The sequence below is a fragment of the Protopterus annectens genome, chromosome 5.part0 (assembly GCF_019279795.1).
Source record: "Protopterus annectens isolate FY-2018-M chromosome 5.part0, PAN1.0, whole genome shotgun sequence".
NCBI classification, from domain to species: Eukaryota; Metazoa; Chordata; order Ceratodontiformes; family Protopteridae; genus Protopterus; species Protopterus annectens.
In genome coordinates, this window is record NC_056735.1 from 1,073,711,816 (window position 1) to 1,073,783,904 (window position 72,089).

Consider the following 72,089-nt stretch of genomic DNA (forward strand, 5'->3'; position numbering starts at 1 on the left):
ATACCTCATACCATGCTTTTCAGCCCCAAAACTTGGACCGAACCACAAAAGGAGGAGTATCAATATTCATCAAAGATACCCACACCTCCAGGTTGGTGGCACAGCACGAAGCATCAGAGACTATCCATGTGCAACTAACAGTGGGTAAAACTGCCTTCCAGTTTATAGCCTGCTACAGACCACCCTCCCAAACCCAGGAACCCCACTCGGCCTTCCTGAGAACACTGGAAAATATGAAGGTCTCTCCAAACACTATTATATTGGGCGACTTCAACTACCCAAACATAGATTGAGAGCATTACTCTACCTCCAACACCCTAGCCCAAAGGTTCCTAGAATTTATAAACTCAAATGCTATGGAACAACTTTTTACCACTCCCACAAGAGGGGAAAACATACTGGACCTGATCATCACCAACATGGGGACTCTATGCTCCAGACCAGAAGTGTATCCCTCACTGGTAAGATCAGACCATAAACTAATTCACTGGATATTCACATCCCGACCCCACCCCCTGCCCAGAAAACCACAGTGAAAAACTTCTCTAAAGCAAATTTCACACTCCTCAAAACCGAGGTGGAATCCTTCAAAGCCCCCTGTGGAAAATACGGCCCAGACCGCAGAATCCTTTATAAACGCATTCTATGAACACCTTCAGGAATGCATGGATCATGCAATCCCAAATAAAACCAGGACCCAATCCTCCAAAAGCAGACGTCCTGTCTGGTGGACCCCAGCCATAAACAAACTATACAATAGAAGGAGGAAGCTACTACATGATAGAGCAAAATCCCAAAAAGGGAAGGCATCTCTGATCAGTATTAGCAAAAAACTATGGGCACTCATAAAATCGTCTAAGGCCAGCTTCGAGAGAAAAATTGCACAGGACACTAAGGATAATCACAAGGCTTTCTTTAGTTATGTTAGGAACCTGGGTGGGAATTCCCAGATATGCTCAGAATTAGTCCAAAATGACAAAAAATGCACCAAACCCACAGATATTGCCAACATTCTAGCTGACAGGGTCAGCACAAACTCCCCCCCCTCCCCACCAAAAGGGCAAATATCTATCCCAGCAGAGTGCTGCCCCCCTGACATCTCAGATGCTCAGGTAAGAGCCGCCCTCTTCAAAGCAAAAAACACAGCATCAATGGGACCAGATGGTGTCCCAGGCTGCGTCCTACATGAACTCCAAGAAGAGCTAAACCCAAACATAAAACTACTGTTCAATCTCAGCCTTACTACAGGATATGTACCCAAAGAGTGGCGTACAGCAACAGTGGTCCCTCTCCACAAAGGTGGTGCCTCAACGGATCCTGGAAACTATCACCCCATAAGCCTGACTAGCTTGGTCTGCAAAGCTATGGAAAGGATCATCATGGACCTCATAAATAAAGATATCGGGGACCTACAGACACTGGATCCTATCCAGTTCGGCTTTGTTAAGGGCAGATCCTGCCTCTTAAACCTGGTCGATTTCTTTGAAACAGTCACCAAGACCATTGACAAGGGGAAGGTGGTCCACACAGCCTACCTGGACCTCGCAAAAGCCTTCAATACAATACCCCACTCGGGCATTATGGATAAGCTCACCAGCTTAAATATAACCCCTATGTCACTAGATGGGTTGCAAACTGGCTCAAGGACAGAACCCACATGGTTAGAATTGCTGGAGCCATGTCAGACTCCAAACCAGTTACAAGTGGCATCCCACAAGGCTCAGTCCTGGGACCTCTCTTGTTCGGTATATATTTCTCGGAGGTACAGGCCAACACGGAAGGACTGTGGCTGACCAAGTTCACAGATGACTGCAAACTGGGCACCATAATCGACTCTCCAGCCAACACAAGCATCCTCCAAAAGGGCCTCATAGAAAAAGACAACTGGTGCCAGAGCCATGGCCTCAAGCTAAACGCCAAAAAGTGTATAGTCATCCCTTTGGCAAAAACAAAGTGCCCACAAATTACCACATAGGTGGTAATCCATTAAGTACAGAAGAAGTAATTAGGGACCTGGGGACCCAAGTTGATAGCAATCTCTCATTTGACAACCACGTGGCCAAAGTGGTTAGAAAAACATTTTATATAGCCCACCTAATCATGAAGGGATTCGCATCTAGATCAGGGGAGGTCATTGTGCCTCTTTACTCATCCCTCATCAGGCCCATAGTTGAGTGCAATGCCCCTTTTGGGACGTACCTTACCAGACACCTGCAGCAACTGGAAAGACCCCAAAAGTACCTCACCAAGAGGATCAAAGGGCTCAAACAGTTGCCATATGCTGCCTGGTTAAAGAAACTCCAGCTCTACTCAGTGGCATACTGCCTGCTCAGAGGCGATCTTTGCCTGACGTATAAAGCCATTTCCAACCTGGAATTAATGAACATGCTGCACCTCAGAAAATCCAAATCCCATCGAGCTACGCACTCGAGAGACTTGAACCTTAGCACTGAAATAAATAGGACATGCTGGAGGGACAGATTCATAACCCAGAGGCTCCCTTCACTCTGGAATAAAATCCCAGTCCAGGTTAGGCAGAGTCCCTCATTGACCCTCTTCAAGAGGAATCTTGATGAGTGGATGGGAGATCATAGGTTTACCCTGGGTATCACTTCTGTGTCACTGTTAGACAGAGGCACAGTATACTAACTTCGAAAAAGGGCATAGCAAAATTAATTTAAAATGGGTGGCGAAAGCCAAACACACTCTTGGCTAGGCTTATAAATGCCCCAGGGCAGATGGCCGAGTATGAACCTATGAACCTATGAACCTATATTTAAAAATACCACATAATGCATGCAGATCTATTCAGGCACTACAGTAGTTCACAACTTGATTACTACAGTTCAGAGAAAATTTGGGCAGTTTCCAAGAGCAGCTGTACAGTTCTAAACACTCTATGTAGGTATTAACAGAGAGGGTTACATTAACTTTATAAAAGTTCCAGCAAATACTTAGGTTTGTAAAGGATAAAGTAGATTTAATGCCCTTGCATTTAGACAAGTTTGGTAAGACAAAGATACACTAATAATATTAATGGCTGGTTGAGCTAGCTGGGAATTAAGGTGATTAAGGTGTAGCAGCCTGTTCAATAGCTTAGAAATCCCCCCACAACCTGATAAAAACGGGCTCCAAAAGACTGCAGGGTCAGCACGCATTTGCACGCATTAGATTACAACTAGTTTAATATGATAGAACCTGACCATGAATCAATGTAAATAGAGAGTTATTCAGTCTATTTTAGTATTAACTACTAAAAAAAATAAAATAAAATATGTTAGTGTGTCTGCAACAGGTAGAGGACAAGACCCACCCGAATATGCCTTCGATAACCAAGACAGGCAGGTTCAGTAACTAATATGCATCACACAAGGTCCACGCTAGTTGATAAGTTGAAGTTAGATGTTAGATAAGCAATTCCTAAGACCAGGGGACAGCATACAGTGGGAGACATAGACCTAAAGAGTAGTTTAATCGTAACGGCAGGTACTATAGCACGAACCGATGAAATCCATAGTAATTATATTATAAGCTCCATGCAGGAGTAAACAGCCAAAAGTGTAGCAAACCCTATTACTTAACCTAAGTCTTTACTACCATCTCCGTACAGAAACTTACTGCAAGAGAAATAGAACGTATGTGCAAATATCAAGTAGTAGATCTTGTATCACATATCAAAGGCAATTACACTAGCCTGAAAAATTACAGTGGATTGTGAACGGCGTATCTTATCTTATCTTATCACTCAACGTGCACCACTCTACAGTAGCCACAGAGCCATTCAAGAAGAAAATACCAAAGCAACACAAATTGTTTATTCCCTTCACTTGATAAAAATCAGTAGCGGTCTATAGCCTAGACAAGTGAAGCAGTTTTTAAAACGCTCCACGTGCACCACGCTACAGTAGCTTAAAAAAATAATCAGATTAAATACCAAAGCAAACACAGTTTTCCACATTCACTGAATATAATAGCCAAACCAAAGCAACACAAATTGTTTATCCCCTTCACTTGATAAAAATCAGTAGTGGTCCATAGCCTAGACAAGTGAAGCAGTTTTTAAAATGCTCCACATGCACCACGCTACAGTAGTTTTAAAAAAAAGAATCAGATTAAATACCAAAGCAAACACAAACAGTTTTCCACATTCACTGAAAATAATAGCAGTCCGTAGCCTTGACAAGTGATGCTGTTTTTTTTTTTCTTTTAAATAAATCAGTTAACAATTCCGTACTTACACTAGGTAGCAAACACCGGAGCCAGGGGACGGGACAGAAGAATAAAGATGGCGTCCCTTGGAGTGGGGTAAATTTATCTCATTAGTGAGGAAGTTGAGGCAGTACAGGAGGTAAGTGACAGGGGAGAGGGGGAAGGAATGAGAGTAAGAGCAGGTAGACACCAGAGAACGCGAGATATACAGCAGCTGGTTTGTAAGCAGGAGGGAAAGGTAGGGTGGGGAAAGGACTGCAAGGAAGGTAGAGATAGATCATGCAGGGGATAAGGAGAGTGGATATCCAGTAAAAGATAAGGGTATACGAACTTTCAGATCTGAAGGAGAAAGAACTAAGGACAGTCAGGTAGACAAATAGGAATAAACAGGCTCGAGATCAGAAGGCCGAAATACTAGAGAAATGAAACGTAGGAGTGTTAAGGAGATGAAATGCAACCGGATAAGAGCCAGAGAGGATATGAAAAAACTGAAGGAGAACAATCAGTAAGGTGTGAAGATCAGAAGGTAAGTGTGTAGTATTAAAGGGAAAGTAAGGGGAGTTTCAGGGAGAAACTAGAGGAAAAGTAGAAGGGTTGTAGGGAGAAACTGGGCTGCAAGTATAGTGAGATGTGTGAATTAGAACCTACTGGGAAACAGGGTAGAGGGAGAGGTAGACTACAGAAAGTCTAGGAACTCAGCATCAGGAGGAGTCACTAGAGACAGGAAAGAATACAGGGCAGTTAGCTGATAGTAGGCTGCCACCTAGTGGCCTGGTAAGTAAATGCAGCAGGAGAACGAGATCCCCTAAGGGGGATAAGAAGTCCCTTAAGGGGAATAAGAAGCTGGAGTATGGGATGGAGCTGTCCTAATTCAGAGTGAGAGGGTAAGAGATTGGGAAGAAAGGGTAGTTTGAGGCTAATAAGGAGAAGATGTGGCTGCTGGCTAACCTGGGAGGGTTGCTTATTTTACCTAGCAGAAGTATTTAGCTAGGCAATAACAGCATTAGAAGACATACTTTCACTGTATTCTTTACTGAGAGAAAAAAAGGATTCTCGGGGAGTGGGTTGAGGTATACTCTGTTCAGGAATTAATTCCTTGGCTTCCAGCAGGGCACAATCAGGTAGGCTAGAGCTGGGACAAGCAGGAGTTCAAAAGTTTCACTGTATTCTTTACTGGGAAAAAAAAGGGATTCTCGGGGAGCGGGTTGAGGTATTCTCTGTTCAGGAGTTAATTCCTTGGCTTCTAGCAGGGCACAATCAGGTAGGCTAGAGCTGGGACTAGCAGGAGTCCAAACATTTCACTGTATTCTTTACTGGGGAAAAAAAAAGGATTCTCGGGGAGCGGGTTGAGGTATTCTCTGTTCAGGAGTTAATTCCTTGGCTTCCAACAGGGCACAATCAGGTAGGCTAGAGCTGGGACTAGCAGGAGTTCAAAAGTTTCAATGTATTCTTTACTGGGAAAAAAAAGGATTTGCGGGGAGCTGGTTGAGGTATTCTCTGTTCAGGAGTTAATTCCTTGGCTTCCAGCAGGGCACAATCAGGTAGGCTAGAGCTGGGACTAGCAGTATTTCAAAAGTTTCACTGTATTCCTTACTGGAAAAAAAAAGGATTCTTGGGCAGCGGGTTGAGGTATTCTCTTTTCAGGAGTTAATTCTTTGGCTTCTAGCAGGGCACAATCAGGTAGGCTAGAGCTGCAACTAGCAGGAGTTCAAAAGTTTCACTGTATTCTTTACTGGGAAAAAAAAAGGATTCTCGGGGAGCAGGTTGAGGTATTCTCTGTTCAGGAGTTAATTCCTTGGCTTCCAACAGGGCACAATCAGGTAGGCTAGAGCTGGGACTAGCAGGATTTCAAAAGTTTCACTGTATTCTTTACTGGGAAAAAAAAAAGGATTCTCGGGGAGCGGGTTGAGGAGTTAATTCTTTGGCTTCCAGCAGGGCACAATCAGGTAGGCTAGAGCTGGGAATAGCAGTAGTTCAAACGTTTCACTGTATTCTTTACTGGGAAAAAAAGGATTCTCTGGGAGCTGGTTGAGGTATTCTCTGTTCAGGAGTTAATTCCTTGGCTTCCAGCAGGGCACAATCAGGTAGGCTAGAGCTGGTATTAGCAGGAGTTCAAAAGTCTAGGTAGCAAACACCAGAGGCAGGGATGCACAGCAGCCAGGGGACGGGACAGAAGAATAAAGGTGGTGTCCCTTGGAGTGGGGTAAATTTATCTCATGGTATAGATCTCTCATGAAACTTTCACTTGAGAAAGGAAGAGTCCATCCATATTTATAACTGGCAAATTCATTTCATATGTGGATAAAGAACTTGTTATTAAATTTGCATGGGCAACCCCCCACTCTGAAAATTGGTAGTTATGTTATCATATTTCATAATGACTATTCACAGAAATTAATGGGGAAAAGGAAGGCATGCTTATAACTGATAAAGCTCATAAAATGTGGTATTAAGTGCCACATTTTATTTGAAGCAAGACTGAGAATTATTTGCTCAGAAGGGACAAATACTTTTGACTAGTTAGATGGTACCCATTCATTTCTTAAATCTAAAAAGATCAGCTTTTTTTTTTTAAGGAAGAAATGGACTGGAGCCAAACAAGCCTGCAGAGAAACAGAAATCTGGATGATTGCTTTTTCCAACAAAAAAGTGAAATGAGTCATGAAAAAAAAAATTGCTAAGCTTGTTTCCTGCCTTTCCTGTAAGTCATCTAGTCCAGATACAGATTTGCTGTATCCAGGACTGTTTATAAGCTTCTGAGCCCCCAAGCCTTTCTGTGTTGGAGGGAAGCCTTCTAGCTTAATTTTGTTTCTTAGAACTAGCCAGTTTTCTATTTTCAGCACTCAAATCTGTTTCTTTGAGCTCAGCACTTGTTCAGAACTCATTGTAAGCACTAAATAAGCTACAAAGTACTATAGCACGCAACTTTCCTCACTTGTCTAGAGGAAAACAGTTTTTAGTACTTAATAAATAAGCACCTATGCAGGCATGTCTAAGAGTCAGCTCCCAGTGTTTTCTTCTGTCTACCTGATGAATCTGGGCATCTTGGGGCAATGTAGCAATTGCTTCATGTACACAGACAACCCTCTCCTCCTACCACCCAGCACTACAACCTGTGAGAGATGCACTTATATAACCAAACTGGAAGAAAAGCTCTCTTCGCCCAAGACTGGACTAGACAGTCAAGAGGAGAAGGTAAACACTTGCACCGCACCACACTCATCACATAGTCCCTCAAAACCTACACCACCAAAACACAACATAGAAACACAAAACACACAGCCACATTCACGGAGGCTCTCACAAAAAATCAACCCAAGCAACAGGGACCTCCAAAGCAGAAATGCAAGCAACCTCCACCCCCCCAACACAACCCAAATGACACATAGCCCACAAACTCAGTGTGCCACTCAACCACAGCCCAGAAGGCATAACAACGTACCCAACACTCTAGTCATAGGTGACTCTATAGTCAGGCACACTGATGTTCTACTCACCAAGCTAAACAAGGAGAAAGTTACTGTCAGCTGCCTGTCAGGTACCAGGATCCGCCACATAATACATGCACTAAGGTCACTTCACAACAAGTACAAATATGACTCTGTCATTGTCCATGTTAGTGTGAATGACCTGAGATGTACCTCCCTGGGCTACATGAAAAGAGACATGGAGGAGCTGCCCGATCTTGTAGCCCAGGCAGGTATGACCCTAGCCCTAAGTAGCATCCTGCCATCGCCCGGAATGATACTACAGTACAAGGACAAAATGATTGACTTCAACAATTGGCTAAGCTTCTGGTGTCATTCTAAGGGGATCCAGTATCTGTCTGCCTGAGATGACATAATCAACAAACCACGATGCTTTGCCAGAGATGGCCTGCACCTGTTGCCATTGGAATTCCAGATACTGGCTAAGGCTCTTGCCACCCCTATAGTGTGTTTTTTAGGCAAGATTCAAATGACAAATTCACCACCGTAACAGGTACAAGCAAGCAAAATCTGAGGGTAATGCTACTTAATGCTAGAAGTCTAAACCTCAAAATGCACTCACTTTAGGCACTCCTTAAAATGGAGAACATTGACATCTGTGCAGTGACAGAGATCTTGTTCAAGGCTCCAGAGAGCACCCCTGAATTACCAGGCTATAATTCATACCATACCTTTTGGCCACCTAACCTGGACCGAAGAACTAAAGGTGGAGGCGTGCCCATATTCATTAAGGATATCCACACCTCCAGGCTAGTTGCTCAGCATAATGCATCCGAGATTATCCAAGTGCAACTAACTCTGGGCAAGACCGCAATCCAAATTGTAGCTTGCTACAGATCCCCCACTATGCCCCAGGATTCCCATTCCTCATTTCTTGATACACTGGAAAATATTAGGGTACAACCTAACACCGTAATAATGGGCGATTTTAACTACCCCAACATTAACTGGGAAAACTACTCATGTACCAACTCTTGTGCTCAACGTTTTCTGGAATTCATAAATCCCAACGCCTTGGATCAACTTATCCACACCCCCACCAGGGGCAGCAATATCCTAGACCTGGTCATTACCAACATGGGCAACCGGTGTTCCACACCAGAGGTCAATTCCTCGTTGGTCAGATCCGACCACAAGCAAATCACCCTAGACATCCACATCCCACCCCCACCGTCCATTAGGGAAACCACCGTAAAAAATTTCTCCAAAGCCAACTTCACGCTTCTTAAGACAGAAGTGGCAAACTTCACGACAATAGAGGTACAGCTGCTGAATCCTATACAAGTGCACTTTATAAGCACTTACACGAGTGCATGGATCATGCAATCCCTAACAGAACCAAGATGCTATCCTCCAAAAAAAAGTAAGCCAATCTGGTGGTCCCCTGCCATAAACAAACTCTACAACAGAAGAAAGAAACTGTTGCAAAAAAGAGTAAAATCCCATGATTGGAGGAACTCCGTGGTCAGCCTCAGTAAGAAGCTGAGATCCCTCATAAAATCTTCCAAAGCTAGTTACGAAAACAAAATCGCCACAGATTCTAAAGACAACCACAAAACATTCTATAGCTATGTCAAGAATCTCAATGGCAGCACTCAGATCTGCTCTGAGTTACAGCACAATGGCACTAAATATACAGAACTAATATTGCCAACATCCTGGCAGATAGGTTCAGTGCTAACTTTAACACTCTCTCATCCCCTAAAGGGCCCATCTCTATACTGGAAGAATGCAAAGTTCCTGTAATCATGGCTGCACAGGTGAAAAACACACTCTCCAAAGCCAAGAACACAGCATCCATGGGACATGACAACATCCCCAGGCCGCGTTCTACATGAACTACAGAACGAAGTGGCACCCCACCTAAGTACCATGTTCAATCATAGCCTCACCTCAGGCTTTGTGCCCACTGAATGGCGCACAGCAACGGTTATCCCACTCCACAAAGGGGGAGCCACCACGGACCTCGGGAACTACCACCCCATTAGCCTGATGAGCCTGGTCTGCAAGGCTATGGAACGTATCATCATGGAATTTATAAACAATGACATCGGTAATCTCCAAACTTTGGACCCTACCCAGTTTGGGTTTGTAAAAGGCAGATCATGTCTCCTAAACCTGATAGACTTCTTTGAAGCTGTTAACAAAGCCGTAGATGAGGGTAAGATGGTTTACAAAGCCTATCTGGATCTCGCCAAGGCTTTCAACACCATCCCCCACTCTGGAATTACAGATAAACTCACTAAACTATGTATAAATCCTTATGTCACAAGATGGGTTGCCAACTGGCTCACTGACAGAACCCACACTGTGAAAGTAGCAGACTCTAAATCCAACTTTAGACCAGTGACAAGTGGAGAACCACAGGATTCAGTCCTAGGTCCTCTCCTGTTTGGTATCTACTTCTCTGAAGTACAGGCTAACACAGAAGGTCTTTGGCTAACAAAGTTCACAGATGACTGCAAACTAGGAGCCATAATCAAAACTCCTAATGATGTGGACATCTTACAAAAGGGCCTCAGTGAGACAGATGCCTGGTGTCAAAGCCATGGCCTCAAGCTCAATGCCAAAAAGTGCATTGTCATCCCTTTTGGTAAAAACTCTGTATCCATGAACTACCACATAGGCAGTAGTCTACTTAACACCAAAAGTGTGATAAGAGACTTTGGTACACAGGTGGACAGTAGTCTCTCCTTTGATAATCACATCACCACAGTAGTCAGGAAATCCTTCTACGTGGCACACCTCATCACAAAAGGTCTCTCATCCAGGAAAAAAGAGGTCATTGTTCCCTTCTACTCATCACTCATTAGACCCATTATAGAGTACAACGCCCCCTTTGGTATGTACCTCACAAGATATCTACAACAACTGGAAAGGCCACAGAAATACCTCACAAAGAGGATTACTGGCCTCAAACAGATGCCCTACACAGACCATCTCAAAAAACTCCAGCTTTACTCTGTCGCATATCGTCTACTCAGAGGTGATCTCTGCATAACATACAAAGCTATGTCAAACCCAGAGCTGTTGGACATGCTCCACTTAAAGAAATCCCAATCCCTCTAAGCTACACGCTCTAGAGACCTAAACCTTGTCACCATAATAAACAGAACATGCTGGAGGGATAGATTTCTGTCCCAGAGACTTCCCATACTCTGGAACAAACTACCTATCTATATCAAACAAAGCTCCTCATTAGCACTCTTCAAGAAAAATCTTGATGACTGGATAGGAGATAGGAAATTCACCCCAGGGATCACTTTTGTGGCTCTGCTTGACAGGGGCACAGGAAAATAATTTTCTTGGGTGGCAAAAGCCAGGGTACCGTTTGGCTAGGCTTATATAGGCCCTAGAGCCAATAGCCTAGTACCTACCTATGAACCTATGAACATTGTTACAATGGTCTAGTGTGCTCATCTAAACAAAGTACTCATTTTGTCTATCAATTAATATAAATACAGAAAACTTCACACAATACTATATCTTTTTGCATGTCATTGTGACATTAGCCCCATTCTTTGAAGGTATAAAATGCAGGTCTTGAGAATAAATATTTTACCCTTAACTGAAAAACTTAAATACAATATAGCTTTTCATACTGGGTCCTTTATTCTTTTAGGGCAAGCACCGTGTATGTCACATATTGGTTGGAAAGCTCTGCCATAGGTAAGTTTTCTTCCTCATTTTAACATATTGTATTTATACACATAAAATTTAGTCTACAGGAATGTGCCACTTAATGTGTAAGACATATTTACTCAGCATGTGTAGTCTATTCTGGCATGTAGAAATATACTGTTCACAGTGATATGATTTTTTTTTAAATGCACTATTACTATCCTCATAAGTTGCAATAAGTAATTTGCATATTTACCACGCCAGCAGCATAGATGAATAAAATCTTGATTATGGTCCAGCCAATGTGGGTTCCATTAGTGACTTGGATGATAGAGAGGAAAAGAGGGATAAGTATTCCCATTTTAAGGGTAGGGTGGTCCCAAGAGCATTCCAACATAATGTTCTCTAGCAGGGGCTTGGGAATTGTAAGATTCCCAAGTTGAACTTCCTCTAAAGTGGACAGTTGAGAAGAGAAAAAAAATAGCGACTTCACCTGCTCTACATACTATTGATACTTGACAGTGTGAGGTGGCAGAAAGGTATGCAAACAAATATAGCATGTTATTTGAGATTAAAAGTGCTATACACATTTTTTCTAATGAAACAAGATATGCACTTTAATAGTCTCATATAAATTACAGAGTACTGTGATGACATTATAATGGATAAAGGAGAGTCCATGTAATATTTTAAGATCTTTATACACAATTATTTACTTTTTCTCTTTCTCTTTCACAATGTCAAATTATATGTTTTAACCTGATTTTACAACAACTGTATGATATACATAAGGTTGATGCTCATCAATACTTTTTTTCTTGGCAGAGAGAAAAACCTTATTTGCATTTTAACTTTTCTGCCAGAATAGTCTTTTGTTGATTTTAATTGGCAGCTTGAGATTTGTGAAATGTAACCCTCAGCAGATATTTAGGCTCACCAAAGGTATTCTCAAATGTCTGCAGGTCCCAAATGCAGCAACCTTAGCATTGTTTAGCTCTGAGATACTTGTTTAGGGTGTGCATTTTAATAATATGTTTTTAATTAAGCTGTACAACATTGTCGTTATTTATTAATTATAATAAGGATCTATATGCTTTAAGGATTAAGATAGGGTAATTAATGCAATGTGACTAAAATCTACACATATTATATTGACTAGTATAGAATACTTGGAATATTAAAAATGGAAAAGTAGTGAGGGGTTATACAGAAATAAATAACATATAGTTATACAATAGGGAAAAGACAGTAAGATTAATCAGTTATAAAATAGGGAAAAGACCTAGTAAGATTAATCAGTATAAAATTGTTATCATTTATGATCTGGTGTGATAAAATGTGAAGGATGCCAGCCTAGCTAGACAGAATTTTGTAAATAATTCTATGTCCTTGTAAATATTAATATGATCCAAAGGCTTGTTTTACAAATGTAAGAAAACTGTTATGTGCTGAGCTTCAAAAATGTGTATAAATTCTATGCCTATGTCATATATGTTTTCATGGTAGAAAACTGGGACATATAGAGTTAACTTGCAAACTCTAAGAAAATAAGCTGATAAAAAAATAATTTTACGACTGTGTGTGATCTCAAGCTAAGAGAGAGGATGTGTGGGCTAGGAGCGTCTATCTATTGTCTTAAGACAGAGATAATTACTAGGTTTCACATGTAAAGTGTATTTTATTACTGTGACTTTCTGGCAGCTGCAGATCACAAAGAAATTTAAAATTTTAAGTTCTGTGAGCCTGGGAAATTTAAGCAGAAGTGACAAGAATGGTGTAATCTGAAATGACTCAGCAGTAATGGCTATTATCAGTTTAAGAACTAGTACAATAGAAAGAGATGGCTTTTTGTATTTGTGTCTAAACCTGCACATGTCATCTCACCAGCACTTTGCTGTGCTCTGTAAGTAAGTTATTTAGGTACAGTGATTTCTCTTAGAAACAGATAGAAATACAGTAAGATTAGTTTAGATATTTTCTATATTTATGGGAGACTGTCCTACTATGTTATTTTAAAGTATTTCCTGTGATTTCTGAACTCTAATAAACATTCCCAGGGATTCGTGAAGTTTGCGCCAGGCGCAGGTGTAGCGTAGGTGGTATAATGCCAAATATGGCCGCCGAGCGATTCAGGCATGATCCAATTCCACGTGCACTACCAGCATACACCAGATTTGCGCAGCTCCCAGCGTAGGTATGCAAATCACCCCATGTGCAGTACTGCAGCATGCAAATGAAGGTACATAGCGATTCATGAAGTGGCGTAGGCGTAGCGTAAGCCTACAGAAATGTAAACCCAAAAAAAAACGGTTTACATGTTGACAAACAGAACATTGGAGCCTTGGAAGCAGACCAGACTCATGTATTACAAAGTTAACATATAAACCAACAAGTGGAAGCACTCGAAAGTCACTAGTAATATCAAAAGAAATGCTGTAATTACGGAGACAGCAAGCACAAACTGAATAATAATAATTTCACTTTATTCTCCACGCAAACAAAAAAACCACATGAACGCCTTGAATACAACCATGCGTTTTTGTCCACACAGTTCAGTTCATCTCTGATGAAGTCTGAACTGTGTGGATGAAAATGCATGGTTGTATTCAAGGCGTTCATGTGTTTTTTTTGTTTGCGTGGAGAATAAAGTGAAATTATTATTATTCAGTTTGTGCTTGCTGTCTCCGTAATTACAGCATTTCTTTTGATATTACAAAGTTAACATATGCCAATGGCTAAATATACAGCCAATGGTATAAGAAAAGATGCACAACACATAAAAAATAACATTTAATGTCATGGCCACAGTAACACAAATTACAACCGTAGGGCATGTGTGCGCAAACGGGAACACAAGGAAAATATATAAAAATGTCATAAAATAGCAATGTAACACAAATCATGATTTCACCATAATAGTCAATGGTATGCATGCTACACCACAACCAAGCTGTAAGGGTTGCTAAGGGCCTGTGACAGTATTCAGTGCGGTAACTATGAATTAGTAGTCAATGCCATGCAAATGAGGCAAGTAATAGTGAATCTCAAACGTCCCGCCGGCCTAAAGATGTACAATACGGTGCAGCGCTACAACACCGAGGAGCGGTCTGGAGGAATACATGATATCAGCAGTGGGGTGTGCCACTGCAGCTGTAAGCACATTGGTGCAATGCAAATCCGGGCTAACCATTGCTAAGCAAAGCCGCTGGATAGGGGTGTGGATGTAGATATAGCTTTGCTCAGCTGAGAGCACACATGGTGCCTGAAAGTGCATGTGTACGTGGATGAAAACATGCCCGAAACCCAGTAAGCGGACTCACGCGCCGTGCACCACAGCCCAAAAAGGAAATTTAGGGGAAGACAATAAGGAAATGCTGCAGTAGGGTAATTGGAGTACAACTGAGCAATTAACACCTATTAACTCACAGTGGGCAATTGACGCCAGCTAACAAGGCTGCTAGCAGAAACCTGCAGAACAGGATAGGGGAGGTGTCGGATTGCAAAGAAAAGAGAACTGTAACTGCCGAGCAAAGCAAACCTGTAGTAGATCGGCAATAGAACACATTTCGCAAGGCAGTCCTGGTTCAGGAAAGTACAAAACAAGAAAGCAGGCTGCTGGATGCATGCCAGACAATGGGAGGGGAATTGTTAAGAAAAGTTGAGGAAAGAGGTAATTCACGGCAGCTAAATGTAATTCAACACCAAAGGCAGCACAATAGCAGTATCTGTGGTAAAACACAAGATACACTGCAGCTCCGAATCTACATACACACCCTAAGACATCATCAGTGTTCAAAGCACAATAGTATAAAGTGTGAAGGCACCTCACACACACTTGTGTATTCCCAAACACTGCACCATCGATGTAAATAGATGGGGAACTTTTACAATGTACTTGTTGGGAGCTGCCATAGCTGTGATTCATCAGCATGTGTTGGAGACTGAAGGTGCTGTGGAGGATGATGCTGACAACCACCTCAGGCCCCAGAGGAGGAGAAGAGTGTTCAGACCACTACATAAACCGCAAGGGGTACCACTCTATCAACTGCCAGGTTGTGTGCAATGCCCAGGGCGTTATCACGGATGTGTGTGCTGGCAGCCCTGGAAGCTACCATGACTCCCACATCTGGCATGCCCCACAGCTGTGGTATTTGTCAGAGGGGACATCCCACATGGCCACCTTGTGGGGGATGCTGGCTATGCACTGGAGCCATGGATGATGACTCCCATCAGAAATGCACACACACCCATGCAAGAACGCCTTAATGAGGCACACGCACAAACCAGAATCATCATAGAGCATGTGTTTGGGATGCTGAAATCACAGTTCCGTTGCTTGGACATATCTGATGGAGCCTTGCAGTACTCTCCAGGCACATGTGCCCACATCTTCATAGTATGTGCCATGCTACATAATATGATCCTGCGGAAACAGCTGCAGCAGGGACATAATGGTGAAGACCCTCACAGCCCACCGCAATTGCCAAGGCCATCACAGGCACAGAGGGATTCAGACCACGAACAACCTGTGCCAGCCCCAGTAGGCAGACAGAAGCATGCCCAATATGCCCACGCCTTGGCAAAGAGGGAACGTATAGCACATACACTGACAGTGTAGGCCCCTACGGACTGACACACTTCTCCAACTGCACACACAGTACAACGGATGGCACACACACACACGACCACCTGCAAATTGTAATGTATAGGTGGCCTACTGTGTGAATCCTACATAGGCAGCCCTCAACTATTGCACACACAACAGCTATTGGAACAAGGAAAGTCAACACCTGAACAGTAAACGAAGCTAACAGCATATGTTGATACTGTATGTATAGGTTCCTAGGTACATCAGTAGGTACATGCCCGATTGTCAGAGGCCATTCAGCAGCCTAGGCAAAATGTGTCTTATATCACCACCCCATCGATTAACCAACTGTCCCTCTGTGGAGCAGAGCCAATTGCGGGATCCATGTGTGTAACCACTGTTCCCCACCTACTCTGCATGGATTCCCTGGTGTGTTAATGAGGGCCTCCATATAATGTAATTAGGGATGTAGTGCCAAACCATGGGGAGTACCCATGACAGGTATCTGCCCCCCCAGCATTCTCCAGTTATAGTTGTGTCAAGGTGTAGCATATTACAGTGTGTGGCTCACTCTGACATAGATTCCCAATGCTGGAGCACATCTATTAAACATCACTTGGACATACCATGAATTGGTATCATCCATATGTAAACTAACTGAGTTACACATTTCACAGCAGTATGGAGGAACAGCCATAGTACAGTCCACATACAAAGCACCATTAACACCTGTACAAACACCAGATGACCAAGTGATAAAGCCACTGACTTTGTCGTGTATGTACCCGGTTCCACGTCCTGTAAGGTCTGTTACGTAATCCCGATGGCACGAATAATGTATGTTGGATGTAGGTCATTAGAGCACGTGTAAGCACATGTTAGCGGGTTTATGCGGCGGCAAGTGACGGTAAGCGTTGTTTAAACATGACTATACAAATATGCGCAAAACAGGTCTAAGCTTTGCCGAATTCCGCGCAGATCACCATCAGAGATGTCCAGAACATGTGAAACCAGCATTATTCACCCTTGTACTAACAGTGCCTGCTCTGAGAGGTAAAATGACCACTGGCAGGAGTAGAACACGCAACCATGTACACAATTACCTACCACTAAGCTACCCGAGATGTACCAACGGCAGGTGTGTATTGTGACAGGTTAAAACACAAAAGGGCGGAGTTCAGCAAACAGAATACACCGCCATGTACCCAACGAAAGGTGTGTACACTCTCTCTCCCTTTCCCTGTCTATATATATATATATATATATATATATATATATATATATATATATATATATATATATATTAATAGGGATAGAAAGAGTGATAGAGAGATGTATATCGATATATACGGAAATACATATATCTGCGAATATATAGACAAGTTAACGACTTGTACACAACCATGGAGGTACAAATAAATAGGATACTGCCAACTACCGAATGCTTTACATACCAACACGCGTAATCACGAGGCTTAAAGACCGAAAGACCACAGTACCGGAACAATATAACCATGAGTAATATTATCACGATGTTAAGGGACATTCAGTTATTGCTGCCAGTGCTGCGGTCCAGGTAGGTACTGTGTTTAAGTGTGGTTCCGATTGCTGTAGTGTGTGTAAGTGCGTGTTGAGAGTGTGGTGTGTGTTTCCGTGGGACTGTAATGTGTGTGTGTGTGTTTGTGTGTTTGCATCATGGGTCTGTTTGTGCTAACTCGGAGATAGATTATTACAGTAGTTGTGGTCATAGCCGGCCTTAGGCATACAGTTACCACCTGTCGGACTTTGAGAGGGACAGTTCCTCTTTGGCCAGTTGTGTCCTGACAACACATATTAAAAAGGGCAAATGTATCGAGATTGTAGGACATAATGATGTCCCATATATTAAGTAATAGTTGCGTTAAATAGTTATTTCTGTCTCTCAAATACGTAAATTGTACAAGAAACATAATAAGCAACTAAAGTGCTACAAGAATAAGGTTTTATTTAGGGCAAAAGTAAGTTCTATCCTTTGTATTGACAGTGGGTATGTGCCGGCCTCTAAACCCTGATGTGTGCCCTGCAAATGTCCCACTATGGCCATTTGAAAAGGTGGCAACCCAAGCCAAAGAGTTTGAGTCACCAACACAACTGCAATGACTGTAAATATCTGTGACAGAAATACACGAGACAGCTTTCATGTAGCAACAGTTCAGTACATATCGATGTATTTTGCAGGGATTGAAGGATCAACATCACCTGCATGCTATATAGGAACCAATTAACAATGGTTTAATTAATAAGCCTGCAATAACCATAGTATTAGTCTACTAAATGACAGGTCTTCAATTAGGGAAGGGGCCCCCACACACATATGGAATATGTATAAATGCAGTCCCCACAAACCTTTATCTGCTATGTACACCCACCTACATCTCCCCCACACCCGAGACAATTGCAATACAGACTGTAATAATATCACAAACATCCACTCACTCAATGACATCTGCAGAAGTGTTACCATACCTTGTGAGAGACACACTTGTAATGGTGCCATGTGAAATCGTTGCTGTTGTACAATGAAACAGACGCCGATGTTACAGGTTTTGTTTGCAATAGTCCGTATCAGACGGTTGAGATAGCTACACTCACATGTAGAACTATTTACTCTAGCCGTCAAACACAATCCACGGGGGACATGAATTCAAAGTATCTGTGTCTCTCCATATAGCTGTTGCAATTCATCACAATAAAATACATCCAGACCGTCTCCCTCGAAGGTAGGGCAAAAGGACAATGCCCAAGTGGAGTATTCAATTATACCCCACTGTTGCCATGTAATTGGCCAATGGAGTAGCTGCACAGCTGATGTGCATGTAATAATTTACTCCAGAACACCAATTGGTGGCAGGATACCACGTGTTACAGGTATCCACATATAAAATGATGACTTGCCATACATTCAAACTGTATGCTCATACCATTGAATCGTTTAAAGAGGAAAGGAGTAACACAGATATTATTGTATACTCGGACCACTAAGAAGGTATGTAGAACACTCAGTATGTTAGTGTATGTAGTGCCTGTTCTGTATTAATGAAAGTGTACGCAATGCAGACAGTGCGAAAAGGTATTATGTAGTGATGTCTTGTTGAGCATAGTAACACTTGTAGAAATTGTGTGTACTGCTGTGGGCCACAAGGTAAACACCTCATACACCACAAGGAATGCTACATAAGGGCTTTAAACATAACAATTCCATTCCAGCCGCTGTCAGTGGTAGGGTTTTCCCAACAAGTATGTGCCATAACAGGGGATAGTTTATGTTGATATACTGTAACAGTAGGCATATTTATGGGTGTATAATAACATGCCTAAGGTGGTCCTGCTGTGCAAATATGCTTTGCATTATGGGATATGGTTTCTAAAATGTGAAAAGTACAGTATTGTAGGTAGATATGTCAAATATTTTACATAGCATGACTGTTATATTATGGAAACATAAGGTATGTGTATTGGAATGTACAATACACAATAACAGGATACATATGTCTTGTAGTCACCAGACAGTGTAACAGCATGATAGCTAATTGAAATGGAAGAGCTACTCAATTATCCATGCACAAAGGACATGTAATAGCTTCATAGGTTCATAGTTAGGTACTATGCTGTCTGGCCAAGTCTATTTCTAAGCCCTAATACAGTGTTTTCACTGGCGGCACCTCCCTAGGTTAGTGTCCTGTGCCTGTGAATAGCACAGCCATTTGTTTCCTGCACCTGTGTACAGTACAGCCACTGCAGTGATCCCTAACTTACATGTCTGTTCCCCATCCACCCATCGAGGTATATCATGAAGAGTGCTAGTGAGGGTCCCTGCCTGATGTACATAGGAATCATGTTCCAAAGCATGGTGAGTGTCCGTTTCAGGAATGTATCCCTCCAGCACGTGCTACTCATCATTGCGTTTGTGTACATATCCCAGAGCATGTTGCTCTCAGTGGCTTTTGCTTATGTTGCTTATGTGGAGGATATCCATCAATATTGGTGTGGACATGGGCCTTCTATGTTCAGCAGAGGTCACCTCTGAGTATGCAGTATGCAAATGACTACAGTTGGGGTTTCAGTAGTTGTGCTGCATACATCATCCTTTGGAGGTGAGTAATACTGTTGGTGCATTAATGTTGTGGTATTTAAAGCCATTGCTGTCCCGTAAGGTACACTCCAAATGGGGTGTTGTACCCTTGAACGTGTTTCATAAGTCAGGAGTATAGAGGTACAATGGCAGCCTTTGTTCCGGCTACAAACCCATTACAGATTAGGGTGGCCATGTAGAAGGATATCCACACCCCCTTGGCAATAAGGTTACCAAAGGAGTGGGTGCTATCTACGTGTGTACTAAGATCCCTTATAATGTCTTGTGTATGCAGGGGACTACCACCTATGTGATAGTCACTGGATGATTGTTGTAATCCAAAGGGGATGTCTATGCACCTTCTAGCATGCTGCTTGAGGCCATGTTACCAACACCAGGTATCCGTCACAGTGATATCTGTATGGAGGGTGTGAGTATTAGCTGGTGAATCAATCATGGCCCCTAGTTTGCAGTCATTTGGAAACCTATTCAGGGAAAGTCTTTCTGTGCTAGACTGTACCTCAAGGAAGCATATAATGAACATGAGGGTTCCTATGACCGATGATTGGGGTATGCCAATTGTAACTGATGTACAGTAAGAACTGCGGTATGCTACCCTCACCACGTGTGTCCTGTCCATGAGCCACTTTGCATAACATCTCAAGACGTTGGGTCGCTGTGTAGGTGGATGTGTATATTGACAATACCAGAAAGGTGAATGGTGTTGAAAGCCAATGAGAGGACAAGGTAGGCTGTGTGGACCTCCTTACTGTCATCTACCACCTTGGTAACTGTTTCAAAGGACTCCACCAAGTGTAAAAGCCATGGTGTGGCCCTAAAAAATCCAACCTGGGTGGTATCAAAGGTTTGGAGACCAACAATGTCTCTGTGAATGACTTCCATTATGATGTTCTCCATAGCCTTGCAGAACAGTCTAGTCAGGCGTATAGGGTAATAGTTCCTCTGGTCCATTGTGGCGCCACCTCTGTGGAGTGTGATAACTGTTGCTGTGTGCCATTCACGGTCCACAATGCCTGATACAAGGCTATTAGTGAATCTGGTGCCCAAGTGGGGAGCCATGTCATTCTGAGGTTTGTGTAAATCACAGCCTGGGATGTTGGATGGTCACATGGAGTGTGTGTTCCAGGCTTTAGTGAGAGCAGGTCTGAACTGTGTAATTGTGACCGCAGGGACTCTGCATTGATCCTGTATAGATGTGGGCCCTTTAGGGTGTGAGAGTGGTGTAAAGTTAGCTGCCAGGTTGTTGCCAATATCAGTCGGTTCTGTAATGTTTCTGCCTAACCGTTGTATGTCAGAGCAGATGTGGGTATTGCCATCGAGAGTAGTGACATACCTCCATAACGTTTAGTGGTAGTCCTGTGAATGTGTTGCAGTAATGTTTACGTAGCTAGCGTTGGAGGACGTAAGAAGGGATACCAGAATCCTACTGAGGCTGACCAGGGAGCTACCCCACCCATGGGAGTGTACCCTACTTTGCAACTGTCTCCTTCTGTCGTGCAGTATGTCCATGGCAGTGGACCCCCAGAGTGGTGTCCATTATGTGGTGGGTACTGTTATGGCTCTGTTTGGGATAGCATGATCCATGCAGTCGTGTAAGTGCTAATGAAGTGCAGTTGGGAATGTTTCTGCATTTGTAACTATATTGTCCATCTGCACGGGTGTCATGGCGTTTACTACTTCAGTCATACAAAGCATGAAGTTGGCTTTGTAGAAATATTGTACTGTGTTTTCCATGAAGGGTGTGGTGTCGGGATGTGGATAACAAGGGTGATTAGCATACGTTTGGAACTAACCAACGAGGGGACAACCCCAGGTGTGTAACACCAGTCACACATGTTGGTAATGTCCAGGTCTAGGATATTGTTGGCCTTGGTGGTGGTGTGTATAGGTTGATCCAGCCGAATGGAGTTTATTAATCCATGAAAGTGTTGGCCTAATGTGTTGACACATGAGTAGGTATCAGAGTTAGGGATGGGATAGTGTCAATATCACATCAGTAGTTCCTGTTTGAATCCTACTTTCCAGTACACCAAGAAATGAGGGCCGTTAACCATGGGGTATGGTGTGGAATCTGTAGCAAGCTACAATTTGTATAGCAGTTCTGGCCACAGTTAGTTGCACTTGGATTGCCTCTGATGCATCATGCTAAGCAACCAGCATGGAGGTGTGTACATCCCTGTGAAATATGGACACACCTCCGACGTGTGTGTTCCAGTCCTGGTTACATGACTGAAAGGTGTGGTCTGTGTAATAGCCTGTCAGTGCAGGGGTGCTCTCCCGAGTCTAGAATCAGGTCACAGTCACTGCAGAGACATCAAAGTGGTCCATTATAAGGAGTGCCTCGGATGAGTGCGTTTGAGATGAAGATTTCAAGCATTGAGTAACAATACCCTCAGGTTTTGCTTGCCTGTACCTGTTCTGGTGGTGAATATGTTTCTGAAATGTGTCTAAAACAGGCAGTATAGGAGCAGCAAGAGCCTTAGATGTTACCCATAATCCCAGGGCTGACAAGTGCAGGCCATCTGTGCCAAAGCATTGTGGTTTGTCGACCATCTCATTCAAAGCAGACAGATACTGGATACCCTTGGAATGACACCAGAAGCATAGGCAACTGTTGAAGTGAATAATTCTGTTGTTCTACTGTGTCATCAGTCTGGACTAATGCAGAATGCTTCTCTGGGCTTGGGCGATACCTGCCTGGGCTACAAGATCGGAGAGCTATTGCATGTCCCTGTACATGTAGTCCAGGAAGTTACATCTCAGGGCATTCACACTAACGTGGAGAATGACAATCATATTGTACCTGTTGAGGAGTGAACTGAGTGCATGGGTTATGTTGTGGATCCTGTTACCCGATAGCCAGATGACAGTGACTATCGCCTTGTGTGGCCTGCTGAGTGGGACATCAGTGTGACCGCCTAGAGAGTCACCTATGACTAGTGTCTTGGGTATGTTATAACACCCTATTGGCTGTAGTTGATGGGCACACATGAGTCTGTGGGCTATAAGTAATTGGTGTTGTGTTTGGTGATGGGGCCTGCCTCTGTTGCCTACATAGAGTAGTATGGAGAGGCTCCGCAAATGTTGTACTCTTACTATGTGTGGCCTGTGGTGGTGGAGATCTACTGACACTATGTGATGAGTGGGGTGTGCTGCAAATGTTTAACATCCCCACATGATTGTCAGGGTAAGTCTGGGTTGGAGAGAACATTACCTCCAGCATGGCTACATATGTACATCTCCCACAGGCTGTAGTGTCGTATGTTAGGAGGTGAGCATTGACTGTGTACATGAGACGATCACTATATTGCCTCATGTTGCCCACATTCATCATATAGACAGGCAATAACACTGGTAATTGACATTTGGACATGTCTGTCTAGTCAACCATTACTCACAAGATATGTGAGGTAAGTGTGTACAACAGCTGTTGTACTGTAAGCATGCTGGAAATGTAAGGACAAACAGTGTTTACCTGTAGGAAATGAGTAGGATTGAGTGATATAGTAATTAGTAGCTCATGAAGTGTGTACATGTTCTGAACAAGTGCTGAGCATTAATAAGCAATGCAGATAGGGTGTTGGATAATATAAACTCACTGCCCCCCCAATAGGTACACAACCACATATCCATGAACATGACAGAGCCCCTGTAACCATAACTATGATGGTACAAGGTACACTCTGGCTGCATGTGACCTGTTCAAATCCCTGGTCGTATAATACACATATGGCAAAACAGTTTGCTCTACACATACACTGCCATGTAAAACATAGGTTCATGGCAGTCTGTGAAAATACGGAATGTATCACACTAACAGTTATCACAACCCACAAAGTGGAGACGCCACTCATAATGGGAGGCACAGCACTATTACCCTGCTGGGTATGGTCTGAAAGCCTATGAACCTTAATCAATGTACATGTTGTTAGCAGTACAGATGTAGATGACAGTACAGATGAATTCACACTGCATAGCATACCTGTGACAGGTCAGAGGACATCATTACCCATACTGTGTTCCACCTACACTCAGTATACTACATGTACCTTCGTATGTCACAGGAGTGTTCTACCAGTGGCCTGTTCACAGAAGCAACACTACAAAAGGTGTCTGAGTGACATGTGCATATCACACCAGTGGCAGCTACAGTAAAACAGGGTTAATGTTTTGTAGCCCATACCACACAGACAAATGGGAGGCATCTGCATATGTGAGAATGTGAATGGCCATGACCTAGGAGCAATAGCTGACTCAGTGTTGTGGACAACAGACAGAATGTGCTTTGTGGGTGAGGTGCATGACATATGTGCACAATCTGACAGCTGCTTATTGCATTGTCACCGCTATGTTAATAACCCTGTACCCATTAACTACCACCTCGGCAGCGGTCAACATTATGGACACTGTGTGTAAGGGATAGTGCTGTGCAGTTTACCTCCCTGAGCTAGTGACATCACCAAGCCTATTAGGTAGTCATAAGAGGCAACCCAAGTCATGACAGGGTGCCATCCATGAGCATGGAGATCATTGGACAGCCATACTCAGCACTCACGTGACCAATATTGGATCACATATCACCTTTAAGGGGTATTGGCCATGCTTGGATGGGCGGCATCAGCCTTCACAATCCACATCTCCACTATGCAGCATGTTGCCTACCCTAAGACATGTGCAACACTGTGATGTTGGACATGCTACATGTACATATCCTGATCTGAAAGACATACGTCATGGACAGCCACCTTCCTAGTACAAGGGTCACCACATGCTGGACAGATCCCTGTGCCATACATGTGGCATACTCCTGCCATACCATGCAACCCTGTACAGCAAAGCTGCACATGTCATCTCTGTCATACATGGTGCGATGACCGCATGGTAGATGTATCACTGACTGTCTGGATCAGTAATGTGGCACTGATTCACCTGTCAGTGGGAACATGGCTGTTGGATACAGCTAGAAAACCTGACATCCTATGCCCATACATGGCCCAGGGCATACACACTACTAGATGATCTTGGCCGTACATGCTATAGTTGATAACCATCCCTGCGAATACCATCCGGCTAGCCATTGTCCCATGTGTATCACGTGCAACACAGGTGATATGTGGCAGGATGTTGAACTGTTGTACAGTGCTGTGTAGATGTATATGGCAAAACACATGCATGTAAAGGTTTCCGTGTGCATGTCTGCATTGTCACTGCCCATGTCCGTGAAGGCAGTGTATGTGATGATATGTGACATATACACAGCATCAAGGTCAACAGCATTAATGTGCACACATCCAGGCATGTGCTGATAGGTAAGAACACCAGTACAGGCAAACAGACATGCCCACATCACGACAGCATTCACATGGAGTATGAGCAATGTAATGAGGTGACACACGTATATGGTGATAATATCCAATCTCCATCGGGTGTTACATGTGTGTGAAACAAACATGTCAGTCGTGTGAGTGTCATGACGATTTGCAAAGACAACTGTTCATAAGTACTAAATGTAATACACATGAATGTGCATCTGTATCCCTGTGCATCTCTGAGATGCTGTGACCTGTCTCCATCATTATGTCTTACAGATAATGCCTCGATCACGGACTGCCGGCATATAGCCGCTTGGAGGATGATGCCCTCATACCATACCTCCATGATAACTATGAGGTACTGCTCATCCATGTGCCACAGCATGCCCAGCAGCATGATGACCTGTGGCAGGAACTTCGCAGGAGGGTTAATGATGTGGGTGGCCATAACCGCACCTACCAGCAGGTGCGCAGACACTGCATGGACCTGATCCAACATGCACAACAGCGTGCCAATGCAATTGCCAGGGAACAAGGCAGAACAGGTGGTGGGCCACCAACCCAGCCCCCACTCACACCTACCGAGGAGCTACTGTTCAGCCTGGGGACCCCACCAGAACAGCATCCACAAACTCTAGCTGCCATCGTGGAGGTGGGTGTCTCACAACCACAGAGCCTGGAGTTGCCTGATAAGTCACTACTGCACATATAAATAGTATATCCCATTTAGTCGCATGTGTCACTGTACACTATGTAATGTAACATCATATGCAAGGTATGTTTACACACATGCCGCATACTATAGTATGCTACCCTGTGTATGCACACATGTGCATACTCCATAGTATATACTATTGTACTGGCGAATGTGTTAACATGCAAAGTGCACCCTGTAGCTGTCATACAGTCATAGATAATGATCAAACTGCTGTGTCACCCCTATACAGGTACCTCTGGCGTGCCGCAGAGGCAGCAGTCCATTGCAGGTGAGACAGTTATCAGTATCAGGCATGTGACTGCACAGATTTATTCGCCATGTGGCCAGTTAACACATGTACATATAATGTATGGTCCAGTCACGATATACAGGTCGCCGCTTTCATCAATCACACTGGCTACCCATGTGCAATATATACAAACCAAATGAAACAACAACATGAAACCACAGTAACTGTCATTGCTAGATGTGTGGACAGCTGTCCATACAACGGTGGAGGCATTGTTCAATGTAGGAATATGTATTATACATCAGAACAACACATGTGGGGTACACAAACAGTACTACACAGTGAGCTGGGATATGGGCAGCCCACATGATTCACCATTGTAGAATGTGCCCCTGCAATGAGTGCAGACATTGTGATGTGCCAGCTGACATGTCCCAGACATGTAGTGGTCCAGCTGCAACATTGTCACACTATCCCATAAAACATACCCCACATACCAAACATACAACTCTTTGTCTGTATAACCCTGTGGACACTGGAGTATCTGACATCTATGGGTGTATGTCATATGGGACAACACAGACATGTGACATAGATGGTCATCACACACATCTGGCCAACACATGTTCACACATGGCCATGGAGGATGGCCAGAGACATGTAGTAACACACAGTAGATGTGACGTGTATGTGTGTACACCCTGTTGCACATTGTCTACACATGGTCCAACTATAGCCTTTGTTGAATGATTATATAGTAGATGTGGGACACTGGACATCCTAACAGCCTGTGCACAGCTTGTAAAGGTGTCACTTAATTCGACCACATACAATGTGTTGCAAATCATGACTGTGTCACAGCATGAAAGTAGTCACCTGTAAAGCTTCCAGATACATACACAGACACCACATCAGGCAAGAGATACCGTACATTTCCCTTGCTGCTGTTGGACATCAATGTCAGCCGTGCACCTTGTGTGTGTGGTACATAAATGTCATGTGGAACATGGTGTATTGACCAGTCTGCCATGTGTGGACACAGTTGACAGGCATCTAAGAAATGTTAGCAGTTGTGCAGGGGTGTCATCGGTATGTCTTCCGGTGACCTGTCACACATGACACAGCATGGTTTAGTGTGTATACACCTCAGTGACGTGGGTCACAATCCACAGTATGTATGTATTGTGTATGGACGCAGTCATGGCTATGCACTGTATGTGTATTCCACACTGTATAGCAATAGAGATGCCTCATGATTCCATGCAATGGCACTGTGCCTGTACTTCACACTGTATAGCAATACAGACACCTCCTACCACCCTCAGTGGTCATACACATCTGCTAAAACTGCATTCTATCTGTAGGGCATACAGACAACACTGCAATGTGACACCATTACACCGCTGTACATGTGTCAGGACACCATTGTGTCAAACATGTATGCATGTCACTGCACACAGCAGTGGATTACATGTCATACTACATGTTAATGTCAAGGACATATGCCTCACATCAGCCATGTGTACAGTTAACCTGTGCTGGTCCACATGGTGTATCACAGGGATGCATGCTTACTACCATGATTGTGTGAAATGCATGGTTTCTGCTATGAAACATGCTTGCTGTTGTGTGCAACCCAGGGATGTAATCTAATTAACACTGTTAATGTCTGAGCTGCATGCCATCTGCTGTATCACATGCATGCTGCATGCCGTCTGCTGTATCACATGCATGCTGCATACCTTCTGTCATATCACATGCATGGTTGTCTGTGTGTGTGTGTGTGTGTGTGTGTGTGTGTGTGTGTGTGTGTGTGTGTGTGTGTGTGTGTGTGTGTGTGTGTGTCTGTGTGTGTGTGTCTGTGTGTGTGTGTGGCTGTGTCTCAATTGTAATGTAGAGTCTTTGTTTGCCTTCACAGATCATGTAGGTGCACTGCCCTCCTGCGGTCCATCTGATGTTAGTGTCCCCATAAACTCTAGCAGTGATGAACATATGCTTGAGGTACAGGCAGGGTTGTCAGGGGCTGAATCTGTACCTTTGGTTGCCATCCCACCTATATCCCCCTCTTCCCCACACACAGTTCTCATGCCAACACATACCCCATCACCAGTGGCCATAGAGGAAGGACAGTTACCATGTATTAGCTTGGAACAGGAATGTGTGGTGGCTACGGAAGGTGTGTCATCACACCATGGTGTCAGTGAAATGACTGCAGATGTGCCACACAGGCATATGGCCAGTGCTGCTCGTAGGAGGACCCCTGGCCGACATGCACCTGCACGACAGAGTGCAGCAGCTGGTGTCACTAGACACATGTTTCAGACTGTAATGGTGGCACAGGCACATGCTGAATGGCAGAACAGAGAAGGGCAGAGGCTTCAGAGGGTTGCTATCCATTCTTTAAATGAAAACATCCAGGCATTGGCAAATGCTCAACAGCAGATTGCTGACGTTTTGGACAGACGATTGGGTGACATGGTTGGAATCCTTGACCGTGGCATGGCAATCTGTGAACATGAGCTGTCTGTGCTGGAACATCTGGTAGGAGTGAGGCATAGGCCACGTAGACATAGGCCAGCTAAACCACCTGGTGTAGGTCTACGCGAATTAGCTACCTCACATGCCCGCACCCATAGTATTGGTAACAGCAGCAGTGCAGCTGATGCTGCGCTGTCCACACCAGGACACAGCAGGCCATGTGGACATGGCCCTGGACAGTCCCAGCAGGGACACAGTTCCAGTGGACATGTGTCATCGGACAGTACCCATTCTGTACCTCTGTCTGGTAGTGCCCATGCAACCCCTGGCAGGCACAGGTCACATGGCCATGGCCGGACACAGTGAGCTGTACATCCTGGTCTGTACAATCTGGAGCTGTCAACAATACCCTTGTGTAGGCTGGATACATGGCAGAACTGTGTGCACACATACACACACACACAAGTAACATCTGTAGGGCACCAACAACCACATGCATAATAACCACACATGTCCAAGTAGATCAAGGCCCTAACCCACACACATGATGTCATCCACTGGTGCAGCCTAGGCCCCTGGCAAACATTATCACCCTGTGCATATGATGATGCCTGTGCCGCATCCCTGTCATCCACACCATCGGTGCAGGGACATGCTCATATGGTCTGATGCACAGGGTGAACAGAATAGTGAGATAGGTGTATATTACAATTGTTGTGTACTGTTGGCACGCAGCAGACATACCATGTAGTACAGGATTAGACTGCATTGTTTTATGTTCACAGTATGTGTCTTGGTAACAACAGTCACAGCATGTTGGTAATGATGCCCTGCGTCCCTCCTGAAGGTCTAATTGCATGTGCCATTACGTAACAGTGTTTGCGGTTAGAATGCATTGTTTTATGTTCACAGTATATGTCTTGGTAACAACAGTAACAGCATGTCGGTAATGATGCCCTGCTTCCCTCCTTAAGGTCTAATTGCATGTGCCATTAAGTACCAGTGTTTCCAGTTTCACATGTGTAAATGTAGTGTACTCACAGGCATGGATGGCAATACCAGCATGCTATATGTAGCCTAAACCTCACTGTTAGAAAGGCTGACATTCCATAGATCTCTACACACCTACTGATCCAGGATCATGTGAGCTGTGTACTAGGCTACAGTGGCTAGAGATAGGACATCCATACCAGGTGACATCACAGGTACAGCTATGTGGTGTGAGGGGTTTACACAGCGGTCTAGCTGATGTCAAGGGTAGGGGCCAGTTGATAGCATGAGGACTCACTGTGTAGCAGTAAAACACTGTCACATTACAGGATGTGAACACACACAGACAAACACAGACACACACAGTAACATGCCCACACTCACGGGGTCAATGACACTGTAACACACACGTGATAGTGTTGAGGTTAGGACCCGTGCCTATGTGGTAATCACCATTACAGTACTGTGCACCCACATGACGCGACACAGAGAATGAACATGTACAGGTAGTCAGTAATGCGTAAGACTGACGGCATCAACAGGGTAGTAGATTGCATCACCTTGAGGGGTTAGGGGCCCTATCTGTTCTCAATTGTAGCATACATCCTCACTCCATGCACCAGACAGCCATGCATACATACACATACACACACTGGAGTCCACACATGTCATGCACATACAGATAGCTAATGTGTGTGATACACACACCACCCCTGCCTATGTCTTGCTGTCTACACTGCAGTATGTACAGATCTCTACAACAGTGTACAGGGGTGTGTAACAATTGGGATATATTCCCCACCATACGTGGCATATATGGTCACACAAGCAAACACACATGACAGTACTGTGAAACAAACACCTGCTATCTTCTGATACGTCTGACAGACATGCAGCAGTATTGCCCGCATTACAATGTGTACCGACGCTACCTTTGGCAAGTGTGCTGCTACATGCACACAGGAGGACTTAAGTGTTACAGGTGTCAACTGCTTTACAGTCAGTGACACCCTGACCACTGTGTAGGTTGTATATCTTCACCTGCAATTACCGGAAACATAGCTTACTATTTGCACATGTTATGGTAGGATGGCTTGTGACACACCTGTGAGCTGTCTTCAGCAAACATCCATCTGCAAAGGTGGCCCACCACTTTATGTACACACATCCATCCATACCTGATGTACATATTACCATATTGTCAGTGTTTTACCATATACAGGTGTCAGTGATGGGACTGCATTGCAACTGCACGTTGTAGTCGGACACAGATAAACTGCAAACATCAGCTACTGCTCATGCATGGTAGCTGAATGCACACCACTACATGTATATGTATATAGGTCCTACATTCCTGCCATGTAGTCATGTTTGTATGCATTGCAATTGGTGAACATGTGTGACATACATGACACATGGACTGTTGTATGCTATGATAGTTGTCATGGGTAACCAGTACAGAGGGAATGTTAACTCAGTCAACATTGCTACCATATGTACTGTTAGCATTGAACAGCATGTGCATGTGTGTAATCGCTGTAGCCACGTGTCTGCACGAAGGACAGCATTAGCTATGCTATGTACATATGTGTTGTGTGTGTGTGTGGGGGCATGTACATATCCATGGCGGTTGCATGTATGTCACATCCAAACATGGGTGTGTTACCTGGTGTACAGCAACAGTTATCTGTTACAGCTGTATAAAACCCAGGGCCCCAGTTATGTGTACAGCCGACCTGGTTATGAATAGTGGTATCAGTGCATTGCATAACACATGATGGAACCCTGTCAGTACATGTGTAGTCTGCAAAGTTGCTGTAGAGCTAGGTACAGTCCACTGGTCATGAGTAACATGGTGTTGTACTAATGTATGGATGTGTGATGCTGGTCCAAGGACACGGTGATCTGTGAGGGCTACATACTATAGTGCGGCATTTATCACTGTGATCTGCACCTGACACATCTGTGATGGCTTTTGAGAGTGTACTGGTCAGTACATGTGAGTGGCCCTCATATATGTGGGGACACTAACACCTGGAGCGGTCCGTAATGGTCTTATGGCCCACATGTCTGTATCTGAGGTATACAGTGGTAGTGCTATTGTGCACAACTGAGCCTTATGCCAGGTGTTTCTCACTGCACAAATGTCATTGTTGGATCTAGATTGGCAGCTATGATTATGAACGCTACACATCTAGCACTATTTAGCATACACATACAATGCAGTTGTCCTGTAGGTGTCAGGGTGTTTACCTGGTCTCAGGTTCTTCGTCTATGTATGGTACTACATGTGTGAAGTACCCACTCCTGCCAGGACAACACCATGGGTGGTATTAGTGTGCCAGGTTTAGATTGGTACAGCTAAGGTGATTGGTACAGCTAAGGTGATGGACAGCAGCAGACGTTGTGTAGAAGACCGGTGTCAGACATATGCCGTACAGCATTCATGCTAACAATGATGACTATTGACATACTGTGCCCTTCCCTGTTTAGAATCTGTGTGCATACAAGACAGCCCTTTGCTGCTAAGTGTGTGAGCATGCCCAGTATGCCGTTGTGTAGATGGACACATAGTGCATGCCAGACTGACGTGTGCTACTAAGTGTGTGAGCATGCCCAGTGACACCTTGTGTCAGTTGTGTGCCTCTGTGTATGGGCATGACCATTGTTATCCTGTATAGCGATAGTGGTCATCCAAGCATCAGATGGCCATACCCCACTTCAGGATGGATTCCTAAATTTAACACACTGGTTCACAGGTATGTACACTGTAACTGCCAGCATCCATGTCGATGTCTGCATTCCTAGAAGGTCATATTGACTGTCTTCAAAGGTGTGCTGTCTGTGGCGCATCTCGTATCTATGTAGTGTTGTAATAGTCTTCCGTAGATAGCCAGTTGTCCTGCTCACACCACTGCCATGTGTTTGTCTCTGTCTACCTTGGGACACTAATATGCTTTTAGACTGATCACACTCCATACAATCCCTATCGGTGTCTTTGCCTTTGCTGATAATGTCACCCACCTAGAAGTATGCCTCTGGGAGTGCTGTGATCCAGTAATCTCAGTAGCGTGTTCTGTAACTGTGTAATGCTGTGGTGTGATAAGCTTGTCAGGTCTATGTTGTAATCCCAGCCCTGCCGTGTGTGTGTGTGTGTGTGTGTGTGTGTGTGTGTGTGTGTGTGTGTGTGTGTGTGTGTGTGTGTGTGTGTTTCCAGCTGCCTGGGGACAGAGTAATGTTTTTAGACAGCTCACTTTCCGTACACGCCCTATCGGTGTCCTTGCCTTTGCTGATGATGTCACCCACCTAGAAGTATGCCTCTGGGAGTGCTGTAATCCAGTATTCTCAGTAGCGTGTTCTGTAACTGCGTAATGCTGTAGTGTGATAAGGTAGTCAGGTCTATGTTCTACTCCCAGCCCTGCCATGTGTGTGTGTTTCCAACTGCCTGGGGACAGAGCAATGTTTTTAGACAGCTCACTCTCCGTACACCCCCTATCGGTGTCTTTGCCTTTGCTGATGATGTCACCCACCTAAAAGTATGCCTCTGGGAGTGCTGTGCTCCAGTAATCTCGGTAGCAAGTTCTGTTACTGCATAATGCTGTAGTGTGATAGAATAGACAAGTAGGTGCTTGATTACAAGGCATGACAGGTGTATGTTTGGCAGTCATACCCTATGTGTTGGTATCTGTGGGTGGCTAGCTTCAGGATGTGTTGAGTGTGTTTTGTTGCTTTCCTATATAGTGTCCACAGATCGCATAATCGGCCAAGACACTGAGTTGTCAACACATACATTCACCAATAGGTCTGGTGAGTAAATGTCAGCAGCCCTACTCTTACCCTTAATACAGTCTGACCCATGTGATGCAACAAAACACACTTTCCTTCATAGTAACACCACTACATAATGCAGGTGGCACATGTAGTTTCCTTTTCATTCTTGTCTAATGCTTTGGTGTCATGTGGTCCGCTGTTGTGATATAAATGCAATATCTACGTATGTGTGTGTATATGTATATGTGTGTGTATGTATGTATGTATATATATATATATATATATATATATATATATATATATATATATATATGTCTATGTATATATATATATATATATATATATATATATATATATATATATATATATAAAATATATATGATATATGTAGTTATAGATAGATAGACATAGATATATACATATATGTATGTGGACATTAGCACTATTGAATGTTTGTGCTGGATGATCTGTACGTAATCACCTCAGATGTATGTATACCTGCCATGGCGTAGTGGTAAAGCACATCATCTGTGGTGTGCAGGGTCCCGGGTTCTTGTCATGTAGACACCGGTTATTTTGTTGCTGGGAAGACCAAGGGACATCGAATACGGTGATAGTAAGGCACCTTTAACCAGTTGTGTACGTATCTGAGCGACAGTAAGCAGTGGTTATTAATTTGGAGGGTCGGTATGGGTCATATAACTATGCATTAGAAGACTATACTATGCAGATGAGGTTGACAATAGTGAATCCCGTTTATCCCCAGGGTGTGATGCAGATCCCAGGAGTGTATGTGTGTAGATATCCGGGTGCAGGGCTCGAATATAGATGAAAGCATGGGAGGGGGGTTAGGCATACTGTATGTACAATGGAGACCTGTGCCTCGGGATTGCTCCTGCCTTAGCACGCCTAAGCTAGGGGCGTGTCTATACTTGCCTGGTGACATTGGGAGGGACAAAAGCAGTAGTGGGGTAGTGAAGGTGAACAGGCTGCACAAACAGGTGATGATCATCACAATCAGCAGATTACATGGCCAGCCCGCACCAGAACACTACGGTAATGTGAGCAAGCACCATACACACAGGTTTCTTCCACACTCTACACCACCGGTGTATACATGCGGGGACATTTCACACCACAGTCCAACCAAATGAGAAGGGCTGCAGCAGGCAACATAGACCAACATGTGCAGGAGGCTGAGAGTGGTGAGGATGTGTATGCTGCCGAACAACCCTTAGTGGTGTGACATAAGACTTTACAGACCCAGGGTGACTTACCAGGGGCTACATGAGCTGGGGATATGGACAGAGACCTCCTACAGTGGCTTGTTGACCTGTGCCGGCAACACCTGACATATCGAACAGGCCGAGGGACACCTATCACAGTGGATACCACGATATGTGTTGGCCTAGGTATACTAGCCACAGCTACCTCCCAAAGCACAACTGGGGATATCATTTGGATCTCACAGGCATCTGCATCCAGAGTATTGCACCAGTTCACAGATGCCATGTCAACACATGCTAGTGAGCACGTACATGTCCTCAACACACATGATTTGTAGACGAGCAATCTGCATCTCTTCCACCACATGGCTGACTACCCTGGGATACTGGGTGCTATAGCCTGCATGCATGTACGCATCAAAGCACCACCCTGTGAGTGGAGTAGGGCCTACATTAACTGCAGGAGCATACCCTCCAACAGCTAGGCCATATGCGATGGCCAGGGCATTAAACTGAATGTGTGTGCTGTCTGCCCTGGAAGCTATGATGATTCCTATATATATGGCATCTGACGCAGCTGTACCACACCTTTGCCAATATGGACATCCCCTACAGTCTCCTAGTGGGGGATGCTGGGTAACCACTGGAGTCGTGGCTGATGACACCCATCAGCAATGCACACACAGCTGAACAATCACACCATAATGAGGCAGATGCACAGGCAAGACATATAACTGAGCATGTGTTTGGGATGCTCAGGTCATGGTTCTGGTATGTGGACATATCCGGTGGAGCCCTGCAGTATTCCCTTGCTACATGCACACAAATTGCTATGGTATTTGCTATGCTACACAATCTGATCCTGCAGTAACAGTTGCAGCAGGAACAGCATGGGGCAGGGCCACACAGCCCACCACCAATGCCAAGGCCTGTACAGGCACAGTGTGACTTGGAGGAGGAACTACCTGAACTGGGTCCAGTAGGCAAAAGGGCCATGCACAGTATGACCTACCCTTGGCAGAGGCAACACAAGGCATATGCACTGACACAGTAGGTACCCAGGGATTTCACCCTCTCTGACTCGCACACAGTATAATGGATGCCAAACATGACACTACCTGTGCTCAGCCATGCATAGGAAGTGCACTGTGTGCATCCGACATAGGCAGCCCTCCACACTGTCCTCAGGTCCGGAACACCCCAATGTAAGTCAATTGACCTAACAATTGGCAGTTGTATTAGAATGTGTATTTACCTGTTGCTATGGTATGGATGTGAGCATACACGGGAATTTGGTGGCCGACTGTTAGGGCAGCAGACAGTACACGTCCATAGTGGCACCATGACATCTGTAGCACATACTGGGGTTACAATAGTAGCCAGTAGTACACAGGGTGTCCTAACCCACTGCAGGTTATGGGCTGAACATCATGTGTGTCCATACAGCCCACACAAGTTCCATACAGCTGGACAGGTGTAGACCAATACAGACAAATGATATACAATGGCCTCTGGATATGCCCAATGAATGACCCCAACCCCCACAGACACACACAGACTACAGCAGGCCAGGCAGTTGGATGTAGGTTGTGAAGGCTAGGACGTCCAACACCACTATGCTGGTAATTAAAGCTAGGATCTGACGTACACTGGTATGCCTCCAAGCAGCAATTTAGGTAGGTCCACACACTGAAATGGAGTACCTGGCATACGAGTACAGTAGTGGCACATGTGTACTACTTTCAGCTGTGCCCCCCTTCCAACGCACACATGTGAGAGTCATGTGTGCCACTCCCGGTGCTGTGTAGGACTGTGGATGCGGTTGGATGTCCCCCTACGCTGTACAGAAATGTAGCAACTGTCAATGCCACATGACCATTAGATACCCTGCAGACACAGTATGCCACCTGTCAGTGTAGAATGCAGGGGTCGGCACCACAGTACTGACTGGACATGTGACACATGTGATCCAGTTGACCATACTTGGCATGCTCAAACACATGACAGTATGACGGTAATGTCAGTCGACAACATGCGTAACAGTCATACTGGGCATGCTCACACACTGAAACACGGGACAGCCAGGTCTGCAAACACCAGTGGTCCGGACATATCTGCCAGTACATTGCTATACTGTTGGATGACTGTGCTGTATGGTATGTGTGTGGTCTATTGTCTGTACATATGCCATGGTGTATTGGTAATTCACATGAGCTGTGTGCACAGGGTATTGCTACCAACACGTGCAGAGGACGGTTCTTTGTTTGCGGACAGAATGATGCCTTTGGATACGGAGTGGGTAAGGCACATCCCAGCAGGTGGGAGCGGTTGTGCATGGGTTTGCACAGTGTTAAGCACTGCTGACCTCTGGTTACAGCTCCTTATACTCGTGTAGACTCCACATTTCTTTAACAGTGCACTACTGGCATACTGGTAGACAAACATGCTTACACCCGCTCGCTCACCGACATTTGTGCTTACATTTGTCACTCATGCTGGGTGTGCGCAATCCCTTGTGATGCGTATTACATCGGACTACATGATTACAGTATCGGGTATGTCTAACCATTAGGCAATGGCAGGCGTTTGACTGTACGGACTCGGCAGCCTGTCCAGTGACATAATCTTATTATATGCGTGTTCCTCATACAATCTGCTCCCATCTGGCTGATACATGGGAACCGATACTCTGCAATGCTGACATGTCAATGCTATTTGGTTAACACAGCTCTCTGCCGGGTCATGCTACCGCATACCTAATGTAGGTTTTCCACCTTTTAGATTGGACAACGGGAGACTGTAGGAGTAATGCCTTTCCCGCTTTGCATGGGACAGTCCCTCATTAGGCATATGTGTCATATGACAATACACTAGCCATTGCACCTGTCCTGATTAGAGGACATTCTTATATTCTATGTGTCTGTAATAGTTGCATGTGACGGTTCTTGTATACATGACATGTCAATATGTTATATGAAGTAGCATAAGCAACTTGACTGCTGCTAGACTAAGCTTTGATTTGTGCTAATATGTATATTTCTGCGCTATGCATGGCTATAGGTATGTTCTGCCCTGGTACGTCTGACATTTCTACAGAGCAGGTCCCACTTTGGCCATTCGGAATGGTGGCAGCCCTATAGGACCTATATGTAGAGCTATCACATTTGGCAAGGCAACACATACCCACAGCCAGTAGTAAACTGACTACTTCACCGGTTTATATACGTTAAGGTTATCCTTGTAGCATTATAGTTGCTAATACTGTTTCCTATAACATGTAGCTGTTTCTGATACAACAAAATCATTTTATGACACCACTACACACAATATATGACCTCCTTTCCCGAACTCACAGGCCATGTGCCATAACATTCATTTTGCAGGACACAACTGCCCAGAGTGGTGTGTCCCTCACAAAGGTGAACAGGTAGTAATCCAAATCTATTATGCTATCATCTACCTAAGGTGGTCAGCGAAATATGCGCTTTCCATCACTAGCAGACCTCACATACCAATGGGGGAGAATGAACACTGTATCAGGGACACTACATAACACCCTGAGGGACACATTTAGATGATTGGTTCTAGTAACCAGACACATTGACAGTCACAGGCATATATATTCATTCACATTTGTTGAGCTACATGCTGTTTATGACTCATACATATTGCCATCAGTCATTACCTGTATTCTGCCACCTGTCCACCTAATATCACTAGTTCTGGAAGTGTTTAGTTGGACTTTGTTACATTCTGATTCATAAATATGGACGTCCATGATAATTGGGTACACGGCACAGATATAGTCCCTATGTGCTCCCCCAATGGTTTACAGACTATCCAGTAGATGTGCTCTACATGTTTGGGAGGTATAGGCATCTGCTATGCCCACATAGGAATATTAATGACTTCCACTGGGTGGGCCTACTACATCTCTGCCAACCAGCACCTGCACACTTAAGCCCATTATTGCATAACCATGATTCACCTACTTGGCACCCCTCTACAGCACTCATGACAAATACCTACTGTGAGCGCAGCTGGGGTATAAGCATACCCCTACACATTGCCCACTCTCCCCGTCTCGGGACACATGTCGTACGTTTTGTCAACTCATGTGTTATTACACTTGCACAACCTACTGTTCCATGTACACCTACATCCTGCTCGCATCGATAACCAGGGGTTCACACGTAGAGTGAATTTTGGTGTCCCGCAAGGGACCCCATTATCCATGTTTAAAGTGTAGACCTTGCACATCTCTCCCACTGGTACTTTCCTGCCGGTGTTTTGGACAGCAGCAGTGTATTTATCTTTATTGGCTGTCTGTATGTCTGACCGGCCTAGCTGGGCGGTGTAGGAGGTAAACATTTGTTTATTGGACCTCCCAGTAACATATGCCCAGTCTGAACATATGTTACTCGTAATTGCTGTAAAGTAACCTAGTTATGTACATGTGTATGCGAGACTCCAGATTACTAGTATCCTCAGCACTACTTGATCTTTCTAAAGCCTTTGACACTATCTCCCACAAACACCTTCTCTTCCATCTCTCCAACCTTCATCTCTCCCCTGAAACCCTCTCCTGGTTCTCCAGCTACCTATCTGACAGATCACAAGCTGTCAGATGGAATAACTCTACCTCCTCCTTCCTGCCTATACCCACCGGTGTTGCCTAGGGATCTATCCTTGGACCCATGCTCTTCAACATCTTCATAAATAACCTTCACACTGTCAACCCTGACACAACAGTTATCCAATATGCCGATGACTCCACCTTAGTTTGCGCCGCTGCCAACCTGCCAGAACTACTGACAAAAACTCAATTAGCTTTTTCCACTACCGAGAACTGGATGCACTGCAACCATCTCTCTCTCAACTCTAATAAATCTAAAATACTTCTCTTCCCTCCCACCAGGACCTACTCCTTCGACAAAAATGCTTTCAAAGTCCTTAGCCAAAGCAACACTGCCATAGAAGTGGTTCCTTCTGCAAAACTCCTTGGTATCACCATAGATGAATACCTTAAATTTGATATCCATGTACAACACAACATCAAGAAAACCCACCAAAACTTGGTATGCTCTACAGGAATAACCGCTTTCTCTCCAACTCCTCCAGGCATACTTTAGCAACTACCTACCTCTTTCCTTCCTTACTATATGGAGCCCCTCTTCTAACTAACCTGTCTTCTTCCATCACCTCTAAACTTGAAACTTGCTATAATAAAATCTCCAAATTCGCAACCAAATCCAAAACCTCTACTCACCACTGCCTCACCCTACAATCATTGAACTGGCTGGAACTCCCTAACTACCTCGACTACCTCCAACTTACCACCACTCACAAATTTATATTCTTTCCAAATAAGTGCCCAGCACTAACAAACATCCTTCCCCCTTACATCCCAACCAGATCTCCGAGATCTGAACACCAAAATTTAATCTCTATTCATAATCCCAAACTCTCTGCAGGCCAACTCCTTCTCTCTTTCAATGTAGGCAAAAAATGGAACTCTCTCCCTCCCTCACTTAGGACGATTTCTGACCCTGAATCCTTCAAGACCCAACTTTTCTCATTTCTATCTTCCAAACGTAAATGCTCCTGCTTTCACCCTACATAAATGCAAATAAATTTCCCCATAGAGCCTACTAAGCTCCTACTCCAAACTTCACTACATCCTCTCCTTTTCTATTTACCTAACACAAACCTAATCCATCACCTTCTGATCATTCCGTTTCTCTCTCTTGACTCCTAGCATGTATATAACGCAACTATCAAGTAATCACTGATGCCTATTTCTTGACAATTGATTTTTATTGCTCTGAATGTAAAAACCTGCAACCTTTGTCTCATTGCATGTATAATGACAATTTATTCTTTTACTATACCTGTTTTGTATGAATTCATACATGTATTTTACCTTTGCATTTGGCATTTTTTGTAACCTCTAATTGTGTTTCTTATGGAGCTTTTCTCCTCAGGCCTCCACTGAAAATGGGCACATTCTGGCCCAGTGGACTTCCCCGGTAATCAAACTGAAATAAATAAATAAATAAATAATATCTACAATGACATATATATTTGTTTTGTGTGTATGTGTATATATCAATAACTGTTGTATGTGTGTGTATATATATATATATATATATATATATATATATATATATATATATATATATATAGATATATATATATATATATATATATATATATATATATCTATGTAATCTGTGTGTCTGTTAACCAATACATTTCCCGGACATACCCACTTGCACATGCGTATTGGGTTTTATCTCTGCTTCAACAGCATACTATTGCCTTAGTCATTATGACACCGACACTTCACTCCAGTTAACTTGTAATCAGTATACAGCACGTTATACAGCGGACAGATGTCGAACCTTTTTCATGTCTGGAGTACCGCTGATAAGTATGATGTGATACAGTGTCATTTGACCTATTTCTCGTCTGCACAGCCTATTATTCCTGCTACTGTATTTGTTTCTGTGCACATTCATATTATTTATGTTAATAAATGGAATGCTTGTGTTACAGAGAATGTAAGTCAACATATTGATGTCTGCATGTAGTTGTGTCTTTCGGCTTTTCCCGGTTTGGGTTCGCCACAGCAGAACTCCGGTCCGCTAATGGTTGGCAGATAGGTTTTATGTGCCGAGATGCCAGCCCTGATGCACAACCTCCAACGATGGTATGCCCATTCACGCATGTCTCCACGCAGAAGACAGTCTAGCTGGGAATCGCACCTATGTACTAGCTGACCTACACGGGTCGCTCCATTGCAACCGGCACAACCAACCCTGGCACTCCTGTGTCCATAATCGCATAGCCATAGTTTCTCCAGCCCACCTGTGTTGAGTTTCCATGCATAACAGCCATTATCCACCTGATATCGCAGCCATGACATACCTTTACACATTGTCCTCTCCAGAACATTGGGGCCCTACACACATTTTGTACCACCTCATGTATTCACAGGGTCTCCCTCCATTTATAATTGCACATAAGTGCCTTTCCTGGTGTTATGGATTACAAACAATTTGCGGGTTACAAGTGTAGGTGGTCACAACATGAACTACATTCCGTCTGTGTATAATGTTGACGTAGCACTTCAACGATATTATGGCCACTGGTATAACACTGCCTCTGGTGTGAATAGCGGTGCACTACTCACTCTTGTGCAGCTTTATCTGACATACACTGCAAGCAGTTTATAATACCTTAGTGGCTCTAGATTCCCTTCTCAACCCTTATGTATGCTTTCGTCTTTCGGCGTTCATTTTATATATATATATATATATATATATATATATATATATATATATATATATAATTGCATATTTCTTTTATGTCTGTGGATATTTATCTATACACACATCTATCTATATATATATATATATATATATATATATATACAAGTTACAGCTGTACAAAACAACATACATTTGCTATGCTAAAAGCTGCTTACACCCGCGCAGGCACACTTGCATCTCCTTATTGTGAGTTACATATGTTTACTGCCACTTCTTTATGCTTACATGTGCCTTATTCCTTATGACAGTACCACTTTGATTGATGGAATCCGGTTAATGGCCCCATGTGAAACACGTGTTCACCTTTACATGTTTAAATGTAAATATGGGGATAAGCAGCTTATTTTTAGAAAAGGTAATTTTACTATTTTTAATTTTACGGAATTGATGCTTACTGATGAATATTTTGATTTGTTTTCCAGGGGGTTTCATTTTGTTCCCTCCCGACCGTCTAATATTGCCAACACTTTAATTGGTTTAAAACTATTTATTAGACAATTGAATCTAGCTATATGTTTTAAGGGTCAAACCAACACTAGTATAGGATTATCTAGAACAAGTACATTTAACCCCCCTATCCATTCCTCCCTTAAAGTTTTTGAAGAATTAGTAGAAAGGGACATTAGGAACTGTGAATGGTTTAAGAGTAACAGTTATCCTGTTAATATCAGTGACAAAGAAATGAAACTGATAGATCTCTTGAAACAGGAGAAATGTAGAGTAATGAAACCGGACAAGGGATGAGGGGTAGTTTTAATGTACACAGTGGATTATGATACCTATTTATACAATTTGTTGCAGGATGTAGACCAGTATGAATTACTATCATTAAATGAGATTAATATTGCACATTCATAGATAGGTTATTATTTATATGACCACTTGCTACAAGGCACTATCAATGAACGTTTATACAACTATTTACATGTGGAAAAGCCAGAAATCCCAGTAATTTTTGGCATTCCCAAGACCCATAAAGGTATAGATCCAATGAAATTCAGGCCGATAGTATCTGGGGCAGGAAGTATTACTGAACCCCTGGTGAAGTACGTGGATCACACTGTGAAAGTTTTTATCTTCCATTACTTATATTAACAAGGATTCTTGGGATTTTCTGAAAGGAATTGACCAACAGAAATTTGATTTGAATATTTTAATGGTTACCATAGAAATTGTAGAACTTTTTCTAAGTATTCCACACTCGGTAGGGTTGGAATGGTTTGGTGAGGTATTAATATCCAAATCTGGTCCGGATAACAATATTATTAATTTAACCTTGGAAGTTATGGAAATAATTCTGGAGAACAATTTTATATATTTTAATGGGGAGTTTTATCGCCAAAAGAAAGGTGTGGTGATGGGGGCCCCTTGTGCACCACTATATAATATGCCAATTGTGTTTTACATTATTGGGAACAGAAGTATGTTTTTGAGAGTCAATGGTCTGAGTTTATAGGATATTACATGAGATACCTTGATGACATTTGTCTTTTATGGAAGGGTACAAGGGAAAATTTAGAAGAATTTTTGGTGTACATTAATAATAGTATAGAATTCTTGAGATTTACCTATAACATTGACCAGGATAAACCGAATTATTTGGACGTGACTCTATTCAAAGATTACGATAATCACTGTTTCCAATCAAAGCTTTTTAGGAAAAATACATTCTCAAACTCCTATTTACACTTTGAAAGTGGACACCCCTTCTACCAAAAGAAGGGTATAGATAAGGGTCAGATCATCAGGGCTTCGAGAATGTCTAGTACCCCCAAAAGTTTTTTAGAAGAGGTGTACATTATTGCGTCACTATTTGAAGAAAAGGGATACCCCAGGACATTGATTGACAACATGATTCAGGAAGTTACAGAGAATAGGGACTTGAAGTATTTCCCTTTATTAGGAACTGGTCTAACCACCTCTGATAAAGAAATAAGGTTAGAGCAAATTGATTTTAAGAACAACTTCATCCACACTTTTTCTACTAGTTCCCACAAGGTTGAACAAATTATTTTAAAACATTGGCCCATTTTAGCTTTACATGATGATGTGAAAAGCTATGTTCCAACCTGCCCCCACTTTGTGAGGAAAAAGGATGTTAACTTAAAGGAACTATCTGAAAAGAACGGAGGGTTTAAACTAGGAACAGATAGGAAAAAAGTTGGCACATACAAATGCAGAGCTTGTAAACAATGTAGCCTTATGTTAAACCAGGACACAGTCTACATCCCTTCCAGAAAATTTAGATTTAAATCTACCAATTATTTTAATTGTGGAACTAAAGGAGTGGTCTATTTAGGGACACGTGTAAACTGTTATAGTTTCTATGTGGGTAAAACAGAGCGACAATTGAGAAAAAGAGTATATTAGCATCTATATGATGTCTCTAAGGGTAAGGAAAAGAATGCTTTTTTTAAACATTCCCAGGTCTGCAAACACATGGACTTAAAGTTCATGGTATTGGAACAGGTGATACCAGACTTGAGAGGGGGTAATTGGAAAGCTAGACTTGAATATCACAAATTATTCTGGCAGATTAAATTAGACGCAGGGAGGGCTCCTGGGTTGAATGATAACATTAACATCAGTAGTGTATTGAAACTAGGAGTGGCTCGGTTATAATATAACAATATGAATGTTCACATGATTGTGTTTTTAATGTGATGAATTCAACCTGGGTTTGCTTTATTGTTTACCAGTTATGATTTTAACATTGGTATGTTTTTATAGTGATGACAGTTCGATTTTGAGAGCAAAAGTGCAATATTTTAGGTTACGATGAAGTTTACTTATATGTTTAGAGGTGTTTAGATTTAAAAGAATTATTTATTATTCATTGATATCATGTGTATTTTAAACACTTATATTCAACATGACATGGTTTAACTTTAAAGGAGGGTGGGGATAGAAGAGTCATGTGATTTTTTAAAACTATTTAATGACTGTTAATGAAGGTACAAGCTGTTTGTTCTGAGGAAGCTCAGTATTGACCAAGTGAAAGCGCTTAATCCATTGTTTTTTGGTTGCAATAAAGTGTTTTTGACTATTCATAGTAATTTTTATTCCATTGGTGATATCCGTGTCCTGTGGCTTTTGGGCAGCTATTTGTTCCTGGCTTGGTCCTCCTTTACTGTTCTGCGATGTTTAAATGTTGGCTTTACAGCACAGAGGCATTCATTACACAAAAAATTGATATGTGCTATAGTCGTACTTGAACCGAGAATGCCTTTACGTTAGGCGGATGCTCTAACCACTACACTATTGGTGTTCTGCCTCATTTATATGTATACCTATGGTTCATAGCTACTCTAACATATGCCTCACTGCTTCACTTACACAACAGGCATCCATTCTCCTGCTGGGAAAACCACAGTACTACACTTGCGACATTCACTATTCCCTACTGCTCTGGACCCGTTCTGCATGTTTACTCACTCCAAGGATATTCAGAACTCCAACGCTTATAGTCCTGGCACATACTTGTGTTTGATTGTCAGGGTGTTCATGTGCTGGTCCGGGTTTAGGCTTGTCCGACTGGTGACTGGAACTGCCCTGTACCTTTTCAAATGTCAGACGTAGCACACGGACAGAGTAGGTCCCGATTTTAACATTCTATCTGTGTTTACAGATGCAGGGGTTTGGGCACCTCTGACCACATTATTAGGTCGGCACTACATAATATAGGGTGGGGGGTGGTTCCACTACATGATATGGGGGGGGTTTCCACTGGTGTTTCCCTTCACATTTGACTATTTCATTCATTCATATATATGATGAATATTATTCTGGACATCACTTATGAATTCACTACAGGTATGCAATAGTCCTGTCAACAAATGTGACAGTTGGTTGGTGTACATATGTGTACGGACCTCTGTGATACTCGGGGACTAATTTCAACAGTGACAGGGACAAGGCAATGACAAATCAGGGACAATCACGGACACTTCTACAATATTAGTACTATTAACTTGGAACGTGTTGACAGATCTGGAGACATATGTATTACTACTTATTTTCTGCAGTTAAATGCATCTATTGCTCTTAATTCTTGTCATTAGTCATTCTCATTCAACACTTTTCCTCCAAAGGTCACTGGCTTTGTGAGTGATTAAGAGGCTGGCCAGTTATTGTGCGAATGCTCTGACCATTGGTAGGGTTGCCACATTTTCATATGTACAGGATGGGATATATTCTGGAGACACCAGATTGTTTAGGCCAACACATACCCACGGTCATTGCAGGGTTTAGAACATTCAATATTTTCCTAGCTGAGAGCCTATTCCTTTAGCACTTTAATTGCTTATTCTGTTTCTTGTACAAATTACGTATTTTATATCCAGACATGACTGCTTTAGGTAACTGTTACATGAAGTATGGTACATAGTTATTTCCTACACTCACAGGACATTTGCCATTGTATCATTCTTGGTCAGGACACACCTACCCAAACAGTGACTGTCCCTCACACAGTGGGTCAGGAGGTACCCCTGTTTACGTCAGCGCCTTAATCACCCTATTTCCAAGTGCCACTATGCGAATGTGTACAATATATTCTCTCGATTATTCATGTGGGGAGACGTGCGTCACGGGCAGGTGTTTGATCCTGTGTACTAGGTTCTGCATGACCGTCTGGGGCTGAACAGTCTCGTGCACCACTACTGCACTTTCATCTTGTGTCCAGATGTTTACAGGACTGGACATCATGTCGTGATACCCAGTCTGATTTTTACACAGGTTACTTATCCCATGAGGGATATCCAAAAATTGAACAAGACCAATACCATCCATTCTTTTGGATTTACGAAAATGTGTTAGGGTTTTACATGCAAGGGATACATAGTTCGCAATCCTGACACTGCCTAGGGTGACACTGCCTACTACATATGAGTAGTGGTCACTATGTGTAGATATGGCTGCACCAAGCTAGCAGGCCGAGTATGGCTGGATTTGGTGGACGTTCAGGTATGGGGGCGGGCTGTGTGCTGTGGAGGGGATGATGGGTATTCAATTATGCATCCAGGTGTGTTGCATTTGGATGGGCCAGTTCTATCCAGACCATTCTGTGGGTATGTGCCGGTGACATTTCTGTACATGTGTATCACACATTTTAATATTCATATGTTTGTGTGATTGTGTTCTACAGTATGGCCTATCAGGTTGTATTGCAGATTTGTATACTTGTTCTTTGTGTTTCTTTCTGATTAACCCCCTGCTCCCTCATACACCTCCAGTTCACCTATTCTGCATCCAACACAGTCTCGCCTTTCTGGATTATACCATTACCCAACCCCCCCACACATATATTCCTGACACTCCATCCATCACTTCTTTGGTTGATGGCCCATGACACGGTCAAGGGAATACATTGCATACACTACATATGTCAGGTACCTGTATGATTGTGTGGACTACCCTGGCATGTTTCACCTTCCACATGCTGTACATCACGCACATAGGTACACGCCCATACTTAACTTTCATGACATGGTTGGTACACCCGGGTAATACCCGTTCAACTGTGACGCATTCTGCAAGTATGGCTTGGACCGCATATGGGCAGATTTTGGCCGACTGCTCTGACCATTGGTAGGGTGCCACCTTTTCATATGTCCAGGATGGGATATATTCCGGACACAAATCTGATTCACGACAACACATACCCACGGTCAGTACTACGGATAATACTTTTGTTTTCTGCCTACATGTTAGCTTATTGTTGTAGCAGTTTATATGCTCCTTCTGTTTCGTTTTCTTGCTTATGCTATTTCTTGTCAAATGTGGTATGTTACATACGGACATATCTATTGTATGTGACTATTACATGCGATGTGGGATATAATTTTGTCATACAGTCGCTGGATATTTACATTTATCATGGTTTTGGTATGGACACAACTGCCCAGCTGTGTAATATCCCTCACAATGTGGGACAGTTGGTAACCCTGACCATTGGGCTAGACGTCGTTATTGGCAGCTCGCTAACATGATGCATTTCACTTCCACTAGGTATAACTATCTACACTGCGTTAGAATATCGGCACACGGTTTTCAATGTCATTTGTTCGAGGGATGGAGACTCGATATTCCCTACCGTGCATTTGTGTTTGCTTCTTAATTTTGTGCTCACAAGAACTGTCTTGCATGCTTTGCATACGTTTCAGTATCCACGGACACTGACAGGTGTGATTACTATTGCAGGCAAATTGTTATATTCAAGCATTTTAGGTTGCACGTCGACATCTGACATTTCCACTCCTCCGTGTGGCACTTCGACACACCCTATGCACTCACACTCGTTTCCTATGCACATGGCTGTAGCGGCAGCGCACCTTCATTAATATGGATTTGGTGCTACTGCACCATCTACACGCCGATTGGTCGGTGCAAGCCTAATGCCCGCCTTGCACCAAGCTTCATGAATCCCGAGCATTGTGTTTAGTTAATAAGTATCGACTTGTGTTTTTATTATTTATTGTTAAAATTTTTAAACCTTTTAACTGTGGATGTTTTATGTAGAGATAATTTAAGCTCTTAGCATACTTGCCTGTATTTGGTGATACTGTACCAGCCACTCCAATAGCCTTGCTGTTTGTCACACTTACTATTTGGTAATATATAACAGTAACATTGCACAATAGAATTTGACAACCTTGGCTAAGGGCCTTTAGAGTAGCTGATAAGAGTAGTTGGTGGCAGGTAGTATTACCGTATATTCTGGGCAGAAGGCGGCATAGCTGGAGAACCTGTGCCAGCCTTTCCCAGGAGTGTATGTGTGTTTGTATATAAACCAAATCTCAAAGTGTGTGTGTGTCAGCTACTTGGGCAGGGACACAAAGCACTGGTTGGACAGAGAGGGTACTGGAGGTTTTGGCTTGACCTGAACCATACAGCTGTCCCAGTGGGGAGTCTTATTGGGAATCTGGCGAGAAAGGGAGAAACCAGCTCCAGACTGACTGTGATCTGTGTGTGCTCTTAAGTGCAATTGTACGTTAATGTGCAAGTACTTGTTTTCCTCCCAATGAGGATGCCCCTCACTGGTGCTAGTGGTGAAGTTTGAGGCTTCTTGATTACTGGGTCAGTGCCCGGGTGTCACATATTAATTGTTTGGCAGTGGTGGGATATCCATATCAAATATTAATTGGTTGATACTGGTGAGTTAGCCACATCACATATTAATTAGCTTGTAGTGGCGTGGATAGTGAATTCCTGTAGCTTGTATACAGTGATCACTGAATGTGTTTTTGTACTCTAAATCAGCCATGCAATGAACATTCAGAGTTCAGATCACAATTGTTTTGTTTCTTTTGTTAATTTAATTAGTCAGGGAGAGCAGGCAAGCATGTCAGCAGAGGAGTATGGCAAACTGACAAGGAGCCAGTTGGCTGAGATGTGCCAGGCTAAAGGACTGGTGTATGGAAACCTGACCAAAGCAGACATGATTACAGCTTTAGTCACAGCTGTATCAGAGAATAACAACCAGGAGGATGATCAGACTGGCCGTGGATATGTACAACACTCAGAGAATGGACAGCTCAACCTTTCTACAGAGGACTTAAAAATTCATCTGGAGCTAAAGAGACTTGAGTTGGGGCCAGGCATTTGGAAATAGAAGCAGCAGAGAGATTGAGGTGTCTCAAGAGTGAGGAAAATGGGAAACTGCAACATCTGCAGGCTGTGGAGAATGAGAAACTGCTATTCCTGAAAGCTGAGGAGAAGGAGAGGCAGAGGCAACATGAAAAGGAGATGTTGACTCTTTGCCAGAGTCATGGCAGTAATAGGGAATGGAGTAGCTGCACCCCAGAAGCAACAAAGGTCAGTACATTTCTTCCATAGTTTACAGGGAGAGATAATGTTGATAGTTTAATTTATATGTTTGAGAGGGTATGTAAACAGAATGATGTTGACTAAAGGCTCTGGGTAGGGTTCCTGACCCCCTTAATCCATGGTAGAGCTGTAAATGTTCTGTCCAAAATATCTGATGTTGACTTTTTAAATTATAATGTTGTAAAGAATTGTTTGCTAGAATTTTTTAAGCTAACACCTGAAGCTTATCAAAAAAGATTTTGTGAGCATAGACGCAAGGCAGATGAAAGTGTGTGTGAATATATTGCTGAACTGAGCACTTATTTTCGTAGGTGGGTGAGTGGATGTCAGGTTACCAATTCTGAATGACTGGCAGACCTTTTGTTGAGAGAACAAGCCCTTGACACTTTGCTTGAGGACATGAGGATCTGGTTAGCTGATAGACAATGCTCTACTACAGATGAGTTGGAGAAGAAGAGAGACCTATACCTAGCAAGTAGGGCATCCTTGCAGAGGAAAGGGACACCCATTGCTGTTCATGGGTCTAAGAGAAACCATGGTGGGCAGCCCAGACTGCCCCAACAGACTCTGCCAGTAGCAGGGGAAGCCACTAGTCCAGATACACATCTTGGACCTAGGGTTAAATGTTTTGAATGCAACCAGTGGGGCCATGTGCCATATAGATGTCCATGGAGGCAAGGTGGGGAACAAAAGGTGAGAGAGCCAGTAAGTGGGAATAACAAAATGCCAATAATATGTGGTTTTGAGACAACAGGGGTGCCAAACTACCATCCTGCAGATGTCCTGATAGTGAAGGATTTTGATGAGGCAATACCATGAGTTTATGCAGTTACATGCAGTCATGCTTGCAGACAAGCATGTGAGTCTGGTAGTCGGGGAGAGACCCAGACAGACTGCACACTTGCAGTCAGGACTGGTGAGATGGTTACTTCAGGGAGGGGGCTACCCTGTAGCAGTGAGACTGAAGGTGATCCATAACTGCTTGTGGGTACTGACGTTCCCTTGTACAGAGTGACTGCAATGGCAGAGGTGAGTCGTAGTACCCAGGCTGACAGTGAAGCACCGCTGTCAGAGGATACCAGAGCTCCTGTGGAAGGGGAGCTGGGAAGGGTTACAAAGAAAGAGTTGAGACAGGCTCAGCTCTGAGACCATACCTTACAAGGCATGAGGCAGGTAACTAGTGAGGCACCTGATTCTCAAAGGAAGGGGAAATCTGTATACTGGGTTAAAGGGTTACTGTATAGAGAGTGGACCCCTGAGGGAGGACTAGCGGGTGACATAATAGAGCAGTTGGTCATGCCTAGATCCTACCATCTGGCATTTCTAGCCACACCCCATAATATTCCCTTTGCAGGTCATATGGGCATAAAATGTACAAAGAGACATATTATGCAGAACCTTTATTGGCCTTGGATTTTCTGAGATGTAACAGGTTCTGCAGGACCTGTGAGCAGTGCCAAAAGGTAGACAAGGCAGGAGACAAGGTGAAACCTCCATTGATGCCTTTGCCTGTGATTGAGGAACCATTTCAGAAGGTAGCCATGGATATTGCGTGGCCTCTGAGTACCCCAAGTTCCACAGGGAAAAAGTATATCTTAGTGGTAGTAGATTATGCTACACGATACCATGAGGCAGTGGCTTTGTCCTGCACTGAGGCAGAAAAGGTGGCAAATGCTTTTTTAGAGATTTTCATCAGGGTAGGTTTTCCAAAAGAAATGCTGACTAACAGATGTGCCAATTTCATGTCAGACCTGCTGGCTTATTTGTGGAAGTACTGTGGGGTAAAGCACCTAAAGACCACCCCCTACCATTCCCAGACTAATGGTCTTGATGAGAGATTAAACTCTACACTCAAGTCCATGCTACCGGCATTTGCAGACCAGTTTAAGAGGGAATGGGAAAAATATTTGCCCCATCTGTTGTTTGCTTACAGAGAGGTTCCCCCAGGACTCCACAGGTTTTTCACCCTTTGAGTTGTTGTATGGGCATAGGGTGAGGGGGCCTCTAGATTTAATTTGAGATGAGTGGGAGAGTGAGTGTGAATCTCAGAAGGAGTCTGTTGTGGCATATGTCCTAAACCTCAGGACAAGGCTCAGGGAAATCATGTGCTTGGCCCAGGAGAACCTGGCAGAAGCCCAACAGCAGAAAAATGTCTGGTATGACAGGAATGCTCAAGCTAGAGAGTATGCTGTAGGGCAGCAGGTAATGGTTCTCATTCCTGTCAGATGCAACAAGCTGCAGGCCACTTGGGAGCGACCCTACAAGGTGGTAAGTAAGGTCAGTGATGTTAACCACATAGTTTAGCTCTGGGATACTTGTTTTGGCTGTGCACTTTAATAATATGTTTTTAATTAAGCTATACAACATTGTTGGTATTTATTAATTATAATAAGGATCTATATGCTTTAAGGATTAAGATAGGGTAATTAATGCAATACAACTAAAATCTACACATATTATATTGACTAGTATAGAATATTTGGAATATTTAAAGTGGAAAAGTAGTGATGGGTTATACAGAAATAAATAGCATATAGTTATACAATAGGGAAAAGACCTAGTAAGATTAATCAGTTATAAAATAGGGAAAAGACCTAGTAAGATTAATCAGTATAAAATTGTTATCATTTATGATCTGGTGTGATAAAATGTGAAGGATGCCAGCCTAGCTAGATAGAATTTTGTAAATAATTCTATGTCTTTGTAAATATTAATATGATCCAAAGGCTTGTTTTACAAATGTAAGAAAACTGTTATGTGCTGAGCTTCAAAAATGTAACCACTGTGCATCCTGCTGGAAGAAAGCCGAAATGTGTATAAACTCTATGCCTATGTAATGTATGTTTTCATGGTAGAAAACTGGGACATATAGAGTTAACTTGCAAACTCTAAGAAAATAAGCTGATAAAAAAATGTTATGATTGTATGTGATCTCAAGCGAAGAGACAGGATGTGTGGGCTCGGAGCTTCTGTCTGTTTTCTTAAGATTGAGATAATTACTAGGTTTCACATGTAAAGTGTCTTTTATTGCTGTAACTTTCTAGTAGCTGCAGATCACAAAGAAATGTTAAAATGTAAGTTCTGTGAGCCTGGGAAATTTAAGCAGAAGTGACAAGAATGGTGTAATCTGAAATGACTCCGTAGTAATGGCTATTATTATTTTAAGAACTAGCTCAATAGAAAGAAATGTTATTTTGTATTTGTGTCTAAACCTGCACATATCAGCTCACCAGCACTAATCTTTGCTCTGTAAGTAAGTTATTTAGGTACAGTGATTTCTCTTAGAAACAGATAGAAATACAATAAGATTAGTTTAGATATTTTCTTTATTTATGGGAGACTGTCCTAGTATGTTATTTTAAAGTAGTCCCTGTGATTTCTGAATTCTAATGTCATTGTGTTGAGTTAATAAGTACTGTCTTGTGTTTTTATTATTTATTGTTAAAAGTTTTAAACCTTTTAGCTGTGGGTGTTTTATGTAGAGATAATTTAAGCTTTTAGCATACTTGCATGTATTTGGTGATACTGTACCAACCACTCCGATAGCCTTGCTGTTCGTCACACTTACTATTTGGTAACATATAACAGTAACATTGCACAACAGAATTTGACACACTTTGCTAAGGGCCTTTAGAGTAGATGATAAGAGTAATTGGTGGCAGGTAGTATTTCTGTAGAGTCTGAGCAGAAGGGGGCATAGCTGGAGAACTTCTGCCAGTCTTTCCCAGGAGTGTCTGTGTGTTTGTATATAAACCAAATCTCAAAGTGTATGTGTGTCAGCTACTTGAGCAGGGGCACAAAGCACTGGTTGGAAGACAGGGTACTGGAGGTTTTGGCTTGACTACTTGGCTGAGACCTGAACCCTATAGCTGTCCCAGTGGCGAGTATTATTGGGGATCTGGAGAGAAAGGGAGAAACCAGCCCCAGACTGACTGTGATCTGTGTGTGCTCTTAAGGGAAATTGTACTGTAATCTGCATGTACTTGTTATCCTCCCAATGTGGATGCCCCTCACTGGTGCTAGTGGTGAAGACTGAGGCTTCTTGATTACTGGGCCAGTACATGGGTGTCACATATTAATTGTTTGGCAGTGGTGTGATATCCATATTGAGTATTAATTGGTTGATACTGGTGAGTTAGCCACATCGCATATTAATTAGCTTGTAGTGGTGTGGATAGTGAATTCCTGTAGCTTGTGTACAGTGATCACTGAAGGTTTTTTTGTACTCTAAATCAGCCAGGCAATGAACATTCAGAGTTCAGGTCACAATGGCTTTATTTCTTTTGTTAATTTAGTTAGTCAGGGAGAGCAGGCAAGAATGTCAGCAGAGGAGTATGGGAAGCTGACAAGGAGCCAGTTGGATTTTTGTGCCAGGCTAAAGGACTGGTGCATGGAAACCTGACTAAAGCAGACATGATTGCAGCTTTAGTCACAGCTATATCAGAGAATGGTAGCCAGGAGGACGATCAGACTGGACGTGCATATGTATAACACTCAGAGAATGGACAGCGCAAGCTTTCTACAGAGGACTTAAAAATCCATCTGGAGCTAAAGAGACTTGAGTTGGAGGCCAGGCATTTGGAAACAGAAGCAGAAGAGAGTGAGGAAAATGAGAAACTGTGACATCTGCAGGCTGAGGAGAATGAGAAACTGCTATTCCTGGAAGCTGAGGAGAAGGAGAGGCAGAGGCAACATGAAAAGGAGATATTGACTCTTTGCCAGAGTCATGGTGGTAATAGGGAATGGAGTAGCTGAACCCCAGATGTAACAAAGGTCAGTAAATTTCTTCCACAGTTTACAGAGAGAGATAATGTTGATAGTTTCATTTATATGTTTGAGAGGGTATGTAAACAGAATGATGTTGTCTAAAGGCTCTGGGTAGAGTTCCTGACACCCTTAATCCATGGTAAAGCTGTAAATGTTCTGTCCAAACTATCTGATGATGACTTTTTAAACTATAATGTTGTAAAGAATTGTTTGCTAGAATTTTTTAAGCTAACACCCGAAGCTTATAAGAAAAGATTTCGTGAGCATAGATGCAAGGCAGATGAAAGTGTGTGTGAATATGTTGCTGAACTGAGCACTTATTTTCATAGGTGATTGAGTGGATGTCAGGTCACCACTTTTGAATGACTGGTGGACCTTATGGTGAGAGAACAAGCCCTTAACACTTTGCCTGAGGACATGAGGATCTGGTTAGCTGATAGACAATGCTCTACTGCAGATGAGTTGGAGAAGAAGAGAGACCTATACCTAGCAAGTAGGGTATCCCTGCACAGGAAAGGGACACCCTGTATTGTTCATGGGTTGAAGAGAACCAATGGTGGGCAGCCCAGACTGCCCCAACAGAATCTGCAAGTAGTAGGGGAAGCCACTAGTCCAGATACACATCCTGGACCTAGGGTTAAATGTTTTGAATGCAGCCAGTGGGGCCATGTGCCATATAGATATCCATGGATGTGAGGTGGGGAACAAAAGGTGAGAGAGCCAGTAAGTGGGAATAACAAAATGCCAATAGTAGGTTGTCTTGAGACAACAGGGGTACCAAACTACCATCCTGCAGATGTTCTGATAGTGAAGGATTTTGATGAGGCAATACCATGTGTTTATGCAGTTACACACAGTCATGCTTGAAGACAAGCATGTGAGTCTGGTAGCTGGGGAAAGACTCAGACAGACTGCACACTTGCAGCTAGGACTGGTGATGTGGTTACTTCAGGTAGGGGGCTACCCTGTAGCAGTGAGACTGAAGGTGATCCCCAACTGCTTATGGGTACTGATGTTCCCTTGTACAGAGTGACTGCAAGAGCAGAGGTGAGTAGTAGTTCCCAGGCTGACAGTGACGCACCGTTGTCAGAGGATACCAGACTTCCTGTTGAAGGGGAGCTGGGAAGGGTTACAAAGAAAGAGTTGAGACAGGCTCAGCTCTGAGACCCTACATTACAAGGCATGAGGCAAGTAGCTAGTGAGGCACCTGATTTTCAAGGGAAGGAGGAATCTGTATACTGGGACAAAGGTTACTGTATAGAGAGTGGACCCCTGAGGGAGGACTAGTGGGTGACAGAATACAGCAGTTGGTAGTGCCTAGATCCTACCATTTGACACTTCTAGCCACACCCGATAATATTCCCTTTGCAGGTCATATGGGCATAAAATGTATAAAGAGACATATTATGCAGAAATTTTATTGGTCCGGGATTTCCAGAGATGTAACAGGGTACTGCATGACCTGTGAGCAGTGCAAAAAGGTAGACGAGGCTGAAGATAAGGTGAACCCTCCTTTGAGGCCTTTGCCTGTGATTGGGGAGCCATTTCAGAGTGTAGCTATGGATATTGTGGGGCCTCTGAGTACCCCAAGTTCCACAGGGATAAAGTATATCCTAGTGGTAGTAGATTATGCTACACAACACCCTGAGGCAGTGGCTTTGTCCTGCATTGAGGCAGAAAAGATGGCAAATGCTTTGTTAGAGATTTTCATCAGGGTAGGTTTTCCAAATGAAATGCTGACTAACAGAGGTGCCAATTTCATGTCAGACCTGCTGGCTTATCTGTGGAAGTACTGTAGGGTAAAGCACCTAAAGATCACCCCCTACCATTCCCAGACTAATGTTCTTGCTGAGTGGTTAAACTCTACACTCAAGTCCATGCTACAGGCATTTGCAGACCAGTTTAAAAGGGAATGGGACAAATATTTGCTCCATCTGTTCTTTGCTTACAGAGAGGTTCCCCAGGAATCCACAGGCTTTTCACCCTTTGAGTTGTTGCATGGGCATAGGGTGAAGGGGCCTCTAGATTTAATTTGAGATGAGTGGGAGGGTGAGTGTGAATCTCAGAAGGAGTCTGTTGTGGCATATGTCCTAAACCTCAGGACAAGGCTCAGGGAAATCATGTGCTTAGCCCAGGAGAACCTGGCAGAAGCCCAACAGCAGAAAAAGGTCTGATATGACAGGAATGCTCAACCTAGAGAGTATGCTGTAGGGCAGCAGGTAATGGTTCTCATTCCTGTCAGACACAGCAAGTTGCAGGCAGCTTAGGAGGGACCCTACAAGGTGGTAAGTAAGGTCAGTGATGTTAACTACATAGAGGAACTGCTAGGCAGGAGGCAGGAGCACAACTTGTACCATGTTAACACTATGAAATCTTACCATGATAGAGAGGCCTTTTGCTGAGTATTTGCAGTGGATTGCAGAAGGAGTCCGAGGGAGATCTGGTGACTGATCTCCTCAGTGAGGCTCAAACTGACACCTCAGTGCAAGGGGTATCAATGTCGCAGTAGCTATCTCCTACCATGGTTTGAGAAATCTGAGCAGTGTTACAGGAGTTTGGGGACATGTTCACTGGAAAACCAGGGTGCACCCACCTGGTGCAGCACCAGGTGGATTCAGGACCCCAAAGGCCTATTAGGCAGGCCCCTTATAGGGTGCCAGAGAGAGTCAGACAGACTCTGAGGGAGGAGATACAGGAACTGCTGGAACTAGGGGTAATTCAGGAGTCCAACAGTCCCTGGGCCTCCCGAGTGGTGCTGGTGCCAAAGAAGGATGTCAGCATCAGGTTTTGTGTGGACTACAGGAAATTAAATAGTGACACAGTCAGATGCTTACCCCATGCATAGGACAGATGAAGCCCGAGAGCAGTTGGGTGGGGCTAAGTATCTTACCACCATTGATCTTACTATGGGTTACTGGCAGGTGCCCTTGACTCCCAGTGCTAGAGAGATGTCAGCCTTTGTGACTCCTTTTGGCTTGTATTAGTTCACAAAAATGCCCTTTGGGATGAAAAATGCCCGAGCGACTTTCCAGAGATTGGTCAATCATATCCCAGCATAAGTAGAAGATTTTGCTCATGCTTACCTAGATGATATTGCCATCTACAGCCATTCCTGGCAAGAGCACCTTCAGCATGTCATTGATGTGCTGGGCAGACTACAGAAGCCAGGGTTGACCATTAAGCCAAGCAAATGTCAGGTGGGTATGGCAGAGGTGTCCTACATGCGACATAGAGTGGGAAGTGGTATGATCAGGCCAGAATCTGCCAAAGTTGAAGCCATTCAGACATGGCCTCCACCTGTTACCAAAAAGCAGATGAGGGATTCTTAGGGACAGCAGGGTACTGCAGAAAGTTTTTCCCTAGTTATAGTACCATAGTTGCTCCCCTCACAGACCTGACAAGGAAAAACAGGCCAGATAAGATAGTGTGGACCACAGCATGTGAGCAGGCATTCCAGAAGCTTAAAGAGGCTTTGGGAGGACCCCCTGTGTTAGCCAGTCCAGGTTACAGCAAATAATTTGTTGTGCAGGTGGATGTTTTTAACCATGGGGTGGGGGCTGTACTTAGCTAGATTTCATCAGAGGGAAAAGTGCACCCAGTGGTTTATCTCAGTCATAGGCTCCATCCCAGGGAGAAATGCTATGCAAACAAAAAGAATACAAATGACTCAGGGTAAAAACAAGGTGCATAAAACAGATACACAAAATTAAATGAAATGCACCAAGTTAACACACAAACATAAGTTTATTCAAACCAAAAATAGAAAAAATTAAAATGGTTAACGCTTTCACAACTACACTAGTTGCTTCATCAGACACACTAGTTTAACATAATAAAGCTTATATAGAAGATGCAATAAAGTCAGCTGACAATCCAGTAGTCACATGTTCCAATGCTTATAAATGTGTAACATCAAATATACGTAAATGTAAATATACATAAAAACATAAATAAATATGCATTAATATACTAATAAATGGTTAAAACACTACTATAAATATATATATAAAAGACTTAAAATTTTGAGTTTCTGACTTCATGTCCTTCAGAAAATATAATAATGCAAAATCTGTCATTCTAGCAACTTTCTACTTTTATAGAAACAATATTTAAAATCTAAACAAAAAGAATATGAACAACTCAGGTTAAAATCAAGGTGCATAAAACAGATAAGTAAAATGCTTAAAAAATATATAATATAATAATCATAATGCTTCAATGGTTTGGCTTTTAAAAAAAGGTTTTAAGGAACTATTTCCATTCAAGCCAGGATATTTCTCAGCATTCAATTTAAGAATCCATTTTTGTTCTATGCTTTCTATAGTATTTTCTAAGTCACCTCCCCATATATTTGAGAGGACATGTTGAATAACAAAAAACTTAAAAGTATGAGACGAATCAATTTTTCTAACATGATTTGCCAGTGCACTTGTCTCTTTACAATTATTTACATCTCTAACACACTCAAGAATCCTGTCTTTCAGGACCCTATTAGTTTTTCCTACATAATATGCAAAACATTTTTGACAGAAACAAAAATACACAACATTAGCAGTCCTACAATCAGCATAGCTATAACTGGTTATAGTAAATTTATGCAGGGGATGAATAAATGCCTTGTTGCTATGAATATATTTACATGCAGTACAACGTCTGCATGGAAAAGTACCAACACGTGTAGAAAAATCAAATATATTAGGTTTTGTTCTATAACATAAATGTTGTTTTAAAGACTCGTTATTCCTGAAAGAAAATAACGGAGTTTCACTGATTATATTAGTCAACTCTGGTACTTCTTGAAGTAAATGCCAGTTTCTCTTTATAATCTTCGTATATTCATTAACATTGCTAGAATATTGAAAAACTGCTTGAAAATGATTAGTGTCTGAAGTATGAGTATTTCTGTCTTCTCTATCTGTCATAGTTGTAAAATAAGGTCTGCATCTGCTATTTCTTAATGTCCATGCTTCAGTGATAGTCTTGTCTATCTCTCCTGTCGCATAGCCCCTATCTAAAAACTCTAACTTCAAATTTGCAAGGGCTGATTTAGCATCATATTCCTTATTATGTAGGCGTATACACATAATGGGGGGTGTGGGGGCCGTAGCCCCCCACATAATTTTAATGTATTCACTATTATAAGAAGGTTTATCCGTTAGAAATGCATTGATATATATATATATATATATATATATATATATATATATATATATCTTTACTAAAAACTATGTGCCTCCCCATACCCCCTTATTTAATATTCTCACTCCAGGGTTGCACTGCAGTTGGGCAGGGGCTATATTCCATTTTCAACCAAATGAACTTCGACCAAGTGAGCTTTCAGTCAAGTGAGCTTTCAGTGAAGTGAAATGCCTGGAATCATTTTCGACTAAGTGTAATTCGACCAAATGTATGTAATCCATATATATATATATATATATATATATATATATATATATATATATATATATATATATATATATATATATATATATATATATATATATATATATATATATATATCAGATCTGTACAACCTCAAAACTTCTTATATCAAAATAGCCAAATTTGCCTCAAACCTACCTTACAAGTCACATCACTGCTCTGCTCTTCACCATCTTTATTTGATCAAATTACCCAGCCTGCTAACTATCTACCAACTAATAATCACCCATAAAGCCATCTTCAGACCTGATTACTGTCCCACGTTCGCTAACCTTGTACATCCTTATACTAACCTGAGGTCCCTTAGATCATCTGACAAATCTCTGCTTAGTGTCACTAATTCTCTAAACCATTATGGAGACTCCTTGTACTCATTGAAATTAGCCAAAACCTGGAATTCACTTCACCAGCATATTTTAACTAATCCTGATAATCTCAAGTTCAAATAACTACTAAAAGAATATTACTCCAAACAATGACTATGTTCCTGTACATCCCCATGATGATCTGCAATCTCTTTGCCCTCCCCTGTTTTGATCCATCTTTACTTTCCCCTCTCCTTTTCTGATCGGTCACCTCTCTACCTCTTCCTCTTTACAACTATCTAGCTATCAGCATGTATCCCTAGAAGTAACTCAGTCCTACAAGATTACTGGTCCCTAGCATGTGACTAAAAAAACAAATAATTTTTGATTATGTGTTCTATAGATATTTACATGAGTTTTAATTACTGAGTGTTGGCTCAGTTGTACTCTTTTAAAATTTGTAATGCTAAAAAATGTTGCTTTACTATATATATTTGCTTCTGTGTTTTCTTCATGTTAATTTGCAATGTATTTTGAACCTTTTCTCATCTTCACTATAAATCATTACGTATGTATTTATGGAGCTTTTCTCCCCGGGTTTCCGCTGAAAACGGGCTTTTGACCCAACCATACCTGGTAAACAAATGTAAAATAAAATAAAATAAAAAAAAATATATATATATATATATATATATATATATATATATATATGGGTCTAGGACTTTTCACTGATAGCACATTTCACTGTGCACAATTCACTGAAAGCTCAATTCACTCTAAGCACAATTCACTAAAACACATTTCACTGAAAGTTATATATGGCCTTTTCCCCACTGTAGTGCGACCCAAGAGTTAGTATATATAGTAAGGGAGGTGTGGGGGGCACCCCCCACCTATTTTAAATATTTTGAACTATATACATGTATACTTGCAATTCCAATAAATTACTCTTTTCTGAACATAATCTATATCCAAACTATGTGGGGGGCACCGCCCCACACCTCCCCTTACTATATATACTAACTCCAGGGTCGCACTACAGTGGGGAAAAGGCCATATATAAATTTCAGTGAAATGTGGTTCAGTGAATTGTGTTTTCAGTGACTTGAGCTTTCAGTGATTTGTGCACAGTCATTTGAGTTTCAGTGAAATGTGCTTTCAGTGAATAGTCCTAGACCCATATATATATATATATATATATATATATATATATATATATATATATATATATATATGTGGTTCTACCTGACATAGTCGAAACCACACAACACCGACAACCACATCACCGACACCACATAGTCCATAAACACGAAACCACACATAACCGAAATAACCGACGGTACACAAACACGAAACCCCATACACTGCACACACCACAATAACAATTAAAAACAAAACACATCCCCATTCCACAAACCACACACACAACACAAGCACACCAAAATCCCATAAGCCCACACTAAACCTTACCCTAACCCTAAGGTCCACGCTTACTACCCTACTTAACTTACCCCCCCGCCCTAACTCCTCACACTTAACCCACCCTATCGCCTCCCTAACCCTAACTCACTTAACCCACCCCTATCGCCCCTAACCCTAACTCACTTAACCCACCCGCCTCCCTAACCCTAACTCACTTAACCCACCCCTATCGCTCCCTAACCCTAACTCACTTAACCCACCTATCGCTTCCTCTCTAACCTTAACTCACTTAACCCACCCCTATCCCCACAGACCGCCACTTACCTGCCTCAAGCGTTACCTTTAACCCCGCCACCTACTGTGATACCACACAGCCTTTCCCCATGTCGGCATCCTCGGCGTTGGTGTTGTCATCCGTGTCGGTCTTCTGCATTGTCGATGTTCTGCGCTCGCGCGCAAGCGGTCTTCTCTTCACTTTCGATCTCTTGGAGCTCGATTTCGCGTCGGGTCTTCTGCGCTGTCGACGAAGTCAGGTAGAACCATATATGTATATATATATATATATATATATATATATATATATATATATATATATGTATATATATATATATATATATATATGTGTGTGTGTGTGTGTGTGTGTATTTGGATGCATGGTTTGAAATAATGTTAAGTAAATAGGGATAGGAGTTTCTAATTCATTTTTTTATTTAATGAATATATGGTGAAGGAATGAAGGGATATATTTTTCATAGAAATGACAAAAAAGTTAAGATAGCTTGAGAAGGAAATTTGCCTTATGAAAGATTATCTAAGTGCCCTTAGTGTGACATAATGTGTGGTAATAGCTCAGGGAGGATGTCAGAGTATGTCAGAGCAAAGCTATACTTGATTGAAACTATGAGCTGTTGTCAATCTGTTTGTGATGGTCCAGGGTTTGATTTCCTCAAATGTCGTATGCCTACTATGCAACTCTGTGCATTTTAGTTAATAAGGCAAGGCACTGGAGCATTTAGGAAACTAGGATAATCTCAATAGTCTACTTGACTTAATAAATGTCAACTACCTATGAACCTAAAGATTAAACACATGTTTAAATGTATGCACACTGCTATATGACAATAAGGGAGATGAAGTTAACTGATTTTCTTCTCTTTTTATGACCATTGTAATTTTGACAGTATTTTTATCATATATTTATAAATAACATATATAAAGCATTTATTGATGATACATACTGTAACCATTTGAAATGTCGGGACCTAATAGACTGAGTCCAGAAATACAGAGACTGAATGGTTAAATGATCAGACTTACATATACTTAGTCAGAATATTCCCTTTTCTCCTAGGTATGGCAATCTCAGAGTTTGGTATATAAAAGCTTGGGGGTGTGAGGGGCTTGCCCCCTCTCAAAAATAAGTTTTAAGGAGAATATTGATTTTCAAAGTTCACTCTTCTCTCATGTTTTTGGTCTTTTTCTTTCAGATTTTCTTCGATATTTCAGTAGGGAGCTGATATATCTATATACATATAATAATTATATATTATATATATAAAACATATAATATTCATATAAAACGAAAGTTCAATAGTCTGAATCCACAATCACCGAACACACTTTAACAAAAGCGCTTTCATCGAAAAAGCGCTTTCGTTAAAGTGTGTTTAAAAAAAAATAATAAAACGTTTCTTTTACATTTTTGCAGGGGGGCAAACCCTCCTGCACCCCTCACACCCCCCTTACTTAAATATTCTCACTCCAAGGTTGCACTACAGTGGGGAAAAGGGAATTTTCCCTTATCCCCACTGTAGTATGATCTTCGCAACAGGCATACTTTCACGCAAGTATGCCCGGCCGAATCTGTTTCAGTTATGTTGCCGTTCGGTGATCTGTACTGATCCCATATATATATATATATATATATATATATATATATATATATATATATATATATATATATATATAGGGTTACTATCATTTAATTGAAGTGGACTCGGTTGAATCCATTTCACGTGAAACCCATACCTCGAATGTTGGCAATGTCGAACTCCGATATTGCCGAAGTACAAATCTTGTCCCTATCTCAACCCATGTTAAAGCTCATCCCTAGGTCGCATTTGACATATATTTCAACAATTCTGGAGTTTGGCATTATGTGTTTTCACAGACGTTGGCCGATGATATGATCATTCGACCGAGTTTGTTTCAATTAAATGATAGTAAACCATATATATATATATATATATATATATATATATATATATATATATATATATATATATACACACACACATACGTGTGTGTGTGTGTGTGTGTGTGTGTGTGTGTGTGTGTGTGTGTGTGTGTGTGTGTATATTTGGGTCTACCTCAATAAACAAAAACCCACTTACCCGAAAATGAGAAGACCGAGACAACAACACTGAATTTTCATTTAAACAACTCCTCACATAACCGACAATTTGCCCAGGGAAAGGATGCAGTCAGCCAACATTCGGAAGTTTGCCCTTTTTCCCACTATAGTGTGATCTCAGAGTTGGTAACATTATGGGGTGTGGATTTGGAATGCTTTGGTGTGTTTTTTTTTTTTTTTTTGTGTGTGTTGGCTGACTACCTTCTTTGCCTGGGTAAATTGTCGATTATGTGAGGAGCTGTTTAAGTGAAGATTCCGTGTTGTCATCTTGGTTATATACAATTCGGGTTAGTGGGATTTCATTTATATGAAACAAACCTGTATATCTATATCTATATCTATATCTATATCTATATCTATATTTTATTTATTTTATTTTATTTTATTTTACATTTGTTGACCGGGATAGTCTGACTGGATGCATGTCCATTTTCAGTGGAGGCTCGGGGAGAAAAGCTCCAAGGGTAAGCAGATACAGCATTACATAATACCAGCATTACATATTACAAACAGACTATTTACAGAGATTACATAAGTAAGCAAGTTAAACAAGTTCCACAAATTACTGTTAATCCTGAGCACAAGTCAGGATTAAATTAAATTACACAGTAAACTGGTTAACAGATTTTTACACATTCTAGAGAGAGTTAGCCAGGCTTGATACATTGACATAGCCAGTTAAGTGACAAATGTTGTTTGAGTCTAGTTTTAAATTGACCTAAGGTGGAAAGTAAGGTAATATCAGCTGGAAGAGAGTTCCAGGTTCTACTTACAGAGTTTGCAAAGAGAGAATCACCGGCTGTGTTATTAATTTTGCTAGTCTGAATTAGTAGTTTGTTAGAGGATCGAAGCGGTCTAGGATTGTTATAGGGGGGTGATAATATTTTTAAGTGCAGGAGTATTGTCCGGATTATAGAGGATTTTATAGGCCATAATCAATTGGTTATACTGGATTAGGCTGGGTAGTTCAAGCCACCCAAGCTGATTTAGATTGATGCAATGATGTGTCCTAAAAGGCAGCTCAGTGGCAAACCTGGCAATGTGGTTGTAGCAAATTGAGAGTTTGTTAAGGACAGTCTTGTTTAAATTCGAGAGTAGAGGGGATGCATACAGAAGGGTTGAACGAAGGTGAGAGCGAGCTATGGCAATTTTAGTTGGAGGGGTTAGGAAGGCTTTTATTCTGTAAAGTGACCCTAGTTTTTTATTGATGGTTTTGATATTTTGGTTAACATGTAGGTCAAATTTTAGATTATTGTCTATGATGACACCTAATAGTTTTGTAGATGGGTCAGGGGAGATTATTGTGCCATCATTTGATTTTATGGTAAAGGTGAAAGCGGTAGACCTACGTGTTGGTGAAAATAACAGCATTTTAGATTTTTTTGGATTTAGGATCAGATGATGTTCAGAAAGCCAGTTTTCTACTGTATTAAAGGTGGCCTGGGTAGCTGACCATAACTCTACTGGAGATGTGGCTGAGCAAATCAGAGTAGAGTCATCAGCATATTGGATACAGCTGACTTTTGGGATGACAGTATAAAGGTCATTAATGAAGATGGAGAACAGCAAGGGCCCTAGTATAGAGCCTTGTGGTACACCAAGGGTGTTAGGTAGAAGGTTAGAGAGTTTGTTCTGCCAGAGGACAGCCTGCTGTCAACCATTCAGGTAGGATTGATACCATTGGAGGGCTCCAGTATCTAGACAGAATGTTTGCAGGGTGTGGATTAAAAGTTGGTGATCAACCATATCGAATGCCTTGGAAAGATCCAAAAAGAGGGCTGAGGATATATAATTATTGTTGCGATTATGGTTTATGGTGTTAGTAAAGGCTAGGAGGGCTGAAGTAGTGCTGTGATGAGGATGGAAGCCATACTGAGTGTCTGCCATAAGGCGATTCTGGATTAGGTGGTGCATGAGTTGTCGATGAATACATTTTTCCATAATCTTTGCAAGTGGAGAGAGTATAGCTATTGGCCTATAATTGGAGAATTCAGTAGAGCTGCCTCCTTTGTGAAGTGGGATTACATAGGATATTTTCCAGATGGTGGGAATTTTAGCTTCTACTATGGTTCGATTGATTAGTATTGAGACGGGGTAAGCAATAGCATCAGCTGATATGTGTAGGTACTCGGCAGGGAGTTGATCAGTAGAAAGTGTAGTGGGTTTTAATTTTTTGATCAAGGTATGGATAAGTGAAGTGGTGACTGGTTGGAAGCTGAACACGAGTAGGTTTCTAAGGGTGCTACTTTCAGGACCAGGGGAGCTAGGAGGTAGTTGGCTAGCTAGGACTTGAATTGTCTCAGTAAATAATTGGTTAAAACTATCAGAAACATCTTCAGGGGTTTTATCAATAGTAGCAGGCATTGGGGTTGAAGTTTGTCCAGGATGTAGTAGATTATTTAAACCTGCCCAAAACTTCTGAGGGTTATTTTGATTTACTGTCTGTAAATTGCAGTAGTATTGTTTTTTTGTCTTGTAAAATTGATTTTTTGGTTTCGTTCCTGGATTGCCTGTATTTAATGTGATCTTGAGGGTCTTTAGAAGAACGCCATAAAGCCCATGCTTTGTTTCTAAGGGAAATTTTGAGTTTAGACTCTATAGAAAGCCATGGTGCAGTTTTTGTCTTGGTTCTCTTTGAATGAACAGGTGCATGCAAATCAAGGATCTCAAGGAATTTGTTGTTAAAGTATGCTACTGCTTCCTCTAAGGGGAGGTGTTTTAGAATAGACCAATTGCATGACTTTAGTTCTCGTTGGGATTTGGCAGGGTCAAAGTTTTTATTGTTTCTAACCTTTCTGAGTAAGGGTTGTTGGGAATTAATGGTTTTGTGCTTAATTACATATGTGAGAAGGTGATCTCTTAAGCCATTAAGGAGGGTACTAGAGGTGTACAGTTGGGGGTGACTGTTTATGAGTACCCAGTCAAGTATACTTTCTTTTTGGTTGGGCTTAACTATCCTGGTAGGGGTGGATATGATTTGTGTAAATGCATGCAGGTTAATATGGGTGGTTGGGGATTCTGAGGAACAGGTGCCCCAGTCTATGTTAAAGTCTCCAAGTAGTAGGGTTTCTTGGGGGTAGTGACATGATAGCCAGTGCAGGATATCTTCAAATGTAGATTTATTATTACCTGGGGGAATGTACATACAGATGATATTAATGCATTTATTTTTATTAAGTTGCAATTTGGTGGCAAGAATCTCTGAGTTATTAATCTGAGGAGGTTGTATTACATCTATGGTGACATTCAACTCAGATTTATAGAGGACAGCTACCCCCCCTTCCTCAAAGCACGATCCAGCCTGTGTATGTTGTACCCAGGTGGTAACACTTCATTGTCTTTAGTGTTAGGTTTTAACCAGGTTTCAGATAAACAGAGAATCTCAGGGGAGTTGACATCCAGAAGTGCATGCAATTCATGTACCTTGTTATTTATGCTTCTAATATTGAGATGACAGACTAGGAGAGAGTTAGTTGGCCTATTAATTGTAGGTTTGTAGCTTAGATTGCAAGTAGAGGGGGTATGTGTATCTGAAGTGAGTGGGCCAGGGTTGGGGTGAATATCACCACCAAGTATTAGGTTGAGTCTATACTTGGTGATGAACTTCAGGAATTTGTTTATTAGTTTGTGGTAGTGTTTGGATCTAGAGCTAATGTGCTTGGGGTTGAGATGTTGACAGACTGAACAAGATGTTGGATAGGATCTGGTACTGTAAGTATGGTTGAAGGTGGAAGGATTTACAGCTGGGGTGATAGTATGGCCTTTTGGGACCTGAAATCCAGTGAGAAACTGGTTTTCATACAAGGTAAGGAGGTATGGTGTAAACAAGAGGGGTAGTAAAGAGGAGTATATCATTATCTGTGATTCAGCTAGTGAGTTAAGGAACTGTTTTACCTGATGATGCAACACCAGAAGATAGAGAGGTGAGGTAAAGGTACTGGAAGGGGGATGGGAGAATGCCAGATGAAAGCTAATAGGTGCTATTAAAATGTAGGTAGTAGACTGGGGGTGGGTGGAATTATCCCAGATGAAAGCAGATAGGATCTAGAAAGTGGTGGAGTGGCTATAGTACTATAAATTTAGAGGTACTGGGGTGGGAGGGAATTGGGGGCAGGGAGGGGAGCGAAGAGAGCCCGAGTGTAGCGAGGGCGAACGTAGCGGGGCTATTGCAGTCTACAAGGTTTCCTAAGGTGTCCTAAAACTAAAAGGTAAGTATTACAGCTCTGAATGTAAGAGTCAATTTACTTCAGTTACAGGGGAAGGAGGCAACCACTCAAGTAGAAACAAAGAGCCCTATGGCTGACCAATATGGTGACCTGCTTAATTACAAAGCACTGTAAGTGAAAGCTTAACAATTGCTTTTTGTGTGTGCAACCTACTCTGTTTAAATGTTGACAGAAACTGATTGCAGTCCTGTAGACACCATTTTGTAGGGAACTGTAGAGTTCACCTAGGAAAAGAGAAAAGCAGAGATTCTAGGGTAAGCATGAAGGCAACAACAGGCAGTTATTATATAATAATGCATTCAGAAAGGTTTGGTAAGGGGTAAAGTAGCATACTTCAGAATTAACTAAGATTTATAGCTAAGAAACCTAAGCAAGAGAGCAATGCAGTAAATAAACACTTGCCAGATTTTAAAGATATACCAGAAAAACTAAATCAATTGTTCACAATTGTACAACTGGAAAATTGCCAGTAAGAGCACTTCAGGTATAGCTAGCCCAAGTTATTCAAGTCATAAAAACACTTCTTCAATGTGTGTGTGCAATTTAAACATTAAAAAACACATGCAGCAAGGAGGAGCTCTGATTATACACTTTCTCTAGGTACATGTCTATATCTATATCTATCTATATCTATTAATCTATCTATATATCTATATATCTATATATATATCTATATATATATATATATATATATATATATATATATATATATATAGATATAGATATATATAGATATATAGATATATATATATATACACACACACACACACACACACACACACACACACACACACACACACACACACACACACACACACACACACACACACACAGTAAACTCTTAGTTAACCAGAACTCAAGATCCCACTCAATTTGGTTTTGTGAAAGGTAGATCATGCCTGCCCAACCTGGTTGACTCCTTTGAGTCAGTCACTAGAGCTGTGAATGAGGGCAAGGCAGTTCATATAGCCTATCTTGATCTGGTCAAAGCATTTGATACCTTTCACCACTCAGGAATTATTGATAAATGCACCAAACTAGGCATCAACCCCTATATCACTAGGTGGGTCGCAAATTGGCTCACAGATAGAACCCACAGTGTGAAAGTAGTGGACTCCAAGTCAGACTGCCGACAAGTCATGAGTGGAGTCCCACAGGGATTGGTCCTGGGTCCTCTCCTGTTTGGCATCTACTTCTCAGAAGTCCAGGCCAACACAGAGGGACTCTGGCTGACCAAGTTCACAGACGACTGCAAGCTGGGTGCCATTATTAACTCCCCAAGTGATGTCGATATCCTACAGAAAGGCCTCACTGAGACCAATGACTGGTGTTAAAACCATCGCCTTAAGCTTAATGCCAAAAAATACATTGTCATCCTTTTTGGGAAAAACTCAGTTCCCATTAATTACCACATCAATGGGAGCCCAATGAACACTGAAGGCATTATGAAAGATCTGGGAACACAGGTTGACAGCAACCTCTCCTTCGACCACCACATTGCCACTGTGGTCAGAACATCCTTCTATGTGGCACATCTCATTACCAAGGGTTTTGCATCCAGGAAGAAAGAGGTCATCATCTCTCTCTAGTCTCCCCTCATTAGGCCAATCATCGAGTATAATGCCCCATTTGGCATGTACTTCACTAGACACATGCAACAGCTGGAAAGGCCACAAATGTATCTCATGAAGAGGATCCTAGGCTTTAAACACATGTCCTACATGGACAGATTCAAAAAACTCCAGCTTTTCTCTCTCATATCATCTACTAAGAGGAAATATCTGCTTAACTTACAAAACCATGTCTGACCCAGCTCTGTTAGAAATGCTACATCTAAAGAAATCCCATTCCCTCCACACCACATGCTCCAGAGACCTCATCCTCATTACCACAATCAACAAAACATGCTAGAGGGACAGGTTCATAACCCAGAGACTGCCCATGCTCTGGAATAGACTTCCCATACATGTCAAGTAGAGCACCTCACTGGCCCTCTTCAAGGGAAATCTTGATGAGTGGATGGGAAATAGAAAGTTCACCCTGGGGATTATTCCAGTGGCTTTACTTGATAGAGGCACTGGGAACTAATGTCTGGTGGCATGATGCCAGGCAGGTCTATATCACATTGTTGAACTCTTAAAGTTTGAACATCATATGGTTAACACCATATGATCGAACTTTTAAAACTTTGAACGTTTCAACGGAGATCTCGTACAGTACAGAATGGGAAGATTTCCCTTTTCTGCACTGTAGTGCGATCTCAGAGTTGGTATATTTAAAGAGCGGGGCATGTGGGGGTGCATGTGGGGTAGCCCCCATGCTGAATCCATTCAAGTAGTTTTTTTCTTTGGTTTATTCCTTTTTTTTTACATTTTTGATCTTTTAAAAGTTTGATCATATAGTGTCGCCCATATGACGTTCGAACTTTTAAAAGTTCGATTATGTAATATAGATGCTGCCAGGGACTTCTATGGGCTAGGCTTGCAAAGGCTCCAGGGCCATTAGCCAAGTGCATACCTATGAACCTATGAACATATGAACAAATTAATACCTCAAAATGTTTTCTCTCTTTTACAGAAAGTATTCACAGAAATTAAATCTGCATGTAACATACCTTCTTCATAAAAATATACGATATTTTTTCCTTCATTAAAACAGAATAAAAATCCATCTCCATGCTTTTCATATAGAACTATATCATTACTGAATGCTGATTATAAATGTTTTAAGTCAATTCTTGCAAGTAATAGAGGAAGGTGAAACTGGCTTTATTTTAGTCAAATACAGGATTATATCAAATTAATTATTACTTTAGTTGACTATACAAATAACAATAAACAAAAAATGGCTAGAATTAATCTGGCTCTAGATAAAAAACATTCAGTTCAGTAAAATGGTATTATTTAATTAAGTATTGGAAATATACAAATTTCCAAGTAATTTTACATATCTTATTAATCATCTTTATCAAAGTTCATTCTTGTATGTTCAACTAGGATTTTTTATTTTTCAGTTAATAAAGATAAGCAAGGGCATGAAATAAGGTTGTCGTTTGTCTCTTTCATTATTTGTTTTGGCTATTGCATAAAACTTAAACAATATTTATTTATTCATTTTTATTCATTTTACATTTGTTAACCGGGAGAGTCTGAATGGATTTTTGCCCATTTTCAGTGGAGGCCCAGGTAGAAAAGCTCCACAGATATGTGCATACAGACAATTGTATACTTTTGTACAAGAACAGTTACATACTTTGACAATTATATACTTAGTGCAAGAACACTTACAAAAATATTCCAGGTATGCCAGAATATATAACAGATTTAAGAATTGACTTTTATGCACAAATACAGTAATTTTAGCAGCAAATAGCTATATAAGTTCTCCTATAGTTCAGCAGTACAATCACTAATCTATGATAGCTTTAACATGAAGCCAGGGTTTTGGAAATACATAGAAAATAGAGAAGGGGTTAGTTAGGGGCATAGCCAGTGTATTTTTAAGTGTTTTTAAGAGATGTTTTAAATTGAGTTAAAGAGGGGTCTGCAGTGAGTTCAACAGGAAGAAAGTTCCAGATTTTGCCAACAGAGT